Below are 71203 nucleotides of genomic sequence, written 5' to 3' on the forward strand. Positions count from 1 at the left end.
TGCTTAACACAAAAATCACCAAAAACCTCATCTAAACCTACTCATGCATACTACCCATGAAACTGCCATAAAACCTTCAAAAATCAAGAAAGGAAGTTCAGGATCTTCCCTTACCTCTTCCAAACAAGAGATTGAACGATCCCTACGTGGAGATATGGAGAAATCCTCTCTCAAACTCTCCAAGCTTTCAAACTTGCTCTTTTGCTCAAAAACTTCAAAACCACATGAAAATCCATCAAAACCATGAACTTTTGGAGAAAACACATAAATCACCCAAGGAAGATCAAGTCTCACCTCAGCTCGTGCAAATGGAAAGAAAATCTTATCCATTTGACCGACCTAGGGCCTTTTATAGTTGGCTAGCCAGACCAACCACGGCGGCCGAATGAGAACTCGAATGCCATGCACGTTCGGCAGCCGAAAGTCACCTTCGGCGGCCGAACCTTGGCTTTTCTGCCTTGGCGCTTTTCTTGCAAAACCTTACTTCTTTAAACACTTAAAAACATGAAAATGCTTTCAAAACATAGAAAAACATAATCCGTACTCTTCCAGAGGCTTCCGACATCAGAAATGCCACCGGAGTACAGGACTTCCGACGTTGGACTCTAGCCGGGTATTACATTGGTACCATTTCTAAACTAAACCTATGGGTGTCGATGGAAATACCCAGCATAACACAAAATCATTTATATCCTGAAGTTGTATGGTCGTCCTAAAGATTAACAAGTGGCTCTTAGAGTCTACTGTTCCATCATATTTGTCCAAGCTAGGCAACTTAAACTTGGTGGAAAAGGTTTCTGCAAAGATTTTTTTTCAAAAGAGGCGAAACACTGTCTAGGCTGAAATTCTCTTCTTGTTCCTTTTGGTACTTTTGCACGGCCCATACTAGCTTTCAATTAACGCCTTTCGGAGTCTCGTTTGATTCATCTTCGGACTCGACTTTTCCCTTGGGTTGCATTTTAATCGCTTCTATTCGAACTCTTGGGATATCCACAAAGGCTTCCTCCCTTCTTTCGGGATCCATTTTTTATGCCTCTTCCCGAGTTTTATACTGTCCAAGGGTAGCCTGTAGACTTTGGATGTACTAGAGTATCTGTTCATTGTTTAAATTATTGAGGTTTGCTTCATTGACCACTGGGCGTGTTCTCTTTGTTGTCAGGAGTAGAAGAAATGATGACTCTCTCGTTGGTAGCAATATTAGCAGCTCGTGAACTACGGGCCATCTTGAGAAGAAAAAAAAAAAAGATTTCTTTTTACAAGAAAAAGAATAGAAAACTGGTCGTAATCCAAATGAACAAGGAGGATCCAATAGTTATTCGGCAATGGAACCAAATGATATTGCTGAGATTATATTGATGACGTGACCAAAGAAGAGTTGTGCTGTGATTGGCTAAAACCTGCAAGGAAGAAAATATGAGGTGGTGATAGGTATCCACGGTAGCCACTCCGACGCTTAAGTCAGTATCGATGAGTAGAGGGAATGCAATGAATTGCTTAAAGTTTTAGTATTAGAGAATTGTGTACTTTTGCCTGTGTGATTCTTCTCCTTTTATACTGTAAGGAGATGGAGGTAAATATGACATCTCCCAATAATTTGGCGTGATATGGCCGGTTGCTTGATAAGGAATGTTGCCAACTAACAGATTGGTGATCTCGTTATTACAGGCGTAATAGAGATACTTTATATTGTGTTTATTAATAGTAACTTTAGCGCTGAGACTCTCCTCGCTGGAGACAGGAGAGTCTGAGTAATGGTCTGGATATTATGGTGTCCAAATCTGGTCTGTATATTATAGTGTTCAAATCTTTCTTTTTCGGGATAGACAGCCTTTCTTACTTATTTAGTCCTTACCACGTGGATTTATCTCATAGTGACTTCTGTCTTATCTTGAACAGTTATTATGTAACATCAATAATTAATAACAAAAAATTATTTTATAAAATATTATGAGAGTTATATCACAAATGAAATTAGAATCAATTAAGTGAAGGGAAATAAAGGTCTAATCCAAATAGAGAGATGTGATATGGATTGTCTTCCAATTAAGAATCTTATAATTAAGTACGAAAAGCCAAATAATTAAGAACGTTATTGCTGTTAATAGATGGGTGAACCAATTCTGAAAGACAAACAACCATATATTCTGATTTGAGGGGAAAAGAAGTTATACAGAAACTTGTAAATAATATAATGCAATTAGATTATTTTATTAAATCTCAATAAAAAAAATTTAATTTCTTTATATTATATTATAGTATTACCAAGCATAACATGGTTTATTAACTAGTTAGTATATATTTCTTAATCATTCAATTTTTTATAATTATAAAATTGAACACTTTGATGTTTTTGTCAAGTAAAATTTTATTCAACTTATTTAGCTTCTAAATTTAATTAAATAGTATAAATAATTAAAATTATATAAATTAATTGATATTTTTTAATAAAATGATTAAAAATTTTCACTTCTAATTGATTGATTAGAAAATATGGAGCAGGGAAAAGACCGGCCCTCCACACACTCTCTCTCTCTATATACATACATGCAATTAGTCATTTGTAGGGTTGTGCAATCGGTCGGTTCGGTTTCGAATCGAATCGAATTGAAAAAATCGAAAACCGAATTATAAAAATATTAAAAATCGAAAAAATCGATTATAAAAATATAATCGAATCGAATCGAACCGATAAAAATCGATTCGGTTCGGTTCGATTCAAACCGAAATCTGTATTTTTTTAAATTTTTTTCTTCTAATTTCAGTAAAATAATTCAATAAATGTTTCACATAAATTTATCAATAAAAATTATCTGAATATATAAGGATAATATTTAAAAAATTCATATAAATCCATATAAAATTTAAAAATATAAATCAAACCAGTGTTTTAAATAATAAAAATATATTAAAAATCGGTTTTTCGGTTATTTAACACGTTTAAACCGAACCGAACCGAAAACCGAATGAATTGAAAAATATTAACCGAACCAAACTGAACTTTTCAATTAACCGAACCATTAAACCGAAATCGATCGGTTCGATTTGATTTTTCAGTTTAAACTGATTTACGCTCAGCCCTAGTCATTTGTCGGTATGTTATTAGGCATATTAAAATATTTTATATGCATAATAAAATTAAAAATTCAACATACAAGATTTTTAATTTTAAAATAAATATTTAAGCATTTACAAATTTAATTTAATAGTTAACGCATTTAAATAAATTTAAAAAATTTTAAATTTTACTCCACTCCACTGATGTTTATTTTATAAAAAAATAAAAATTTAAAAATCTCAAATATTAATTAAAATATAAAATTATATATCAATAAATTTAATTATATAAAAAAATAAAAATTTTAATATTTATTATCATTTTATTGTTAATATACAATAATAATTTTTAATTTAAAAAATTATATTTTAAAAAAATAAAATTTATTAAATTTTAATAGTGATGCATGGCTGCAGTGGCAGTAACCGTGGTGACGGCGAAGAAATAAAACCGCTTGAATAAAAGAATCTCAATATTTGAATTTCAACTTTTATCTATCTAATAGAATTGAATTAAATTTGAAGAGTAGTATAGTATCACATTTCATACTAAATATAAAAATAAAAATAGTTTTTTTTTAATATGAGCTATTTGAAAATAAAAGAATTAAAGTCGTGTAAATGAGATTATCCTAATAGATTTTATATAAAATGAAGTTATATTTTTATAAGATATAAAGGAAATAAAATTATCATAATTATTAATATAATAAATTATGATAATTCAAATTTAATAATTTAATTATTAAAATTTATAATATTTGATTTAGAGTATTATATTTTTTATTATATTTTAATTATTTATATTTGTTTATTTTTTATAAGTTATTTAAATTAAATAAAATTTTAATTTGATAATATTTTATATAATTAATTCTCTTAATTCTTTAATTATTTATTTTATCATAATTAATATTTTTTATAATAATTTTAATTAATTATATATATTTATTTTATATAATTATTTATATTAAATAAATAAAAATATATAACATTTATTAATTAAATTATATTAGATATGATTTAAAAAATTATCAAATCAATAAATTAATACTATTGTGAAATGGTTTTCACATAATATTTTATTATGAACTGTTATATATATATATATATATATATATATATATTTGACAATGATTTTTTTTTATTTTTTAAACATCTTTTTATACGGCAGTTATTGAATTTTTTATAAATATATTTTTAATATTATATTTAGTATTAAAATAAAAATATAATAATTTTTTAATAATAAATATAATAAAATTTTTATTATAATATTAAGAATATATTATATTAAAATGTAGTAGAAAATAGTAATAATTAATATAATAAATTATATTTATGATAAATATATTAATTAATAATATTATTAAATATAAAAATATAATTTAAAAATAAAAATAAAATATATATCACTTAATATAAATATAAAAATTTAAAAATATTATTGAATATAATTATATAAATTTAAACATATCATTTTTTAATTTATATATATATAGAGAGAGAGAGGTATTATTAATGTTGAAGAGAATTAAAAAAAAAAAAAAAAAAAAAAAGAGGTAGGCGTAATTAAATAGAAATCAACCACTTGTACAAGAGGTTGAAAACAACAAGTAAAGAGGGAAAGACAGTTTAATTTGATTAATAATTTAAGGTGCTTTTAATTATTAAAGTAGTAATACTAAGGATAACCCAAATACCAAACAGTCCTCAGTTGGGCAACCTTTTCCTAAATTTGGCCACTACACATCAATACCCTAAAAGGTATGGGGATTGTATTCATCTTGCATGCCGCTCATACATGAAATTCGGACATCACTTAATTTCACATCTTTTGTGGCTCCAAGTCCAAATTAAGCGCAATCATTGGATTTTAATAATTTACCAAACAGCCCTTAACCAAGCCAGTATCTTTTGTTTTGTACTCACCCCTTCACTAAAATTAAGTAATTGTTTGTCGGTAATTTTTTAATTATGAATGATCTATTTTCATTCATAATTATTCAGTTAGTATTTCAATCTATTATAATCATGTAAAGAACATTTCTTTTGTTTATGATGCTGAGCTCTATTTCCTATTCACTCTTTTCATTGGTGGTTATTCAGTCTTTTCATTGATGATTATTCAGTTAGTGTCTCAATTTATTATAATCATGTAACAAATATTTCTTTTATTTATGATACTAAGTATTTCAAAATTTTTAACCATATATGACTTTTGGACAATCAATTCTTCAAGTGTGAAGATAGCTGGTCAAACTCTTTTATTCATTCTCTTGCTCTGGTGAAGAATAGCCCTTCTTTTTTATTTTTTGATTGCACAATCTAGTTTTGCTTTATGATTTTTCGTTTATTTTTTTAATTGTTTGTATTTTAATGATTTCACCTAACGACCTCTTAATTTTTATTGATATCGGCTTTATAAATATTTTTTTCTTTTTTATTAATGCAAGTTATGATTTTTTTTTAAATTGGATTTTACTTATTTATTTGCAGTCTTTGAATCATATGTCTAGGTTATATTTATTTTTAGTTTGTAGCGTTATAGGCCTTGAATTCTTATTCTATATCATAATTGTCTTTTACACCTTGAAGCCTTAGCTTTTTAAATTTTCTTAGACCTTATTATTATATAATCCTTTAATATTTGATAAAAAAGAAATATCAATTGAATAAAGTAAATTAATAATAATAATTTAAATAACAATATTAAATATAATGTAAATAACTTTTTTAATAAGAAATTAGAGAAATTAAGACTTAAACTTGAATCTAATATTATAAATATTTTATAATTGCTCATATTGTATTTTTAAGTATTTTACCTAATATGTGATAATTATTTATTTTATTTAGGGTAACAATATCAGCAAAGATAATTTTTCTAATTCAGGCCCACACCAGCCAATTGGATATGGACATGTGGCTGCCGGCAGAACCGTCACAGGCTGAAAATCTTCACTAGATATGAATGGCGAAATTTGAAACTTGAAACGAAGGGCATTTTGGTGATTACAATCGAAATTCAGATGTGAGAGGGCGGCAAAATTGGTAACTCTCTGGCGCGGCCTTCGAGAAGCGGGGATGGAGGAAAGGTTGGCAGGCATTTCTGTTCCCTCTCTCACACTTTTCTGATTGTCTCTATTCTCCCCGAGAGAGAAAAAAAAAAAACACTTACTTTTTGAATTTTGATCTAATAATTTGGAAAATCAGCCCCCTTCTCCATAACCCTCTTTTCATTTCCCCCTTTGAGTCTAATTTCAGTCCTTGTGATCTTCGTCTGCTTTCTCAGGTCAGTGAGTTGCTTCTTCCCTCTGCTCTAATTCAATTCCTGGATATATTTTAACAAATTCCAACTTTTGATTCTGGGAGTATTATTCCCGCTCTATTCACTTGATGTTCCATGTTCATGATTCAAATCTTTTGCTAACATGATGCTGTGAGAGTACCCATTTAAATAATTGACTCCTTGAACTTATTATCAAAATTGGAAAGCTTAAGTGTAGATCCCATGGTGTTCAGAACTTACCCATTCAAAATCAATAGAAATTGTAGGTAATGAATAGAGAGACAAAAAAAAGGGGAAAAAAAATTATGAATGGGTGCATTTCTTGTCGGCTAAAATAAGGAGCTCTTGATTTTGAGTTTTTAGTAAAAGTTGACCCAGATTTGATTTTGTTGTTTTACTGCAGGTTTTATTTTTAAACTGAATGAGCTAGCAAGTTGGGCTACTTTTTCCCCCCGATTTGGAATTCTATTTTTACAGCGTAGCTTTTGTCCTTCAGATTTCGGTTAACCATTGCTCTTAACAACTTGGTGAAGCTAGACTAGGATTATCTTATCTGCCTTCGTTTTCAATTATTTCAGATCTTTGTCTTATCACTATTGTTTTAGATATGAAATTTTGTTAGGTCTAGTTTATGTAATTCCACTTGACTGATAAGGCTGAAAATAATCTTCAATTATATAGTAACATAGGTGTAAAGTTCTGCAGAAAATCTGCAAGATTAACTACTGCATTCTAATCTCTCTTGAAATATTTGAGACTCCATCAGTTGCAATGGAAGGGAAGCTTCTTGGGATGAATTATAATTTCTTTATGATACTCTCTTATATTCTTTCTTTATGTACATCTCATCACTTTATAGTGCGACAAGCTATTTGGAGTCAAGCTAATGATAATGAATTCATTGGTGACAGGGATGGACCAGGGTGCTAATCTCGTGCTAAAAATGACTGAACAGGATGTTGCATCTCTAGTGAAGAAAGCTGAAATGTGTAAACAGACTAGGCCAGATTTGATCGATGAAATTGAGGAATTCTATTGTTTGTATCGCTCATTGGCTGCGCGCTATGACCATTTGAATGTGGAATTATACAAGAGTATACCATCAGAGATCCAAATGCAGGGTGCTGGTAATGGCCCTGACACACCAATGCTAACTCCTGATGAAAAACTGGGTTCGCTCAAGTCTGGTCGAGTTGCATCTGTGAGTTCTGGTGGCTCTGATCCATCATCATCATCATCTGACTCTGAATCAGAATCTTTCAACTCCTCAGGCAATGCGTACTATAGCCTCCCGGTAAGCACTGATCATAAGGGCCTGCATCAGAAGATTGAGTTGGGGACTGCTATTCCAAAGAAGCTTAAGATGGATATAGAAGAAAATGGAGATGGTATGTTGAATGCTGAAGAAAATGAAAGCTATGAAGAATTGTGCAGTAAGGTTATCAAGCATGAGGAAGAGTTAAGAGTCTTAAAGCTAAAATTGCAGCTCTCAGAAGAGGAATTTACTGAGTTAAAAAACGAGCTTGCAAAGAGTGAACATTTTATGATACTAGCAGAAACTTTACAGGCTCAGCTTGAATCAGCAGATAAAGATGTCAAAATGAGGGAGGCTAATCTTGAAGCAGAGAGAAGAAGAATAATGGCACTGCAAAAACAAACAGCTGATGATCAACATGAATTGCAAGGTCTGCTGAAATTGGCTCAAGAAGAAAAAATGATGTTGAAGGCCAAGCTTGATTCAGAGAGTAATCAGGTTTTAGACTTGCAGGAGAGGATTGTCCAGTGCACAAATGATTTATCTTATCGTGATAATGAGATCAAAGCATTAAAACTTGCAATGCTTAATGCAGAGGAGAATTTATTGGTTGAAAAATCACATCTGCAGTCAAAGATATCAAGTGTGTCAGAGAAAGCAGACTTGTTGGAGGTAAGGCTCAGAGAACTGGAATTACAAGGAAAATCCATGGAGGATAAACTAAGGCAATGCCAAACTGAGAAAATGGAATTGCAACTTTTACAGGATACCCAAAGGGTGGGATTTCAAGCAGAGATCAGTCAGTTGAAGGAAGAACTTAGTGACAGAAGTGGGCATGTAGAAATTCTAAATAAAAACCTTGACAATCTTAAATTCAAGTGTGATATGCTTACGGCAGAGAAAGATGGGATGAATGCTAAGGTAAACACACTTACTGCAGAATTGAGCTCACGAGACATTCAAATTGAGCAAATGAAGGAGCAAATCTGGCGCATGCATGTAGAAAATTTGGAACTAATTGCTGGGTCTGAAAGTTTGCAAAAGCTAGTACATGAGCTGAGATCGAGAGTAGCGGAGCTAGAAAAGGAGGTGGATAAGCAGAGAGGTGAGCTTCGGGCTGGTGCTGAAGAGAAACGGGAAGCAATAAGGCAGCTTTGTATCTCCTTGGACCATTATAGGAGTGGGTATAAAGAGCTTCGTGAAGCATTTCTTCAAAAGAAGCGGCATGCAGTTATGGCTTCCTAAGGTCTCCCAATTCTATCATTGGACTAGTAAGGTTTCTGATCTGTAGCTCGTTTGCCCGTGTATGAAAACAATTGCTGTTTGTTGTGGAGCATTCTTTCTTGTTGGAAAGTATTGGACCTCAGAGAATTGTATTTTTGGTTCATTGTCAGTTTAGATATTTGATTTCCTGGCTATATTTCTCTTATTTTTACAGAAATGTTAAATTGATATCCAATCAGACCAAGGGTATTCAATTATTTGTTATCAAACTAAGCGTAAGCACTTGAACTTTCTTACATTTAAACACAACAAAATATTGAGTATGGAACGTGATCTCACTGGTGAAGAAGCAAGCAAACAAGGGTTCTATTGTTTATACGACACTTTTAATCACCAGTTAGCATTCCTCTTTTAAAATGACCATTGTTGATTATTGTCTGCATTGCTTGTGATACAGCAAGGAAAATAACAAAAGAATACATTCACAATTAGATTTTATATTCTCTAGTAACCAGTAAAAGCAAATGGCATCCTGAATATATATATATATATAAAGGGTTTTGCATACTAAGTTTATTGACTGAAGTGTGTGTGAATTTTAGTTATTGAACAATTTTTTCAAACAGCTACCAAGCATAATCCTCTCTCGTTGACAAAATCAGTAATAATACACACCAAAACTAATGTTTGACACTTAAACTCCAAATTCAGTTTATGATAAGAAAAAACAAGTGGAGTGACCTTGTTGAGACTTGAGAATGTGTTTGGGTTGGCAAATAGAAGAGATAGTTGGGGCAGTTAAATTCCATTAATGAGAAGACTTGAGGGTGATATAAATATAATAATCCCCATCGCCAAGTGGGTTAGTATAGTATGTCATCCATCATAATGGGTACTGACATATAAGAAGTCATTGCTTTCCATTTGATTAGGTCAAGGATCCTTTGATTCCAAGTGCACATTTAAATAATTTTTTTTAATTGATTTGAAAGAAACTTTTTCATTAAAAAAATAAATTTAATGAAAAGAAATTAAAGTTTATTTGATAATACAGAGAGAGAGAGAGAGAGAGAGAGAGAGCATCACTACCTTCAACAAACAATCTAAGAAAGTGGTCATTATCAAAAATCATTAAAACCCAACTAAAGAAACACACCACCCTAAATACTCACATAAAATCTAAACACTTCAACAGGTCCCTACAACACTTCACCCTACACAGTATAATGTCCCCCAAAGAGCTTCAACCTGTGAATTATTAGAGCTGCAGCAGCAATTCCAGGCTCCAGCTCAATTTATGCAGCCCAAAACCCACAATTACCACCCACACAGATTCTGACGAGGGAATTAAAACTGCAGCAACAATAAACAGTCCCCAGCAGCCCCAATATCACAAAAACCACATCCATAGATTCAGGACCTCTGACTTCTGCAGCAGCTCAATTCATGCAGCATAAGACCCACTTTCCATCCACAAAGATTCTGCAGAAGGTAATAAAAAACTGCAGCAACAACAAAATAGGCTCCAGCAGCACAAATCCAACAAATACCACATCCATAGATTCACCAAGTATAAAAGTTAGAACTGCTGCATCAGCAGAGACCACTCCATCACCCCCATAAGTTCTGCAGTAAGATTAACACTGCCAAGAGGGACAATCCACACCGCCAACTTGACACACATACCAGGCATTATCAACACCTTTGCACCACCAGCAATGCCACTTTTACACCATTACAAAGAATGGCTCTATTTCTTTCTCTCCAAACAAAGTAAACAGTAGCACAGAAGGCCATTCTCCTACACACAGCCATGCCACTTTTACCCCCTTGTTTTCCTTGTAAAGTAACTCACCTTCCTTCTCCATCTCATTACAGGTCTGAAAATACAACATTTGTGTAAAACGTTCAACGGTTTACATTTGCCCTTCACATAGCATCAACTAAACCTCATTTATAGTCTAGATTCCACAGCAAGTTTGTTCCTCAAAGCCATGCAAACAATAAATTAATTTATTGTATTAAAAATAAAAATTTAATAGTTTAAAAAAATGATTATATGAATTATGTAATTTTTAATAAAATAACATAAATAAAACATATATATAAAAAAAACCTAAATAAATTTGTTTGTATTGTTGATAGTATCAACTCTATGTGAATTTATATTTATAAAAAGTAGTAATATTTTTCTTTTAAAAATAAAAAATTTACAATCTTCCCACGACATACACCAAATTCCAGTCCGAAATTCAATATTAAATATATATAATATAAATATATTTCGCGGTGGGAAAGAACAAACCTAATCCTTGACTTTCTAATCTAACAATGACAAATTTTAAAATTTAGTATTTTCCTATCTTCACCATAATAATAATTAGCTTTAAATTAAAATTTTAATGCCAAAAATACAATTGAACTTCATTTCTTCAAATAGAAAATGCCACGTCTTCTCATCTCACTGGGCCATATCCATTAGGTGCGAAGATTTTCACGGCAGACGTGTGATTGCCTGGATGAAATATTGCCACGTCGCGTATAACAGCTGGACAGAGTATCTATTCCAGTCAGTCCCACGACTTTTTCTTCCTTCCAACTTCCATCTCGGTTGACTAATTTTGCCGATCAAACATCGAAATAAAAGTTCAAAAAAGTATTTCTATTTGTACCAATTCATTCTAGAGAACTTATCATGGCAGTCCAAATGAACAATCTTTTTTAAAAAAAAAAACACATAGATAAGTAATTATAAAAAGCAAAAAAAACTTTTGTAATTTATTTCTATTAATTGTGAAAAAGCTTTTTCAAAATAATTTACAGAAGAGAAAGGATTGATTTCGGGCCTAGCACTTTTCCCATTTTCCTTTGGGAAAAAAAAAATTAAAAAATCTAGCAGTCTTACTTCTAGCAGAGATGAAAAGAATGAATCAAAACAGGAAATAAAAAGACGCACCAAAATAACGGTCGTGTCAAGGGAAACTATGAACACCACCAATCAAAAAGAAACACGTAAGCAGAGGTCGGAACTGGGAAGGAGCTTTAAATGTTAGCCAACGCTGATTTTAATCAATGATCTTCATTCTCGTGTCTACTTTTGGCCTAGTTTGCCTTCCCAACTACACAACCCCGTTTGTCATACACATCTCTCTTCTCTTTTGTCTGTTGGAAAAAGCTCAAACAGAGGAATTACTTGCAGTGGGTTTTCTCTTCTTTTGGCTTTCCATGGTCGAGGGTTGACTGAAAGGAGAATGACCTTGAGCTAAACCCTTCATGGAGACTAGGGTTTAGTGTTGTTTGAAGTTTTTTATGTGTGAAATAAAGAAGAGTTAGCAGAGCAGATCAATCGAGAAATAAAGAAAAGTAGTAGTAAAGAAAAAGACATGGTCCTTATGGAACTTTGTAGTCACGAAAAGAATTTTCATTTCCTCAAATTTCTCAGCAGGTCTGCCGCAGGTTCGTTGCTATTTCTCTCTCTTATATAAGCTTCCCTTCTTTTGCATTTTCAAAATTCTCCAAAAATCTGTATTGCATATCATCCATCTCTTAAATTCTAGCTTCGCTCTTCACTCTGGATTCTCAGATTAATTGCAGAATAAGTTAAAAGGGTATTGGATCTTTATTTGATAGATTTGATCCGATCTAATTAAAGTTTATCTTCATATCATTCTTCTTCTTTCCGTATCTATTGTTACTTTGGATTTCATGTGGATGCTGGCTGCTTCTTACTATCGTTTTGTGGTTATTTACTGGGATTTGATCCAGAATAAAATATGTATTGCTTGTTCTCTTGTTTGTTGTTTTCTTGCTTGCCCATATTCTCTATCCCACTTCGCCAAGATGTGTGGATCTGTGTCCATTTCTTTACCGTTGACCATTAGCTGCATTAATTAACTTGCTCTTTTTTTGCTCAAATTGTACATCTTATGTAATTTGCCAATCTCTTGGTTAAAATTTATGTATCTCAAATTAGTAACCAGATCCTCCTTATTCTGTAGTTTAGATTTTGCTCGTTTGCCTTCTACCTAAAATGCTTTATTTGCTTCGAGTATAAATTTATTATACTCTGATTTCTCACACACATTGCTTTCGTTCAAAAACCTGCAAAAAGACATCAAAATATTCAGCCAAATGATGATTCATTGCAATCTCTTTGTTTTTGTTGATTTGTCTTTGATTAGGTTCAAACTATAGAATTCACCACTCTGGAGATAACTCCAATAAGAAGATTTCGTTTATGTAAAAAGACTTCCAATTACATATTGTAAATCAAAACAATTTACAAGTTCTTTTTATTAAAAATCAGAGAAATTAATGGTCATAGAAATTATTGAATTTACACAACTTGGCTTGTTAATCCACTTTCTAGATATCTCTGTTGTTAAACCATTTCTACAACTTGTTTTGCGCACTTTATTCCCACAGTATCTAACTTGTGCCTATGTATTTTTCTGCTTGTAGATGGTTTAGCTTCAAACTCTTAGAATAAGGTCCCAGTTCAAGGTTGAACACCTTTATATATTTGGAAGAAAAAAATGAGTGGAACAAGTCCAAAGATTCGATTTGTTAGATGTCCTAGATGCCAGAACGTCCTTCCCGAGTTGCCAAATGTTCCTGTCTATGAGTGTGGTTGCTGTGGCATACATCTCCAAGGTAATCATCTCTATAAACTTTTGCTATTCATTGCAGATCAGAAGAAGTAAATGGTCTATTATTATAATGGTGAAGTAATGAAGAGGTATTTAACTTTGGAATTGTACAGTTGAAAGGGATTGTTTCATAATTAACTCTCTTGTGAACTTCAATTAAATTCTCAACTGAGATAAAGTTAAGAAATGTGATTACTCTCTAGAGATTGATTATTAAATTGGCAATTGAAGCCTTGAATAAATAGTGGCTTGATTAAATGGGAAATTGGAGATTTAAATGATGGCCAACCTCTGTCTGCCTGGATCCTTGCCTATTATAGACCATCCTTACAACATATGTAATGGCTCAATGCTATTTTCTTTCCTGTTAGACAACTATGTGCACTACTGCTATTTGTTAATCAGTCTTTAATGAATCATATGCCTTCATGCAGCAAAAGTTCGAAAAGAAAATGCTGAAAGCACTACATCTGGATCGCCTGAAACCAATGCTTCAGGGTTGAGAAATTTAGATCATGTTTCTGAAGATAAGGAATCTAGCAGCTTAAGTCATGAGACTCTTCTTCATTCTGTAGGAGAATGCTCCTTGGGCCATGGGAGGGGCCAAATCAAATCCAGCAATGGCAATGGGGACAAGCCCATAGGCTTATTCTTAACAAATGAAGATGAAAACAATGTAAGAGATATAAATGGATCCGAGGATTTTGATATTGAGCAGCTTAAAGATTCAAATGCTGAGCAAAAAAGTGAGAGCAATAAAAATGAATCTAGGACTTGCGACAACCAGCAAGTCAGAGGTGTAAACTTGTCAGATGAGGACCACAACAATGACGGTCATCAAAATGAATCTTTGGCTTGCAATATTGAGCAGGATGGAGTTTCTAATGGAGATTGTACATCGGATGAACTTTCTCATCTTTCGAACAGAAAGCTGTCTCATTCTCCATTGTCAAGAACAAATTCAGAAGTTGAGTTTAATGATGAAAGCTTACTGTTAGCAGCAAAGGCTAAGCTAGAAGCAGAACCAGATGCTCAGAATGAAAGCAACTCTACTTTTGAAAGATCAAGCCAAGGGGAGCTGGTTGATACAAAGGGAAGTACTTCAATTGCCACTGCTCGACATCCAGCTGGAGAAAGTATTTCATCTGATATTCTTATATCTTCACCTAATGATCATCTGAAGCAGCCTCAGGAAAATTCTCATAATGGCTCTGACTGTGTAAGGTCTACAGATGCCTCTGAAATTGCAGATTTTGCAAATAACCCGAGCTCTGAGCTCAGCGGTACTCTTATAGATTTGTCCAAATCCCCCACTACCAGAAGCTCTCGTGCTTATTATGATGATGGTCTCTCTTCTTATGAAGGAACTGATGATCAATTGCCTAATCGACACAAACGTTCATCCAAACATGTCTATGGGCTTGCAAACTATTCTGCTTCTGATGTGAGGCTCAGAAGGGAAAGGTTCCCTATCAACAGTAATCATGAGATACATCATTTCAGAACTTCTGCTTCATTTCTGCCTGAGAGGACACATCATGCCCTGAAATCTACCAAGTTGGATCAAGAATTGCTGGGGCCCAAAGGACTTGACCAACCAGGTAGAAACTGGAGAAGATTAGCAAGAGATGAATACATGTCTCAACTTGCGCTTAATCAAAGTGACTCCCTTGCTAACTATGAAAGTGGCAGCCCTTCCAATTACAGTGAGTTGTATAATTCAAGGTTTCCTGGTAAAGACAAGCCTGCGTACTTTGAACAGGAGAAGATGCAACTGTTGAGAATGGTTTATGAATTGCAGGATCAACTCAATAAAGCATCTCTGAATGATAAACCAAATGATGGATTCACTTGGAAAGATCATTATACTCCCATGTACAATGACCGTGAGTTCCTACAAGAGGAAAGTCTCTATAACCTAGTTTATCCCAGATTTGCTGAAAGAGTTAGAGAGGAAAGTAATTGGTCTCAACAGAAAAAATACTCACGATTACCTTTCTCCGCAGAGGCAACTACCAGTAGACACCAAGTTGATCATTCAATGTGCTGCTGTCCCCAAGAGTGGCAGCGCAAAGGGCACTTTCCTCCACCTGGATTTCGTCACAATGGAGGGTTTTGTAGGGTACACTCTCATCTTGATCTTTACAATTCCTATGGCTCTTGCCCCACGAGTCCTCAAAGGCATGTGGAGTATGAGTTTCCTATGTATTTTTGCGGAACAAAGTCTGATGACCAGATGCATAGAAATCATGAGGTGAAGAGGTACTTAAGGGAGAAACATCACTTGGCTAAGCGACACCTCAGGCCCATAGCAGGTGGAGCCCCTTTCATAACTTGTTCTAGTTGCTTCAAACAACTGCAGCTGCCTGCAGATTTTCTCCTCTTTAAAAGGAGGTGCCATCTGCTAAAATGTGGTGCTTGTTCAGAGGTACTTAAATTTTCACTTCAAGACAGAACTCATCTAATGCCATATACACCAACTGCTGAAGCACCTCCAACAAGTGAGGTTGACGAGAATACTGATGCTATTCATCGGAGAAACTTTACTTCCACATCTCATGTCAGTGGTCCCTATCTGGATTCTATGTCTTGTTCGGACGAGTATGGACTCTCCCGCAAAAGCTGTTCCACTGAGAAGGATCCTGTTTGTCAAACACCATTTCATGCTATTCATAGGAATGAAGTTCAAAGAAATGTGTCACATGGTTCACTTGAGCATAGCGAAGAGAGAAGGAAGTTTGTTTCGAATGAGGCTCAAAAGAAAGGCAAGGGTCCTATGCAAATATATGAAGCAGCAGGCCCTTCTTCTAGCAAATCCAAATCTAAGAAAGTATCCTCAGAAATTGAGGAGATTCCAGCAGGAGGAGAAGGAGGTTCACCACTTCATAGACTAATGGGTTATTCATCGCCGAGTGACATGATATATGGTTGGGGACCATCTGGCCCTGCAGCAGCCTCATACTACCCAGAAATGCAGAGGAATTGAGAGATAATTCTCATGAAGTGGTGGATTGTATTGCCCTCCAACCAAATCCATGGTGTTCTAATTGCTCTAGTTTGCACTTGAAGAGATTTTTCGTCCTTTTCACTTTGTTTTTCATTTTGAGTACAGGTAAAATAGGATCTTTCACAGTTTCCTTGAGAGTCTGGAGTATATATACTAGTAGAAAACTAACTATTCTGAATTTTGTATGTACAGATGTTGTGCAGAGAAAAATTCCAGTATGATTTGTTTATTTGTATAGAATCTTGTTGTGTGTATTCAAAGAGGTAGATTGTAATAAGAATACTAAATGTTTAAGGAATGTCAAATGTGTCTGATGCATCAACAATGATAATCTTTGATCAAGTTCTTCAACTGTCGTAAGATGTAATTCAACTGTTAAGACTGTGAAACTAACTAAATTATTCAAGCTGCCATTATGCTGATACACAGCTTGATTACAGCCTCCTGAGAAAGAAAGGGATTATCTAGCTCAATCAATCCCTTGAATGCTCAAAGGCTAATGCTGATACTCAAGGTTGTAGGCCATGTGGCAGGCAGTGAACTGTTAGACTGCTCTGCTGCTTCATTCAGAATTTACTTAAAGAGTTAGTCTGGTAATTTAAGCATTATTTAAGGGATGTCATGATATTTAACAGAATATGTACCTTTACTAACAAAATAATTAATGTTGGGATGTATTTAAGAGAGGAGCAAAAATATACATTTATTTATTTATTAAATTAATATATGTTTTTTCTGCCATAATTTAAAAAATAATTAAATTATTTTATTATTATTTTTTAAATAAGAATTGAGGATTGAAGGAGGAAATCTAAGATTTTTCAAATTCACTCGGATGCACTTATCACATGATCAATTCATTATCAATTTAGAATCATAAGTTAAAATTTATGACGGTTCAAAAATTTTAAAATATTTGGAAAGCTCATAACTAATGTGGTAATTAACTAATTATTATCAGCTTTATAAATTTTAATAAATTTATTAAATTGTCTTTATATCAAAATCAATCCATTAATCTTTAAAAAATCAATCAATTAAACTGTCCATATATTATACAAAATCAAACTCTCTAATCTTTTTTAGAAAAAACATTAACTATATTAAATATTTATATAGTTTAGCATCTCTAATTTTAATTATATATTATTTATTTTTTTATAATTTTAAATATTTATACTAATCAAAATTTACTAATTATTTTTTAAAAAAAGTACTAAATAATTTTATATCATAAAATATTCAAACCTTTTAATTTTAAAATAAAAATAAATCAATAAATTTACTAAATAAATTATGAGATTTTATAATAATTACCCTTTTACTTTACACCGGATTGGATAGTCGGTTTAATAGGTCATCATAAACCGATTCGACCTTCCTTTCTCGGATTATTTTCGGGCCTTGGTGGGATAATCGGTTGTCTTCCGGGCTTTGCTTGTCCCGTGCCTACGCATATGCAAAACGAGGAAGTAGGGAGAACTGGACCTTCTCTCAGTTCAGTTTCCGACTAGCCGAGATTCGAGAGCTAGCTAAACTGCTCTATTGACTTCATATGACGTAGAAACTGAGGTAGGAAGGAGACGTGACTGTCGAACCTCCCTACAGTCGTTTCTGGTTCTTCTAACGCTAGCGAATCTCACCAGCAAGCTGCGCGTCACCTATAGTCACTGGATAAACCACCATTACCGTCAATTTCACTGAAATTGAAGTCGAAAAGTTGAAGAACAAGGAGTTTGCGGTTCTTTTTGTGCAGCTACGTGCTGCTTTTGGGTATAGCGGGAACATGGAGGTTGCCTGAGGCACCTGATTTGATACTTGTGAGCGGACATCACGCGCTGGCAGCATCTCTAAGCCCGCTTGAACAGAAATTTCAGGTTTTCTCCCTATTTGACTATCATACATGTAGTTTGGTTTAATTATTAGAGTTCGTTCTCTAAAATCTGCGCAAGATTGTTATTTTTTATTTTTTCTAATGAGAAATTTCACTAGGCAATTGTACATTTTGCATTCTAAGGATGAAAAATAAATGGGAAACCGGTAATTCGAATAAATTCAACAGGTAAAATCGTTAGAACAAGCCTGTATGTGTGAACATGAGATATAGCCATGGCATGGTAGTTATTAGTAAGCATTTGAAATAACTTAAGTAGCTTAAATGCTATCTTGATAAGGCAATAGAATATCTATATCTTTCATTTATCTACTTGATTATGCCAAAAGAAAACAAAATGAGAATAACAAAAATTCTGTTGACGTAATTAGTGCTTAATTTGAAGATTTTTCTTGGATTCATATCCATTAATTTGTATTGTGGATACATAAACTGAATGTAGCTATCATTAACTTATGAAATATTTCATTTCCTATGTCTTTTGTTCTTTTTGTAGCATATTTTATTCATTAAACATGACATGGCAAAAGCGCACGCGTTGATGGGTGGTGGGGACTGGGGACCCATATTAACTACCATAAGGTCTTTTGGTATAGCTGGTACATTCATAGGGTTTCCTTGATCCATCCGTCCATTTGACTTGTGTTTTATACTGTTGATTATGGAAATTCAATTTAAGTTAATCAAATTTTTATATGTTGATTAATGAAGAAATACTATATCTAATTTTGAATTACTAGGAATATTATATATGGATGTGTATGCATTATTTTTTAGATAAAATGTTGCATTGAAATTTACACAACTTGAGGAAGTTGTTATATTGTATATGAAGATTTAATGATGGATGAAGGTTGAGAAAATGATCGATGTTGGTCTGGGCTGGGTTTTGGCATTAGAGTGAATTGCTTGTGAAGTTGAATATTAGTTTAGTGCATTCCTTGTATAGTTGAATATTAAGTTTATATGCTTTTACAGAAGGAAACAGTCTTAGTTTTAGGGGAGAATAGATGTGGCCAAATTTGCAGTAGAATATTATGAGCAATGTCAAGATATTGGATGAAAATTTGCAAATTTAATCTTTAAGTAAATATTTTAATTTGGAAAAGTTCTAAAGTTAGGTTGGGCTTATGAAAAGTGTTCATTAGTTCATCAAGCTACATGGGTTTTTTAATTCTCCCGTTATAAGTGAAACAAGGAGGAATGAACAATATGTTTTAGTTAATTTGCTTTTCAGGAGGGTATATAGGCAGCCTTCAAGTGCAATACAAGGTGAAATGTGAATAGTGGTGACAATGAAAGCACCTTAATTGTTTAGGAGTAATGGAAAATTTGCTACATTTTATGGCAGGTAATTGTTTGATAAGAATGAGATTCTTAGTAATGCATAGGTTGTAGAATCACTGTATCATCTATATGCCTAATTAAGCATAGGTTGTCGACAAAACGTAGCTTGATGAAGCATAGGTTATTGATCCAGCCACACATGACCATTAACTTAAGGTGTCATGACAATATGAGTATAACCCAATAGAATCCACAGACAATGTGCTGTCATCTCGGAAGAGGTGATACATGTCTAAATCATTTTAGCAAATGAAATATGTGTTTGTGTCTGTATTGTTGTTTATTAGAATTAAAGTGAGACCACATAACAATAGAGAAAAAATGGTGGAAGTACGACAAGGAAATTATCTAAAAAAATGAACATGGGAACACAATTGCAAAGGAGGTTTTTCCTAATCTGCTATATAACTTATGTATATAAGAAAAGACAACAAAATCCAGTGCGCACTTGACATCAGAGCGTATGTATTAGGAACTAAGCTATAGGATTGAATTACTATAGTGTGTTGTTAAGCACCGAGTTTACTAAAGAGGTTATGGTGGTTTCTTGTATGACATTTGCTGTTACCAAATTGTAATAGTTTCCTAGAATTCAGCTGGTATAAATGGTTAGCTAAAGAATTTGATCAAATGAATACAATACCTGAAACTTATATTCCTTTCCTTAATGTTCTCTATGATTTCTTATCTTTTTCTCTCCAAACAAATAAAAGACCATTGAGTTGTAGAAGCTTGCAGCAACTAATTTTGAGCCTAAAGCAGTAAGAACCAAGAAGACAAGCACTTTTTTGTGAACAGATAAGATTGAGCACAATTAAGAAACTATCTTGATATATTAGCAAATTTGAAGTTTTATAGATAAGCAACAAGGATTAGTTTTTGGTCATAGAAACTAAAGTTTCTGATTTGAAGTGGGTTTTTTAGGCTTTCATCCTGCATGAAGCACTTGGTAAACAAAAATCAACAAAAAATATTACAATCAAAGGTTCAACAAAATCATCTAAAGTCTCAATAGCAGTAACTTGGAAGCTATGTGCTGCTTGCTATGGATAAAAAGTGAGAATCTATTTGATTAATTTTGACAATCTATTGAATAAACATAAGAATTATTATGCATCTTTGCCTTCTGGATACATGTGCTAGTTTTCTGAAAATTCTATACCTCCTTTCTGTCACAAATATGTTTTGTGGGTTTCCTGAACCTACTTGTTCAGCTTATAATTGACACACAGTTGAACTCTACTCTACAATTTTCATGATAATTTTCGTATCTTATGTTTGATATGCATATGTTTACTTGCATAGTCTCCATTTTACTTTGTCTAGTGATGGGTAGAAGGAAGCAAGCCCGCCCACATCGGTCTGGTGGAGTAACTATAGCAAACAGTGATGCTGCTGCAGTAGAATTGGATAAACAGAAAGTACCTGAGACTGAAACAGCAGACCAGGGGGAATTTGTTACTATTGATAGACCATATTATGTGGAAGTTGATAGGAGTAATTGGGTTTCAAATGAGCACCTCGACATATCTGAAGTCATCTTAAATGACATGAATTTTAGGGAAGCATATTCTAGTTTCAGCATAAATGCAGACATTTATCAGTCTAGGTATTCCTTAAGGTTTCGAGTGTGCAATGTCGATGAGTTTGTTATTGATCGTATTAAGTTAGGTCATTGGCCTGTGCTTTCCTCCAGTGATGTATCTTTGGAGTTGATTGAGAAATGCATGGTTGAGGATGGCGAAATGCAATCAGTAATTCTGTCTGGCAGTTTTGATGGACCAAATGAGGGTATTACTGGTCTTGTTCACTTGACAAGTATGCAGTTTTTGACAGTGAGGCCAGTTCTGGGGTTTAAATGTTCAGAGGAGGTGGTGCCTGTGAGAGTGAGGGTGGAGATACTTAAAAAAGCTTTTGATGCTTGTGAGTCCCTTCTAGAAAATACCAGACAACTATGGAAGAAGAGTATGATGAGTGTGATGGCTTGGCTACGACCAGAAGTAATGACTTCAGAGGCTAGGTATGGGGTTACTAAATCTACAGAAATGGCAGTCGACATGGTTGCAGATATAGGAAATGATACCTCCAACTCCAGGAAACGAGCAAGGCTTGATGTTGCTGGTTTCTATGAAGCCATTAAACCATCGAAGTGAGTGCTTATTGTTTTCTATAAGTTATTGATTCATGATGGATCGGTCCTAATTAAATATGTCAATGCACATTTGAATATAATTACTCATTCATGCATATATATATATTGTATTTTTCTTTCCTCTTCAAGCTGGACCTTAATCATAAGGTTTATTTTATGTACAGATCTGCTCCTATGCTTGACAATGACATATCCGACTTGCTCCCTGTGCTGAGACCATATCAGCGTCGTGCAGCTTTCTGGATGTTACAACAAGAGAAAAGAGATTCAGAAGATTCAGGGGAAGAGCACAGAAGTCAATTCTTTTCCCCCTTGTGTATGCCTGTGACTTTTCTTGACAGTAGTTCAACAATGTTCTATAATCCATTTAGGTATGACTGGTTGATTCATCATGGATAATGAAAGTCCTGATTCCCTACGTCCTTTCCAAGACAACCCCCCCCCCCCCACTCCCCCTGCAACTGCTATTTCTTTCCCACTCACATTTATTATAAATTGTCTTCAGTGGCAATGTTTCGTTGTCCCCGGAGTTCACTTCACCTTATATCTCTGGTGGGATTCTGGCTGGTATGTGTAGTGTACTACTATACTTTTCCTTCATTTGCTTAATTCTTTATGGTAAATTGGTAATTTCCTTTTATACACTTCTATCCAGGGTCAAAATATTAACAAAGATTAGAAATACAAAAATTTGAATAGAATGAGGCCATTCAACTTTATAGGGAAACTGAACCTGCCTGAATGAGGACTAGGAATACTTGACTGCAGAGAATTATACAAGCTCTTATATGTCCTTTTATAACTCTTGAAGAGGTGCGCTTTCCCATTATTCTAAAGCTTCTTGGAAGGGAATTAGGTAAATGTATACTAAAGAGTTCCTGTCTTGATATATTCTTCAATTAATTAAAACTGACAGTTTCAATTATGAACATTTTGAGAGATAGCTAACAATAAAAGTAAAAGTAAGAAGGGATTTCTGGACATCATTAGAAGAAATTGAAAGAGAGTCATGAGAATTGGGTTTGCACTTGCCCATGATCTCAACTTATTATAGTGACTATGGTCATTTTGACCTGCTGCAGATGAGATGGGTTTGGGCAAGACTGTTGAACTGCTTGCTTGCATATTTGCTCATCGGAAGTCAGCATGTGAAGATGGCATCTTTGTTGATAATGCATGGCAGGGTACTGGAGATCATAAAGTTAATATTAGAAGATTGAAAATAGAACGTGTTGAGTGCATATGTGGAGCTGTGAGTGAAAGTTACCGATATAGAGGACTCTGGGTGCAGTGTGACATTTGTGATGCTTGGCAACATGCAGACTGTGTTGGTTATTCAGCCAAAGGAAAAAAGAAGAGATCAACAATTGAGGTGGAAAAGCATAGAAAGAAAACTACAATCAGTTTTGTTGAGAGAGATGGGGATCATATTTGTCAGATGTGCTCTGAATTGATACAAGCAACTGACTCTCCCATAGCTACTGGTGCCACCATTATTATCTGTCCAGCTCCTATATTGCCCCAGTGGCATGCTGAAATTGCACGGTATTACTTTTACTTTATCAGTTTCGCACACTTGTACAGTAGATGGTTAGATATATTGTGAATTGAACACTTGAACTTCAAATTTGTTTAAAAAATCTGTAGTTGATTTTGTATTGTTGCTACAGTTTTTTGGCATTTGGTTTCTCTTTTAGGTACTTAAACTCGTTTTGGTAGTAGTTGTTACTATGCAATTTTTCTCCAATGCGTCAAATTTTGATACTGACTTGATTATATTAATTTGTTTTCTTAGTCATACACGCCCAGGTTCCTTAAAAACTTGTGTGTATGAAGGTGTGCGAGATACATCTCTTTCAAATAAATCTATAGTGGATATTAGTGAACTTGTCAATGCTGACATTGTACTGACAACATATGATGTACTTAAAGAGGACTTATCACATGATTGTGATAGGCATGAAGGTGATCGACGCATCCTGCGATTCCAGAAGAGGTTCGTCAAACCTTTTTACAGTTTTCATTTGAAAAGGCATTTATCTTTGCTAAAAGTTATCCTACAGTTTATACTTTGAACTTCATAATGTGATGGCTAATTTGTAGGGGATTTTCATAGTTTAGATTATAGATTTAACCAGAACCACAAGTTTCAACATAAATCACATTGCCTACGAATAACTTGTTGCATTGCTATTTATTTCTTTACTAGCCATTATGTCATATATATTGCACATGGTAATTAGTGGCATTTAGCATATCAATTTTTATATTATTTATAAACACAATATAGATATGTTCTGATCATAATGTTACAATATTTGATATGGTCAGGACTTTATGCTTGTTAAGTTTTTATTATAAGCAGATACTTAATCCCTAAATTAAGGAGTAATTTTCTTTTTAATTTAAGGAGAATCTCATCAATTCTAAAAATGTTGAAGCTGTTATAAGTTATAGGAAGTAAATATGTTAATATAGGAAGTAAATATTGATAGATGGATCAGTTACTTAATCTTAGGATTGTATAATCATAGACTTTATTTTCCTTCCTGTTTAGATATGGTCTTTCACTTATAAATAGGTTGTTATCTCAAGTGAGAAAAAACAACAACAAAATATTATATTTCTACATGATATCAGAGCTATTCTCAGAGAGATTTAATTTCTCTCTCTCTCGTCAAGTTTTAAAATTTTTGGAGACTTAGGACTCCTATTCTTTTGTGTTACCCATCTAGGGTAATATTTGTCTCCCATCGTCCACTTAGAGAGGACGTCGAAGTTGTCTTGCAACCCGCTTATCAGATTTATGGTTCATTTGCCGTTTGGATGTTGGGTGGAGGTGGTTAGTTGCCTTGCAACCCGCATGTTAGATCTGCGGTTAAGACAGGTAAAACGTGGTTTTGGGTTACCCATAAAGGGTAACATTTGGAGACTCAGGGCTCTGTTCATTTTGGGTTACTCATAAAAGGTAACATTTGGAGACTTAGAGCAACATTTGGAGACTTAGGGCTCTGTTTATCCGAGTTATCCATAAAGGGTAGCATCTGGAAATTTAGGACTATGTTCATTTTGGGTTATCCTGGATAACATTTGGAGACTTAGGGTTCTGTTCATTTGGGTTACCCATAAAGGATAATATTTGGAGACTTAGGGCTCTGTTCATTGAGATTACCCATAAAGGGTAACATTTGGAGACTTAGGACTCTATTCATTTGGGTTATCCATAAAGGGTAACATTTGGAGACTTAGGGCTCTGTTCATCGGATTACCCATAAAGGGTAACATTTAGAGACTTAGGACTCTATTCATTTGGGTTATCCATAAAGGGTAACATTGGGAGACTCGGATTACCCATAAAGGGTAACATTTGGAGACTTAGAACTCTGTTCATTTGGGTTATCCATAAAGGTACATTTGGAGACTTCGGGCTCTATTCGTCGGGTTACCCATAAAGGGTAACATTTGGAGACTTAGAACTCTATTCATTTGGGTTATCCATAAGAGTAACATTTGGAGACTTAGGGCTCTGTTCATCGGGATTACTCATAAAGGGTAACATTTAGAGACCTAGGGTTCTGTGCATTTGGGTTACCCATAAAGGGTAACATTTGAAGATACAGGGCACTGTTCATTGGGTATTGTTCACGGAAACTGTTCACGGCTACTGTTCCTTTGTTTATTTTGATTGTTTTGGGTTGGTTGTTCTTATGGCTGAAATTGATTATATATATAACAAGTTGGGCATCATTAACATTTATGTTCCAACTTGAGGGGGAGTGTTATAAGTTATAGGAAGTAAATATGTTAATATAGGAAGTAAATATTAATAGATGGATCAGTTACTTAATCTTAGGATTGTATAATCATAGACTTTATTTTCCTTCCTATTTAGATACGGTCTCTCACTTATAAATAGGTTATAATCTCTATTGAGAAAAACAAGAACAAAATATTATATTTCTACACAATTTAGAAGTGGTAAACAGTAAGATCAAATTGTTATTAAAGTTTGACAAAAAAATTGTTATTAAAGGAAATCGTGATCAATTTAAAAGATCTTATATGAATATAACTTTTTTCCATACTTAAATGTGATTCAACGTGGCATATAAAGAGAACGACTAATTTTTTTTCTCTTATTCTATATGCATATGTTCCTCTCATGATTGAAGATGTTAATTATGGGAAGTAAGTTTAAATGCCAAAATGGTTAAATGGCTTGTTTTGGTCCTTGGTGAAAAGTATTGGGGTGAATATGGACTTATTGTCGTTAATTATATCTTGTATTGAAAGTTCTTGATATTTACTCTATGCTGGTTAAAGAAATCCTAAAAACATGTTTTAGTATTAATCAATATACATGAAAAAGTAATAAATGTTAGGGGTATATTATGCATGGTTCTTGTGAGTCCTCAACTTAATTGAAAAACTGTACTGAACCATTAAGAACCAAATCGAACCAGCTTATTTTTTGGTTCTAGAACCGTACTAGATCCATACTCTAACAGAACTGAACTGAGAATCAATTTTATAGACATTTTTTTCTATAATTTTTAAGTATATTATATACTCTTACATATAAATTATAAAATTATGTATACAATTGTAGAATTATATGCACCAACGTTATAATATGTGAACATTATAATTATGGACATTGGACAATTTACAAACTATTATTATCTTTTGCTCACTTACCTTTTCTTAATAACTTATAATATTAATTTACTTTTTTTCATTCTTTAATTTCAAGTGTATTACTATATCTATAATAATTTAATTATTTATTACATGTTGTACGCTATAATTAAAGATTGTACCATTTTGAAGTAACTAAAAGTATATTAAGTGATATATTTATACTACTATCTTCATGCTTAGTTTTATATATATATATATATATATAATCAGCAAATAGTATAAATAGTTTAAATGTGTTATAAATTGTATTAATAACTAATTTTAAAAGTTAAATGGTAAAATAAATATGTCTTTTCATTAAAAATTTGTATAAATTTGCTTTAAGAACCCTGAACTGAATCCGTACCGGACTGAACCAAAGAACTGATAATGAAATAGCAAAGATCTGAATTGAAACCGTACCGATATCTTAGTTCCTTCCCCAGATCCGAACCGGAACCACGCACCCCTAATAAATATATATTTAGTGTTAAATTTAGGTCAGGCCTAACTCACCCCAAAAGCTAGTTCAAGGGGAGGAGTGCCTATGCCCCATATCGGGGGCACATTATCCCTATCCACAATCGATGTGGGATTCAACACACCCCCTCACGGCCAGAATTTTACTAGTACGTGACATATTTATAGGAGACCCAACATCGGATGGGGAGGCTCTGATACCATGAAGAATTTTGGGAAAATTTTGAATATTCTTGTATTTCACTCTTAATCTTTACAATTGCTCTACATGACTATTTATATATAAAGAATTATATCTAAACAGGAAGCAAATAATCAAATGATAATTACAGAGATAATTAAGAATTCTAATAAAATCAAATCATATCTCTAGAATCAGCTAGTATCAGTAAATAAGTCAATAATTAGTTATGAATACCCAAAAGTCCTGTCTTCGTCTATACTATATAATAGTATTTGAACTAGAATCTATCTGATCAATCATGATCCAATTGCAATTGTTATGCTTGATGGTACATTCTTCAATTTTTAATTATAGATCACAACAGCAGACCATCTGTCTTTGAAAACAAAGGAGGCATGTTTGTTGTTAAAAGAAAGAATTATTTTCTGTTACATGTGCTTATTATTTCATATTTCACAAAAGAATTTGTGAAAAATACTTTTGTGCAGTAAAAGGAAAAGAGTATGAAATAATGTAACCTTATTGTTGTTGTATTTGTTGTTGTTGTTACTTTTATTATTATTATTATTGCCTTTTCACTTCTCATATAAAGTGAAATTCATGTATTTATCAAGTATACTTTCTTGCATATTTTGCCAGAAAAAAAAAGAGTAAAAAGTACTTTTAGGAAGTTAAAAAGCAAAAAGAGAAAGGCTCAACTAACTGGAACCTTATTTATCAATGATTATATTATCATTTAGTATAAAGTTTTTGTACATATATTTTTTGTGCAAGAATTTTTTGCTGTGCAAATTCAAGAATTGTCGTGTAGTAAATTCCAATGTCCATGTCCTCTAGACTGCTTATGAACTAGTCAGCCAATTCATCACTTTAGGAATGTTTTAAAGAGCATTTAGAGATACTTCTAATATTTATTTATGAGATGTGTATTTGACTAGTATTGCAGAGTTCCATTTGTTTAATATTTTCATTGTAATTTTCAAACCAGTAAATGATCTAAAATGCTGATTTTTAATGAGTATATGAATTTTCATATTTGGCTATAACATCAATGAACAATGATGCTGTATTTTTTTTAAATAGTAATTTTATAAATCACAACTATTTTTTGTGCTATAGAAGTTTTAATTTATGAAATGTGATCTAGCACATCTAGTGTTGGTTGTTGTCTTTGCAGCTCAAGGCTTACACGTACAAAGAATTAGGAGTAGGGCCATATTTAGCTCCCAATCAGTGGCGCCTATCTTTTGGCTAACCAAAGTTTCTATTTTCAGCTTGATCACTTGGAGAATTAAGTAATGGACCAATTAACTGTGACTAATAAAACAAGAGATGCTAAACTCACTATTTTTAATAGCCAATCGAAATTTAAGTATAGAGAAGTAATACAATAAATTTTGATGTGCCTTTTGTTCCGCAAATGGTTTCTGTCCCTCCTCTCTCTCTGTCTCTCTCTCTCTGTCTCTCTCACATACACACACTCACACATAGATTGCTTTGCTGCCTTTGTGATTCTTGTCATTGATATATGCTAATATAGCTTCTTTTCAGTCAAGTTCTAAACAGGCTTGGGCTTTCATCAATAATTCATTTTAGTAATCTAGCCAAGTTATAGTTGCAGAATTAATTGAATCGAGTATAGCAAGATGTTTATTGGCCATGTTGTTATAGGTATCCTGTTATTCCAACTCTTCTCACCAGAATATTTTGGTGGAGGGTTTGCTTGGATGAGGCTCAAATGGTGGAGAGTAATGCTACCGCTGCGACGGAAATGGCTCACCGATTGCCTGCTAGGCACCGTTGGTGTATTACAGGGACTCCAATACAAAGGAAACTTGATGACTTGTATGGCCTTATAAGATTCCTTAAAGCTACCCCTTTCAATGTTTCTCGTTGGTGGGTTGATGTTGTAAGAAATCCATATGAGGTATGAGATTCTCATGAAGACTATTATTTGCTTGGACTTGGTTTCTTTATGAATAAGATTGTAAATATTAAACCGGGGTTTGCCCTTCTACTCATTATTCGTTTGTGCCTTACACTCCTTTGAGGTGAAGATATTTCATATTTGCTTGTTGTGCAAAATTTCTTAATATAGATTCGGACCTTTACAGAGGAGAGATGTAGGAGCAATGGAATTTACTCACAAATTCTTCAAACAAATCATGTGGCGTTCTTCAAAGGTACATGTTGCAGATGAGTTGCAACTCCCACCTCAAGAAGAGTGCGTCTCCTGGCTCACTTTTTCAGCAATTGAAGAGCACTTTTATCAGAGACAGCATGAAACTTGTGTGAGTTATGCCCGTGAAGTCATTGAAAGTCTGAAAGATGATATTCTCAAAAGAAGTGTCTCTGGTATTTATGGCTGTCCTGTACCTTTGTCTAAGAGTCTTTTCTTTTGGTAGGCTATAATGTATAACAAGGGAAAGCCAGTAAGTGCACTAATGTCTTAATGCTTGCTTCATCCAGGTTCTTCACCTGCTGATACTTTGCCCGACCCTTTCATCACCCATGCAGAGGCTGCAAAGCTGCTTAACTCACTCTTGAAGCTTCGTCAAGCTTGCTGCCACCCTCAAGTAGGAAGTTCAGGGCTGCGTTCTGTGCAACAATCCCCCATGACTATGCAAGAAATACTAATGGTAGGTTAAATATTGGAGCCTCTTTTGTCAAAGTTTCCTCAAAAGCCATTCGTTCTTTGTTTATAGAAATTTGCTTCTATAGGTTCTTGTTGGGAAGACAAAGATAGAAGGGGAGGAAGCTCTCAGGAAGTCAGTTGTTGCGTTAAACGCACTTGCAGGGATAGGTATCATTGAGCAAAATTTTTCTCAAGCTATATCACTGTACAGAGAAGCATTGGCTCTAACTGAAGAGCACTCTGAAGATTTTCGCCTAGACCCTTTGCTGAATATTCATATTCATCATAACCTTGCTGAGATACTACTGAAGGTCACCAACTGCCCATCCCAACTCTCCTCAAATGGAGAACAACTGCTTGAAAACTCTGAAAAAGGTTCTAAGCTACTTAGTATTGAAAAATGTGACATGAATGTAGTGAAGAGGCGAAAAGTTAGTGGAGAGCATGATTCAGATTACACTGACGATGCTGAAAATACAGTAGTTTTATCAAAATATAGCTTAAATGGAGACCAGGCAATCGCTGGTAAATCTGATGTATCATCTATGCCCTTCAGTGAGGGATTGTTGCGGGCAACATGCGAGGAGCTAAAACAGAAATACCTATCTGTGTTTACTGCAAAGCTCTTTATGGCTCAAGAAGACTTCAGAAAGTCATACAGGCAGGTATATTTCCTCCAAGCTGTTACATAAAAAATGCTTGTTACCTCACATCTGTAGCTGTATATGCCTCTGTCATCTATGTGGATACTATTGAATTTATCTTATATTTATGTGGCTAGCTCAAGCAACCCAAGGATACATTACAAAGTACTTAGAGAACTATTTTTATTGTTTCCCCCCTATAATATTGTTTTCAACAATCTGAATGGAACCAAAATTATGTTCTTTTGAAGGTTTGTAATGCATTTAGTGATAGAGAAAATCAAGATACAGCTTGGTGGTTGGATGCTCTTCATCATGCTGAACTGAACAATGAATTCTCAAGAGACCTGATGAGAAAAATTGAAGAGGCTGTCTTAGGAACTCTCAACAATGCGAGGTCATCGAGAATTGCGTCCCGGTTGGTGATTGGCTTAGATTTTGAGTTTTCCTTCTTTAATTGTTATAACATTGCTAGTGTGATGCATCTGTGTCTTTTATTTTTCTTGTCAACTTCTCTGCCTGTTTTTTAATTTGAGACAGGTTAATACCTTTTCTCATACTTCCAATTCTTTAGAACATGGGTTACATCTTATTGAGGGGAACTTATGCTCTTTCCTCTTATTTTGAAACACTTCAATAATAAGAGTTTTGTGTTTGAGACTCTGAATGACATTTGTGTTTGTTGCTTGCTTATTTCTTGATTCACTTAAAGTTAAAACTATAGCTGCATCAGAAACTACACCTGATGATAGGAGAAATCAGTCACTGCCTTAGCATAATATGTTGATCTGGGCCAGGGGTTTTTCTTGCTATTTTTTACTTTCTAGTGTTCAAGAGACATTGGGATCACCTTATGGTCTGTTGAAGGAGAGTTCAGTCTAGATACTTTACAACAATTTATTGGTTTAAAATGGGATTGGGAGGTAGGATTAGGAAGACACTGAAATACTGTAGAATGCTGCTTTTATTTGTGCCATGGGGCTATCTGAAATTCTGAACGGAAAGAAATGCCCTCATATATAAATCAGGTTTTGTTATTTAGTATGCTGTGTGACAACTGACAAGGCTGTCTTTTTGGCTTTTTTGTGAGCTTCTGCTTTACAGGATTTCAAAAGAATTTAAATCCTGGCTTCTATTTTTGAGTTTTGTGGAAAATGATTTGGTCGTGTTTCCTTTGCTTTTTTTGGCTGTATGTTGAGCATGCTAGGGGACAGTGACGGATCACTTAGGGCCCAAGGGGGATGGCCCCTTTAACTTTTTTAAAATTTAATAGGGTATTTATATAATTTTCATTAGTTGAAGAAAAATTATCATTTAGTCTCTAAATTTTTAAAAAGATTTATTAATTTATCCTATTTAAAAACTATTCAATTAAAATATTTTTGTATTTTATAAAATAAATTTTTTATCTTTATAAATTCATTAACATGTCTTGGATATTTATATCATTTAGTTTATATAATTTTAATTATATGTATCATTTAATATCTACACATTTAAATATTTGTACTATTTATTCTCTTTGACCAAACATACCGTTACTTTAATAAATGGACTAAACAATTTGATTTCATAAAATACATAAACCTTTTAATTGATTGAGTGATTTTTATAAAGATGAAAATGAGTAAAATTTCTAAAAATTAAGGAATTTAATAATAATTCTCTTATAAATAAATTTCCAATTAGCAGTCATTCTAATTTATGTCCCTTTTCTTATCTATTTTTTTTTCGATTTAGAAAATTTACGCTTAATGATAAACCTTTTAATTAAGGGGAGAAGAATTTATAATTTTCACATTTTTATTAATGATAATATAAATGACTATAATAAATTAAAATTACACATATAAAATATTTCATTTAAATAACTTGAGACTCAAACTAGATGGACAAAATAACTTATATTTTACTTAGTTATACCTATTATCTTAAATAAATATTGTCTTATAGAATTGTTGAATCCCACGTCGGTTTGGGAAAGGGTAATGTGCCCTTATATGAGCCATAGGCAAGTTAATTTTTAAGTGAGTCAGATCTTATCCAAATTTAACATTTTATCAGAGTCACTCACCGATATTGGACCTCCCATGAATGTGTCACGCTCCCCAATGTGGTTCTGAGCATGAGGGTGGAAAGGGGTAATCCCATGAATGTGTTACGCTCCAGTGTGATTCTGAACTTGAGGGTGGAAAGGGGTAATGTACCCTTATATGAGCCATGGGCAATCCTACTCTTGAACTATCTTTTAGGTGAGTTAGAACTGACCCAAATTTAACAAGAATTATCCGTAGATGTCTCATATTTTTATTTCTAGTCACAACTTATCATTTTTTCTTTTAATTAAGAATCTTACATAATTGATTTTAAACTAAAATAAAGAAAAGGAAAACGGAACAGAAAATTCAAACATAATAGTTATTGGCTTCAGAGTTTTACTATTTACAAAATCAAGTATTTATGGATCCCTAAATCTAGTTTAGTCATATGCAATTCTTATTTAAATAATTTTCTTTATAAAAGTCAGTCGGAAATGAATTAATTGATTTTTTCGATGGAAAAACTGATGCTTATGAAAATACCAAACCATAGTTAGAAAATCCACCAAAAAAATGTATTACTAACTTTGTTTCGAATATAATATGAAGTCAATCAAAATTTTTACCATGTTCTTTGTGTGTTTCTTTTCTCTTGTCAACTTTGTGATTTTTCCTATTTGATTTTCTGTAATGATCTTTATCCTATTTTTGGATGCTTTAGTTGATTGTTTTTACTCTATAGACATTAGTATAATTAATACTTTAAATTTATATTTTACCAAAACATATGTACTTTAGCATATGTAAATTTCAATGCAGCATGCATGGACTTAATGTTTTATGTTGATTTCAATGCAGCATGTAAGGATTTGAGAGATTAAAGTGTCTGATAATATATTAAGTTATTGATTGACATGCAATCTAAGTGTTACAAACAACGTGTGAAAATAGATTTTATATAGCCTTGAGGGATAAAGTTTCAAACTATTAGGCAATTATGGAGATTCAAATAAAAATTTTTGAAATAATGATAAAAATGTTGATTTGATTAAATCGCTAATTAGCATTAGGAGCAATTTCAATTTTGGATTTTTAGTAGAATTAAATTATTTCTTAACCAGGCCTAAAGGGGGTAATTGCGTCACGTTTGATACACGTAGCTTTACCCCAGAGAACATGTGCTGGAATTATTTCTGTAGACTAGTGAACTAGCAAATATGTCTGAAGTCTGACCTAAAAGCATGAAATATCAGTGCAGGGTAAATTTTGTGATGAAGGTTTTCTAATTGGAAATGAAGAAATAGTATGTGAGATAATGTTTAAGAGGAACACTCATAATTGACCAGTTTTTCTTTTGATTATGTGAGTGAGTCTATTGTTATAGATTTGTTTGTCTTTACGCTTTTCCCGGTTCTTTTCTAAGAGTAGCAGTTAACTTTTGTTGACACTAATCCAGTTTCCGAAGCATGGCTGCTTTAAAGTACCATATTCAGACTCGTTTGGACCAATTGGAAACCTCGAGAAAAATATTACTCGATCGACTTCTGGAAATTGATCAGTTAATGGAGAAACCAAAACAAGAGGATATTGAACGTGTGAGATACTGTCGAAGTTGTCAAGCTATTGATGATGGTCCCACATGTATTCATTGTGAACTAGAAGAATTATTTAAGGTTTTCTACTTAACTGGCTGCTTATTTCATATTCGGTTGCGTAGTGTGTAAAAATTAAATACAAAATAAATAAATAAATGAAGTAAGACCTTCACATTTTTTGTTTCTTTCTCAGGATTATGAGGCAAGGTTGTTTCGGCTTAACAAACTGCATGGAGAGATCATTACTTCTGCTGAAGAGGCAGTAGATCTGCAGAAGAAGAACTCTGCACTAAATCGTTTCTATTGGAATTTATCTGGGCCAAATAAAAATCCAACCCCATTTGGTGATGCTAATGAAACATCAAAAAAGAGAGATGCTGGAGAAAGAGTAGTGGTAATTACTTTTTCTCAGGGGCCCAAGCTACATGAAAGTTTCCTCTTTGGGAAGTGTATATAGTTATATATATTATATTTCATCGTGACATTCGATGCTTCCAGTGGGCATCCATCAAATGAGCTCAAGTCAAAATATAGTGAGGGTCAACTCGAGATGTAATTACATACCTAATTAGTTACACTAGAGTTGTGTTTATCTTCCAAAACCCTTCGTGGTCAAATTTGCTTGCACTAGGTTGTATTTGGCACACTGCTGTTGGGATGCATTCAGGATAGCCTGGAGGATTATTATTATTGTTATTGTTATTTTCTATTCAAGATTGCCAATCAAAATTCTTTGTCAAATATTGAGATTATAAAAGATGTGACTGTGTAAAGAATGTAGAGTCATAATTTTTTAAACTACTAATTCTCAAGTATATATGTTCATGCATAGAACACGTCTTTGTTTATATTCTCCATCTTTGTTATCATTAGGCACAAAAGTTTAATTTAACAGATGTGTTGAATCCCACATCGATTGTAGAAAGGGATAATGTGCCCCTTATATAAGCCACAGACACTCTTCCCCCTTGAGCTAACTTTTGGAGTGAGTTAGGATTAGTCCAAATTTAACATGGTATCAGAGCCTCCCCATCTGATGTTGGGTCTCCCATAAATATATCACACACCAGTAAAATTCTGTGCGTGAAAGAGCGTGTTGAATTCCACATCGATTGTGGAAAGGGGTAATGTGCCCTTTATATAAGCCATAGGCACTCCACCCCCTTGAGCTGGCTTTTGGGGTGAGTTAGGCCTAGCCTAAATTTAATAAGATGGAAAGCGCAGAGAATATATAAACTAGGAGTAAATTTCACTCTTCACAAATTGATGCTCACTAATTCGGCAACAAGAATATGTCGTGTTTGTCATGGAGTAGCTTTTTTGAAAAAAAAAATTGTGATACACATATTATACCACCACGGTGAAAGATGCTGGCAATATTACTTTTGTTGCAGAATACATTTTAAATTTATTGTTTTTGCTGTCATTATTATCATATAATTTGATGATTACACAAACTGGCATTTATATATAATTATTCTATTAATGGTCTTGAGTTTGTAGGTTTCAAAATCACCATCTGAATTGGAAGTCATTCTTGGAGTTATGAAGAGTTACTGCAAAGTTCAGTTGGGAAAGGAAGGAATTACAGCAGCCAGCAAGCAGCTACACATTCTGGAGGTATTGGACTGATTAATTGTTTTTCACTGGAGCTATTGCTAAATTGGAACTGCATCAATATTGTTGCATGCATGCATCACATAAAAATATTTTTTTTTCCTTTACTTTTTCTCAATTCTTTGTTTATTTGCTTTTTCAAGGCAATGAGGAAGGAGTACAGCCATGCAAGATCCCTGGCGGTTTCTCAAGCTCAACTTCTGCGTGCTCATGATGAAATTAGGATGGCAACTTCACGTTTACATCTAAGAGAAGATGAGAATGATAACTCAGTTGATGCTTTAGGTCCAAACGAATTGGAGTCTGCTAATGTGCTACATTCCAATGAAAAATTCATTTCCTTGACCATGTTGTCACGTATAAAAGGGAGGCTTCGATATTTGAAGGTATCAACTCATCCCCACAAAATTCTGAATGTTTTTAGTAATGGTCTTGGTAGAATATTCCAATTTCTGTGCAGTACCACTGCTGTCCTTTCTGGTCACTGCATGAATTTTGTTTTGCACCAATAAAATGATATTAATTTGTTTTACTATTATGAGTTGTTTGGTAAAACTTTTTGTATCTTCTCCGACAAAGGTGAATGTGTCATCTTTAGCTTATCCAATATGTAAAACATATCTAGAATCTGTGAAGCTTGTGTTTATGTTTTTCTTTTCTTATATATCAACTTTTGTCCATTTTGTAACTTAAGCACACAACCGATTGGTGTCTGCTTTCATTATCATAATTTGATCTTGCAATAGAAAGACTATTAGTTATGCAGGGTAATGTAAAGAAGCTATGATTAAACCTACTTAAGTGACCACAAATTTGGTTATTTTATTTGAACTCTTTATTTTTACATTTGCTTTTCTTTGTGAGCTTTTGCTGTCGCTGCTGAAATCAACAGATCTATAAAATCTTTAATCTTGATGCCTAATAGGGACTTCAGCGCATATCTCTCTCACAAATCAGCTTTGATTGAGGAGGGTGGCATTTGGCATAATAGGGACTTCAGTGCTTTTTTAGCTGAAAAGTTGATGTTGGGTTTGTTTGGTCTTGGTAAATTTCAAGGGCGGATGTTGGACTTCTTTCCATTTATGGATGTATTGGTGAAAAGAAGAAATTGATTCCCTTAGGATGAGAAAGATAGGTAGGCCAAAAAGGATATGTGCTAAATGGCAGAAGATGGAGTAATATTATTATAACAGATAATGCTAAGTTTGACCTAAACATAGTTGAATGATGGAAAAAGATCCATGCATCTGTCTCTAATTAGTTTATGACGAAAGCTTGGTTGGGTTAAATCGAGTGGTTACTACAAAGAAAAATTGGTCACAGAGATACTATAGTATTCTCTGCATTTGTTTGATTCATCAGCCCGAAATAAAATTATTTATAAGTAGTATAGAAAATAATTTGAAGAGCACAATTCCCATTAGCAGAGTAAGTTAAAAAAATTTGGGAAGTTAAATAAACTTTAGAAAGCTTAAATTCTGCTGCAGGCAAGAGCTTTTCTTTTCTGTCAATTATGTGTTAGGTGGATGCTAATGACTTCTTAAAAAGGGTCCTTCATAAGGTTTATATATTGAATTGTCTGTTATGCATTGAAGCATATCGAGTCAAATGTTTGATTGTTTATAAACAGGTGGTGGATATACTCTCGATTAATTTTTCGGCCTTTTGAGGAAAATTTGTGTTTGTCGGGAGTATTTGAAGAATTATTAGGTGTAGATTGAAGAGGGTTTTGCAGTGGAAACTTGCTAAAGTTATCTGGAATTGCTAACACCTCCCCCCTTTTCTTTCCCTTCTAACTAGAGAACAAAAGCATAAGGTACTATTAATTTAATATATAAGTAATTTTATATATTTTTTTCAATGTTAGTTTATATGAATTAAAAAGATATTTTAAATTTATTGTTAACTATTTCATATTTATTTTATTACTTCTATGTAGACTAAACTTTTATCTCAACAGTTTCTTTAATGAAGATCTCACAACATTATAAAATGAAAAGAAAATATCATTAATAAAAATAATAAAAGCATATAGCAATAGAATAAAAATACAAATTAAGATATGGAATAATTTGAGATTGGTTAAATCATATGATGATTTTCATCACTTTAAAATATCAAAATTTTTAAAATCCTCTTAATATTATAAATATTTGAATATTATCTTTATCAGTATTATTCTTAAAAAGAGTACTCGTAGCTGAGAAGCGTAATAGTAGTAAAAATAAAAAATAAAAAATTATATATTTGTACCATATAAAGTTGTATAGAATTATTTCTATCATAGTAATGAAGATTTTATGTACTTTTACTGGATAAATGCAACTACACTACCTAGAATAGAATAACCTTTTTTATTTCAAATAAATAATTAAATTAACTATTAAATTAAAAAAAAATCATTTATAATATGTTTAAGATAATGTTTATGAATATTTTTATTTTAATATTTATTTTTTATTTCCATAATATTTATAATGATTTGAATATATTTTTATTTTATTGTTTGAAGGCTCTAAACTTTTAAAATCTTTAATCACGATGCCTAAAAAATATAAGACTTTATCTCCTAGTCATTATCTTATTCAAAATTATAAAAAATAATGAAAAATTATTAAAGATTCTCATGATGTTGTAATTACTTATAATTATTGCTCATTATTACTTACAAAAACACAAATCTTAAATACATTATAATTCTACGTGGCACAATTAAATAAATGAAATAGTTGTTTTTTTTTTTAGATAACTTATATCAATTTATTGTCTTATGCGTCAACAGTATAAAAAAATGCCTACTTTTATATGTATGGTTAGATGCTTATGGTATTATAAAGTATTTGTTTATAGTTCTCTTTTTACTTTTGTGGGGTGTGGTTTTCTTGGCTTCTTTTTGGAATTGTAAATTCTTCTTCCAAGGCTTCCTTTAAAATTGAAGTAAGTGCACTTTGGAGTATTCCTTTTGTGTTGTTCAGCTTTGTTATAGGTTATAGGAAGTAAATACGTTAATATAGGAAGTAAATGTTGATAGATGGGTTAGTTACTTAATCTTAGGAATTGTATAATCATAGGCTTGATTTTCCTTCCTGTTTAGATACTGTCTCTCATGTATAAATAGGTTGTAATCTTTATTGTGATACAACAATAAATATTATCATTCTATATGGTATCAACTTTTGGAGACTTAGGGTTCTGTTTATTTGGGTTATCCATAAAAGGGTAACATTTGGAGACTTAGGGCTCTGTTTATTTGGGTTACTCATAAAGGGTAACATTTGGAGACTTAGGGCTCTATTTATTTGGGTTACTCATAAAGAGTAACATTTGGAGACTTAGGGCTCTGTTCATCGGCATTATTCACGGGAATTGTTCATCGGATACTGTTCACGGGTACTGTTCACGAGCACTGTTCATCGGTACTGTTCACAGGTATTGTTTTACGGAATAAGAATCAGCACACACAAATGGCGCATATGGCAGTTGAGGCCCTTTCAGATAAGGGAATTTTAATATCTGCAGATGAGTATGCACAATTCATCCAATACCAAATTCATCCAATACCAAGCATCTCTGAAATCCTCTAATTCCTCCTCTATCACTGCAATTGCCGAGTCAAGTACCTCTACTGCATGTCTTGTATCTTCATCCTCCAAATGGATTATTGATTCTGGTGCTACCGATCATATGTCAAGTAATTCTACCCTTTTGTCTAATCTCGAGTCTCATGCATCGCCTTCTTATGTTACTCTTGCTGATGGTACTAAATCTTTTGTCATGGGTTCTAGTCATGTCAACTTAACCCCTTCTCTTTCTGTATCCTCTGTGTTATGTCTCCCTAAGTTCGCATTTAATTTGCTTTCTGTTAGTAAACTCACTCGTGCATTGAATTGTTGTGTCTCATTCTTTTCTGATCACTGTATTTTTCAGGATCTTTCGACGAAGCAGATAATTGGTAGAGGGCATGAGTCAGAGGGTCTCTACATCTTGGATCAGCAACTACCTAGATCTCTTGCATGTTCCACGCGTTTAACACCTTTTGATGTTCATTGTCGTTGGGGGCATCCTTCTCTCTCGGTTTTGAAGAGGTTATATCCACAGTTTCATTTTTTAATCTGTTTTAGATAGTGAGTCTTGTCAATTTGCCAAACATCATCGTTTACCTTCAGTGTCTCGAGTCAATAAACGGGCTTCGTCCCCCTTTGAGTTAGTACATTCAGATGTTTGGGGTCCTTGTCCTACTGTGTCTAAATCTGGCTTTAAGTACTTTGTTACTTTTGTTGATGACTTCTCTCGTACTACTTGGTTTTTTTTAATGAATAGTCATTCAGAATTATTTTTTATCTTTTGTGCGTTTCATGCTGAAATTCAAACCCAATTCAATATTCCCATTCGTATATTGCAAAGTGATAATGCTAAAGAGTATCTCTCTGGGGAATTTCAATCTTATTTGTTACAAAAAGGGATTCTTCATCAGTCCTCTTGTGTTGACACTCTTTCACAAAATAGAGTTGCCGAAAGAAAAAATCGACATCTTCTTGAAGTAGCCAGAGCCCTCTTATTCTAAATGAAAGTACCTAAATGTTTTTGGGCTGATGCTGTATCCACGGCCTGTTTTTTGATCAATCGCATGCCTTCCTCCATCCTTCATGGTGATATTCCTTATAATATTTTGTTTTCCACTAAATCTTTGTTTCCTATTGAGCCACGTATCTTTGGGCGTACTTGTTTTGTTCGTAATGTTCGTCCACAGGTTACTAAATTGGATCACAAATCACTCAAATGTGTCTTCCTTGGCTACTCTCGACGTCAGAAAGGGTATCGTTGTTTTTCTCCTGATCTGAATCGGTATCTTGTGTCTGCAGATGTAACGTTCTTTGAGTCCACTCCATTTTTCCGCCATCATCTGTTTATAACACTTAAGAGGAGGAAGATGATCTCTGGTTATACACTGTTCGCTCTCTGTCTCCTCATACTACTCCTACACCTTTCGCTCATGTGCCAGTTCACCCTCCCATCTTTCATGTGTATTCCAGACGCTTAGAGGACTCTGACTCCGCTCCACTACCCGCTTCTTCGTTGACAGATCCTGCTCCCATTGATCCTTCACTGTCTGATTTGGATTTGCCCATTGCTCTTCGCAAAGGTAAACATACTTGCATTTATCCTATTTTAGCTTGTGTCTCTTATGATTAATTATCCTCTTCTTCTCGTTGTTTTGCCACTGCTTTAGATTCTATTTCAATTCCCAAAACTGTTATTGAGGTTTTGTCCCATCCTGGTTGGCGTGCTGCAATGGAAGAGGAAATGATGGCCCTTGATACTAATGGTACTTGGGAGTTGATGTCCTTGCCCCCAGAAAAGCGGGCTATTGGGTGCAAATGGGTATTTGCCGTGAAAGTAAATCTTGATGGATCTGTTGCTCGCCTCAAGGCCCGTTTAGTGACCAAAGGTTATGCACAAACTTATGGAGTTGACTATTCTTATACATTTTCCCCAGTTGCCAAGCTCGCATCTATTCGATTGTTTATTTCCTTGGCAGCTACACATGATTGGCCTTTGCATCAACTGGATATTTAAAATGTTTTTCTTCATGGGAGAAGGTTTATATTGAGCAACCACCTGGTTTTGTTGCTCAGGGGGAGTCAGGCAAGGTTTGTAGACTTCGAAAATCCCTTTATGGCTTGAAAAACAGAGTCCTCGGGCATGGTTTTGGCAGGTTTAGTGAGGTGGTCCAACAGTTTGGAATGAAGATGAGTAAGTGTGATCACTCAGTGTTTTATAGAAATTCTGATAGTGGAGTAATTCTGCTTGTAGTATATGTGGATGATATCGTTATCACAGGAAGGGACATTGCTGGCATCACATCCCTAAAAGAATTTCTTAAAACACAGTTTCATACAAAAGATTTGGGTTCATTGAAATATTTCTTGGGAATCAAAGTTATGCAGTGTAAGAAAGGCATCTTCTTGTCTCAAAGAAAATATGTTCTTGATTTGTTAGCAGAAACAAGAAAATTGGGTGTTAAGCCTTGTAGTGCCCCAATGACCCATAACTTTCAACTTACCACAGAAGACAGTGAGCCATTTGTAAATCCTGAAAGGTATAGAAGATTAGTTGGCAAGCTGAATTATTTGACGGTGACTCGTCCTGATATTGCATATTCAATGAGTGTGGTAAGTCAGTTTATGTCCTCTCCTACTATTGCCCAGTGGGATGCTTTGGGAAAGATTCTTTGTTACTTTAAAGGGGCCCAGGGCGAGGGCTATTCTATGGTAATCATGGGCACTCAAATATTGAATGCTTTTCTGATGCTGATTGAGTAGGCTCGAAGGTTGATAGGAGGTCAACTACTGGGTATTGTGTTTTTGTGGGAAGTAACTTGGTCTCATGGAAAAGTAAGACGCAAAATGTGGTCTCCCGTTCTAATGCTGAATCTGAATATCGAGCCATGGCACTAGCTGTTTGTAAAGTCTTGTGGGTACGTCAACTATTAGAAGAAGTTGGTTCACAAATTCGGTGTCTGCTAAGTTGTGGTGTGATAATCAAGCAGCTATCCACATTGCCTCTAATTCAGTATTTCACGAGAGGACTAAACACATCGAGATTGATTATCATTTTGTTCGTGAAAAGGTCCAACAAAAGATAATATCAACAAGATATATCCGAACTGGAGAACAATTAGGAGATATCTTCACTAAAACTCTAAATGGAACTCGAGTTGATTAAATATGTAACAAATTGGGCATGATTAACATTTATGCTCCAACTTGAGGGGAGTGTTATAGGTTATAGGAAGTAAATATGTTAATATAGGAAGTAAATATTGATAGATGGGTTAATTACTTAATCTTAGGGATTGAATAATCATAGGCTTGATTTTCCTTCCTGTTTAGATACTGTCTCTCATGTATAAATAGGTTGTAATCTTTATTGAGATACAACAACAAATATTATCATTCTACAAGCTTATTGTACTGTTTTTTTATGCTAGTTGTTTTGTGCTTAATAGATATCTTAGGCTCCAGTACCTTGTCTCTTGAAATTAAAGAAATATTTTTTTGTTGCTGTTGTTCTTAATATCTTATATTTTCAGGGTTTGGTATTATCCAAGCAAAAGTCATCATCAGAAAGTTCAATTAATTCCTCATTAACTCAAGAAATGGCTACAGTATCAATTTCTACAGAGAAGATAAGCAAAGACCTACAAAAAGATGAGGAAGCATGTCCAATCTGTCAAGAAAAGCTAAACGAGCAAAAGATGGTTTTTCAGTGTGGGCATGTTACTTGTTGTAAATGTAAGTTCTATAGTTTCTGTTCCTTCATAATTCTTGAAGTGTAGTAAAAGGCATTGGAGTATAAAGAAAGTTGGTTTCCATTAGATGGCATTACTATGAGAAGTCATGGAGCAACTATTTTTCACATGCAGGAAACACAAATAGAGTACAAACAACAAACGTGTATGAGAACAAGCAAGTTTGAGATAAATATACGTCATCTTTTGAAGGTTATTTGTATGCATAGGGTACTTTAATCATCCTAGGAACAGGTTAGAGTAGAAAAACATCCATAATTTCAAGTTGCTGGGCGACTCTTGGTATTTTTGTAGTTTAACATCGCATTTTCTGTGTAGGCTCTGCCGAATAAAACAAGTCTTTTATCCAAGGATTTGTATTGGAACGATGCCTTATATGTTGCTTCAAGTACAAGCAGACCCTAATACTATTTAGAGTTTCCTTCATTGGCCTAACTATGCAGCCTATATACAGTGCATACACCTAAAGAGGGCAGTTCCACTTGCTCAAATATGTCATGCTTCATGTGCAAAAGCCTAAACTATAATCTAAATGCTCTTGCAGACCACAATATCCTCTACTGAAGTGAATGTAAGATCTGCCACTCTAAGTGCCTCTCCGCCCTTCCTCACTCTTCTTCTTCTTTCCCTAATACTTGTTGGCCCAGCATGATCACTTCGTAAGCAGCATACCTTGACTGCATAAACCGAATAGTTTACCCTTGGAGTGTAGGTGACATATAACATGGGTTTTGCTACTGTAATAGACCCATCCAACCCTTCAAAATATCAGGTTGAGAAGCCCATGCATTATATAAATCTATCTGTACTGTTTTTATACAGTTTCCTTCCAGTTACACTTACAACTTTTTACGAATCACTAATCCAATGACTCATTGTCAGCTCTCACTTACTGCTCAACTGCTAACTACTTGTTCAGTTGAATTCCGGCTCATTGACTACCTTTTACCTCAGTTACACATTTAACTCCTCTACCTCCAGTCACAACATTGGACTACCTCTATCCAAAGCTTTGAATAAAATATCTCTCATGAATTTAAGCACTTAGGCTTGTTGTTTTAATCCCCAACTTATTAGCAATCCAAAATCTCAAGAAGAGGAGGAGAAAGAGAGAAAAAAAAGGGGTGGGGGGCATGTAAAAGAAAAATGGGAAAAGGTCCATAATAGTCTTAATAGACTTCTAAATTGACTTGGGGGAAAAGAAAAGGTTAGCATAATCATTATATTACTAAAACCATGGATTCTAACAAGTCATGAAGAAGACATTGTAAGTGATTTCTGTAAGAAGAATTACATAATCTAAATATGAACACTCCAGCTACTGTTATAGGCATTTTGTCTTTCTTGAAGTCTTAGCAAATCATTTCTGTAATTTTTAATATTGCTGTATGCTGTGAACTGCATCTGTAGCAGTGTTATTAGAATCGAACAATACTAATAGTAAGATTTGTATCAAATCACTAGACTAATGACGTGAATCTTATGGGTATCATAAGTAACCAAGAATCGGACGAGAATCGCATGAAACAAAAGTGAACTGTAAGAATTAATAGTCATAAAGAATCAATAGATTTATCGATTCACAAAGTGCAGCAAATGGCCAATTTTAAGAAGTAAATGAATAAAATAAAGAAGGGAAAAAAAAAAAAAGGAAACCCAAGAAAAGGACAGAAAATGATATTTTTAGTGTTTTTTTTTTTTTTTAAAGTTTTAACTTGCTAGTTTGTTACTTTGAGCTTGGCAACAAAAAATTCATTAGGTTCCACTTTGATTTTATGTTTAGTACATGATTGGGAAACAAAATTTTATGTGCACATTATTTAGAGTTGAATGTTTAATAACTTACAACAGAATTAATAGGAAATATATCTATAAATACATATGTATTATTTTCATGGGAGATTTACAATTTAGTCCCTGAGTATTGCCATTATTAACAAGTCAGTCTCTGTATTTTTAAAAACCTATTAAAACGTCCTTATTTTTTCTCTCCGTCAACGAAATAGTCATTCCGTCTATTTTTGCCATTAAAAATATAGTAAAAGACCAAATTACCCTCCTTTTCCTTCTCCTCGTCCTCCTCGTCCTTCTTCATCGATTCTTCCTCCTTCTTCTGCTTCTTCTTTTGCTTCTTCTTCTGCTTCTGCTTCTTCTTTTGCTTCTTCTTCTGCTTTGGCTTCTTCTGCTTCTTCGTCTGTTTCTTCTTCTGCTTCTTCTTCTCCTTCTTCTTTTTCTTCTTTTTCTTCTTCTTCTTCTTCTTCTTCTCCTTCATCATCATCATCTTTTCTTATTCTTTTTTTTCTTCTTTTTTGAGGAGGAGGAGGAGGGACTATTTCGTTGACGGAAAAAAAGATAAAGATGTTTTAATAGATGTGAGAAAAGATAGGGATTATTTCGTTGACGAAAAAAATGTTAAGGACGTTTTAATAGATATGAGAAAAGATAACGACGTTTTAATAGATTTATGAAAATATAGGGAGGGACTATTTCGTTGACGGAAAGAAATGATGATGAGAGACTATTTCGTTGACGGAAAGAAACGATAAGGACGTTTTAATAGATATAAGAAAAGATAGAGACTATTTCATTGACGGAAAGAAACGATAAGGACGTTTTAATAGATATGAAAAAAGATAAGAATGTGTTAATAGATTTTTGAAAATGTAGGGACTGACTTGTTAATAATAGCAATATCCAAGGACTAAATAAGGGGTTTTATTTGAGGGTAAAATTGGATTTTAAAATTTCTCTCTCATTTTTTATTTAATTTTAATGGAAAAGAGGACGGAAGGATTATTTCGTTGATGGAAAGAAAAGATAAGGACGTTTTAATAGGTTTTTAAAAATACAGGGACTGACTTATTAATAATGGTAATACTCAGGGACTAAATTGTAAATCTCTCTATTTTCAATTGATTCTTGAAAAGTTGTACCGAATCTTATGATTTTATTCAATTCTCGATATGATAACTATGATTTGTAGATTGCAATCTTGAGTTCATGATTTCTTTGTCATTATTTATATGATGTGAAACTTATTAGAAGTTTTGGAGAAGGAAGTTTTTAAGTGCTTGTTCCTGAACAACGGACATGGAAAGACACTATGGGAGAGAGACATACTCGTTTTGTTTAATTGCTGAAATTGTATAGTGAACCTTTTTGGTCCAGGTGTATGACCCCAAAACTTTTCTTTTCTTAACATGGCCTCTTCCATGAATCATATATATATAGTCCAAAAGACCTTAGAAGCTTCTATCACTTGATCAACAAGCTGAACCATCAGGTTTCTTTTTACATTCACTGGGATGCTTTGATTATGTGAATGACACTAGGCATCTCTTTTTTTTTTACTTTATTTTTGTGTTAGAATCCCCTTAATGGGTAGAGATTTATAGACCATTTGAATGAGCAGGCTATCCAACCCTTTCTCTCACATTTGCATCCACCTTTATATGAGATTAACCTTCTCAACACCCTGTTTAAGGGTCTTGCATTTCCTATTAGCTCATGTATTATATTTCATGATTTTTCTTGCAGGTTTATTTGCTATGACTGAGCAAAGACAGCACGATAATAAGTTCCATCGTAAATGGGTAATGTGCCCAACATGTCGGCAGCATACTGATTTTGGGAATATCGCTTATGCAGATGACAGACAAGATAAATCTTTTAATTCCGCTACATTGGATGCCATTCAAGGTTATGAAAAATGTGAAGCATCTTTAACTGTTCAAGGTTCATATGGATCAAAGGTGTCCTTCCTAATTCAGTGCATTATGAGTAACTGTGTGCTCATATTTTTATGTACACAACTACACATGAACTTTCTAATTTAAGGTTCATATGCATGCATGATTTTATGAGTGGATGTGCCTTCTTTTGCCATAAATACCTAAATTCTTTTTTACTTCCTTCTTCTTGTGCATGTATTTGTTCTAAAATGAAGATTGAAGCGGTCACAAGAAGAATCTTGTGGATCAAATCTTCAGATCCTGAAGCCAAAGTTCTGGTTTTCTCAAGTTGGAACGATGTGCTTGATGTGTTAGAACATGCTTTCAATGCTAATGGTATCACCTATACCCGGATGAAAGGAGGAAGGTAAAAAAAATTATTAATTTCTTTATATACTTTATATGCATCTTCTGGTGTTCCTTGGATCAAAATTGTTAGAGATGTAAAATTGTTAGTGTTTTTCAAACTATGAGCTTGAGGTGAAGCGGTTTCTTGACATGATATTACATTACCATGCAATAATAGATTGGTCCATTGGGAGCTACTGCTGAATCCAGCTTGGATTCTTAGATCTCCAAAGAAAGATCAACGAGGGGAATTACAGACTAATGAATTGAATAAAAAAGGCCAACAAGGTTGAAAAAGATAAATTGTTTTGTAAACGAATTTTTGGATCTACAAAAAAGTTCAATCTATGTTTGTGGTAAGTATCAAGTAATCAGAAATGCAAAAGAAGACCAAAAATTTTGTGAATAATGTGGAGTCGAATTTATTAAGTTGGCTTAACAGGGCCTTGGCTTCTACTTGACTTGGTCGAAATCAAGTTGGTCTTCTTTTCTCCATAGATCAGTCATCAGAGAATTAAAAACACTGTCTGCTACACGCATCTTTTCCTTAACTCTGGTCGAGTAACAAGTTCTTCTTGCCTTTCTACACAGTGATAGAGCTATTCTCCTTTTACTTTCCCCTCTACAGCATGATTCGACTCCACTCTGTGAGCAGCTAAAGGCCTCTGTAATTAGTAAATTTGATTGAATGTATTGCCTTTACAAGTAGAAGAAAGTCCCATTTCTTTCCTGTTTGAGGATGTCTCGAGTGTGTGTACAGTACACAAGACTAGTGATGTAGTTCCCTAATTAAGCTCTTGTCTAATTCCTTTTACTTGTATCCATTCCACCTAAGGGATCTTAGTTGGTTTTTTAGCATTAGATGAATAAGCAAGCCCTTTTCTTTATCTTCAGCATGACAGTTTGAAAAAGCTTGCTCCCAGGTTCATATGGTCCCTTTCTTTGTGTGTCTGATCACTCTGATAGCACCTATAATGGGGAGCTATACGGTTCATTAAATGCTGCTTAGTTGGCGTTACTTGTGTGCTCTAGTTGAAGTAGGTCTGAGCTTAGGCTTTGGCAATTTTGAAAGATAGATTTATTATTAGATTAGGCGTCCCCACAGGCTTCCTCTTCTAGCCTTGAAGAAAGCACTGGACAGAATATACTCTCTTACGCATTCGCAATTTGACTCTCTTATAACTAATACCAGAGTAGAGTGGAGGGAAAAGCTTTTGATGGGATTCTTTCTTGCTTTGATATAAAATTGAGTCAGCTGACTTACGATGGTTGATTCTTACAAAGCTAGTACAATTCCTGATCACTCCCATTTCTTAATTAACATTTTTGTTCTAGGTAAGTGGGCATTCTTGTGCAAAAAGTGTGTTGGAAGTATTAAACTAGTCTCGTGGCTCTTATCCACAAGCTTAAGCTTTTAGGTTGAGTGGTTTCTTAACAAAAACAATAAGATCTTGCTGCCAATAACTTATTTTGCATTATATGTTGTCAAATGACTATGGTTTAAATCTTTTTATTTGTCACATGAAATGAAATTATGGAGAAACAATTTCATTCCGAAAGAAATGGAAGTAAATACCATCCCAAATTCATAAAATGTCAAAAAAGGTTGTTCCCTTATATCGCAAGCATTACACTAAAGCTAATGTGCACTAACGCCATGACATTGTAAATGCCAGCCATTTTTTGAGATCTTGAAAAGGCCAATTGAAGACAATATTGACCCACATGGAACTAGGCTAGGGTGAGGCGCCATTTCTTAGATGGTTTTGGCAGAGATCAAGGGTTCAAGCCTCAGCACCCTACTTTCATACAGCAAATGGGGTTGAGGAAGGAATGGAGTTGTTATAGTGCATTACTTAACATGCCCAACTATTGTAATTTAACTTTGGGAAGAAATAGAGAAAAGCTTAGCCCTTATACTAATCGTAAGAGCACAATGGTTTTGTTCAAATCCGATAGAAAATTTTGATGAAATACAATCATTTAGAAGTTAAACAAAAATAATAGCAGGATTTGGTATGTGTGCATGTTTATATAGTTGTACTCTACCACCAGAATAATTATAGGGAAAAAATTTTGAATATGAATTTTGATCATATTGTATGTATGTTCAACTTAAGTTTTTCCATGTTTTTATTATGGCTTTTTGAATGCAGGAAAGCACATATTGCCATCAGCGAATTTAGAGGGCAGGAAAGCAGTGCCAAAAGAACTCACAAAATAAATGGCCAAAAAGAACAAGGAGTTCAAGTGTTACTGCTCTTAATCCAACATGGAGCCAATGGCCTTAATCTTTTAGAAGCACAGCATGTTGTTCTCGTAGAGCCACTACTTAATCCTGCAGCAGAAGCACAAGCAATCAGCCGAGTGCACCGAATTGGACAGGAAAATAAGACCCTAGTCCACCGTTTTATAGTAAGTGCGTTTTCCTTCATGGTTAAATCACAGACATATGACAATTCTGAATATTGGATATTGGTGCACTGCTCCATTTCATATGCATAAAAATATATAAGCTTACGTGCATGCCTTTCCCCCAAACACCCCCCACCCCCACTTCCCCGAGACAGAAAACCAACAAAAAAATAAATACAATAAATGAAAAAAGAAAAAGGGAAAGGGAAGTCATTAGAGAGATTTGTCTGCAGATATTGGATTGTGCTCAAATGGTTTCATGCAGGGCTATCCTCTTAAAACTCAAAAGTGGATACTTCCGTTCCATTTTTTACATTGTCTACGTAACAACTTATGACTCTTCAGTTAAGCACTATCTGCTCGAAAAATTATCTGTATTTGTCAACATGCAGAAAACTCGAAATTTATTAATCAAAATAATGGCCCAAAGACAATGAGTTTGCTAGAATGATTATATAGGCGTCAAACCAAATGCAAAAATTATAAAATAAAGTAAATACAATACAATATCAAAACAACTTTTCTAAATAATAATTTTCAATACGGATTCTAAAATAAAATTTATAAAATTCCAGATCTTCTTCTCTACATCAAAAGGCTGATATAGAATGGTAGGCTAAAACTTGGCCCCCTTGAACTTCAAAAGAACTTTACTCTTTTTTATTCTGTTGACAGCAAGCATTTAAAGCCCTATCAACTTGGGGGCAAGCGCTCTAAGCCAAAAAAACTATACTTATCTAGCCCTTTTGCACATTTCTATGAGATTCTGTTTAACTTACTTCAATCTTCCTCCTCTCTCTCTCACATAGACACATCAGAGATCTTTCACTTCTAGTTCTCACTCATTTATTTGTCTCTTCTCTTATGGTGTTAGGTTAAAGGCACTGTGGAAGAGAGTATATATAAATTGAACAGGAGTAGAAACACCAGTTCCTTCATAAGTGGTAACACAAAGAATCAGGATCAGCCTCTTTTGACGCTTAAAGATGTCGAGTCACTGTTTGCAACTGTGGCCTCTACAGTTCCAAAAGGAGAGGAAGAAACCACTGAAAGTCTAAGGCATTTGCCTCCTACTATGGCTGCTGCTTTAGCAGCTGAGAGGAGACTGAAGGAGAATACAACATGACATTTTTTGTGTTAATCATTCAATTGAATTAAGGAAAAACACCATAACCGAAACTGCTGTGAAGAAATCTTCTGGCTTTCTCGCGTCCTGTACTTTGCCCTCATTCATCAAAGATCTGTATAGTATTCCAGTTGTTAGAAATTAGTTTGTTTCTGTATATTGCAAAGTGCCCATTTTTAGCTTTCAAGTTAGGCGATAGTAACAGTTATAGACATTCAAATTCAAGGTTGTTATAGATAACTAATTTTATCACGCTGCTTTGGTCCTCTTTTTCTTTATAATCTTATTTACAATACATTAATCTGAGTAGGAAGAAGCTTCTATATTCTTTATTGTTTGAGCTACTGTCCATGGGTGGACCGTGCAAGATTCTTGTATGAATGTTCTATACACGTAATAGCAAGAGAAGTTCCTAGAATTTGGTGGGAACTGCTTGAGGTAGAGAAATACTAAACTACTACATGTTGTTGGGTTTGCAATTGCTTGCAAGATATTAAAATGAAAATTCTTTGGAAATGTGAATGCCTCTCTTTCGTTGAATGTTCAACAGCACTGTATTAGGACCAGATTGATCAGTGAATGAGCCAGGCCAGGCACAAAAGTTGTGTCCCACGTGAGAATCACATGGTGGACCAATCTAATCATGTCTCGACAGATACATAAGCCGATCCTTGGAAGTTGTCATATATTTCTGTCTTCCATTGAAGGATGGCAGCCGTAAATGTTAATTTGCATGAACAAAAAAAAAAAAAATAGAGAGATGCTCTAACAAGTGGAAGTTATCAGACAGGTATGAACCACGCCGTTAGACAGGTATGCGAATGCTGCTAAAAATTGATTTCTTCTCAATTCACGTCCACCGAGATGTGACAACTTCTTTTGGACGAGTTGCATAAAAAGTCAACACAGAAGGACACAAGGGTTGAAATGGACGTGGCGATCAACCTTTGAAGCGCGTGCCCCTCTTCGTTTCCTTTACAATCTCATATTTCGTGAACCACTAGTCCACCACCACATCATCTCGATTTCTCTCCTCATGGTGCACACGTGGCACTCTTTGCTATCATTAGCCTAAGGATGACACGTGGACTGGTGGGCATCCTCATCGCCACCCCCAAATCTTATATAAGCTCATGCCACCAACCCCAGAGAACAAAGGCCACAAATACCTGCCAAGAATATGGAAGCTTTTTCTTGTCATCCGAATGCTTTCTACTTTTCTTCAACTTTTACCTCTGGCAGGACCAAACCCTTTCTTCCATTGACGGGTTTGAGCTTGAAGCTCAGAGAAAAAGCTAATCATAGACTGCATGGGTGTGCCAAACTGGAAACAGGTTCGACGCAGATGGGAAAAGAATTGGAGGCTGAGATAATAGAACTGGGAAAGTTGCGAGAGAGATGCAAGGAAAGGAGAGGGATGGTGGAGCTATTGGAGTGTTTGGAGAGAGAAGCTATCATGGGCGATGATGAAGGCAGAGACCCCATTGATTACAACAGAAGAGCTCAGATCTTTGACAAGAGTTCTAGAGTTTTCCAGGCTCTTAAGGAACGTTCCACACCTTCTCAATGATTTATATTTCTGAACCTATTATTCCCTGAATTGTTATTTTACTTGTAGTTGAGAAATATATAGCCAATTTTCTTGTTTTGTGCAAATTTCCCTTATAGTCAACTCATTTTCATATGGAATATGCATATTAGAATGACTGCCTACAATAAGAAAACATTGTACAAATCCCACAAGAAAAGAAAACTAGAAACTAACTGAACAAAGTCCTGGAAAACAGAAGCACTAGCTAATCCTAAGATTCTCATCCATAAGAAAAAAGAAGACAAAGTTAGCAGAACTTCCAATGGTTATTGCAGTTTACGCATGTCACATATGTTGTCATAGGCTCATCAGCACTCCTAGTCTGCATTTGATAGTAAGTGGTCTTGCGTTGCCCACATCGACCACACTTGAACTGATCAGTTGTGGCTTTTGGGGCACCTCCAAGCTCACAGTGGAACAAGGCTTTCTCTTTGATCTGCTGATTCTTCTGTTGCATTTCATCACTTGCCATTTCCTCTGAACTCAAGTGTACAATTTCCTCCGCCTTCACTTGTCCAAGAAGAATTTTTCTCCTGAAATCAGGATTTTTTGCATCCTTAATGTTAAACATCAAGGATCTATACTTGACCTTATGGGAGCCATTAGAACGCCCCCAATGTTTAAACAACACTGATTCGACTGAAACAGCAACTTGAATTGGGTCACAGGCATTTACATCACCCCAACTATCTTCCTCAGCTTCGCCAGAGACCTTATACAATGCCTCATAAATTTGTTCACGGATCCTGTCCCTCAAGGCATCATTACACTTTGGAATACATCCCACTGGGGCTGATGGATTGTGGCTTGTCATGGCAGTTTCAGACTTCACAACTTTGGCAGATCTTGGTGCGCCATTCTGATTAATTTTCTCAACCTTGACCATTGCATTCTTGGAGAATTTCTCAACCTTTACAGGGGTAGTCTTTTGAAGCTTCTCAGGCTTAACATTCTCCGCATTTCCTGGCTTAGCTTTGACAGAATTTTTATCACCATGTGTTTGCTCGAGAACCACTTTTTTCCACAATGCAAATACATCAGAAGCAAGATCCTGGATGTTCCTCCTAGGATGTTTGGTTAGAGGTCGAAGATGCTTCCCCACCTGAAAAATGAAGTGTTTATAAATTCCACTCTTTCACTCGTCAAATGTCCATACCAGTCGCTTATATTTCTTATAATGGAAAATTTATGTTGTTTAATCCGATTTCTTGAAAGGGGAAACAATTATCTCCTCCGATGAGCTCATCAACTTGATGAACAAAGACCAGAGGGCCAATGCACAAAATAATATTTCAGTTGTAGAAGCGAAATAACAGAGCTTTTAGGGCAAATGCAAGAAGAGAACTAAGAGAGAAGACATGCAAGAGGGAAAAGAGAGAACTATTTATGAGGGAGCGGATGATTACCTGTGTAGAGACGAGAAGCTGAATGGTAACAGGGAAGGCCTTGAGCTGAACCAAGGCATCAAGGCATCGACTTTCCTCGGCTACTCCGTCTTCTTCCGCCGCATCAGCCGCTTTCTTTGCAGCTTCGAATAGCTCCAGCAACTCTCTCTCTCCTTGTCTCTCCGTCAGCATGGTTATTTCAGTCCACAAACTAACAACAGCTGAATAGAGAAAATAAGAAAGAAATCTTTGGTAAAGGAAAAATATACAACATAAAACTCTCGACTTTCAAGGTTTCAGAGAAAAGGCATTTGAAAGAAGCTTACAGAGATGAGGCGGGAGCTACTTTGGCTTGGGTTGTATTGGGAATAAAACTTCTCTGGATAATGGACGAAGGCGGCGGTGAGGGCAGCTTCAAGGACAGGGCAGCCCTGAAAACAAGAATGCAAGGGAGAAAAATAGGAGATGCAGATGCAGAGGAGTAAAAGAAGAGGCACGTTGCAAGAGGATAGTCATAGAACATAGAAGGTATAAGAGGGAAAGGTGTTTGTTTGAAAGTTGGAAAGCCTTTTTTTTTTTTTTTAAAAGGAAAAAGAAAGCTTTTGTAGGTTGAATCCAAAGAGGAGAAGGTTTTTAGAGGTTTTGCGGGGAAGTAGAAGTTGTTAAGCTTCTCCTTTGCCCGCATGCACTTGGGCCCTCCTCAGGCTTGTCCATAGTTTTAAGGTAAGAAACCCAAAAGAATGGATTAAAGTAAAAATCAAACAATGCACACCATAATTAATAATTAAGAGTAAATTTAATAACAGTAAAGTGCATAAATTTTGATTAGTAACAATAAAATACACAAATTACAACAATTGTAATAAACTAAGATTATTGATTCTCCAGAGGTGGCTTTTATTATTAGTAATGTTTACTAAAATTTAGACTTTTAACTGTCATCGCCTTGATGCAAACTCCATCTCACATGTACACTTATCTTTCTTTCTCAAACATCCACTTATCTCAAGCTCTATTAAATTAATCACAAGTGCTATAGTCTAACTGCCATCAAATAAAACTACCTATAAAATACAATTTTTATTGTTTTCATTTCTAAAACAATTTCATCCCTAACAACTATTTAGATAAAAAAATTTATGAAAAGAGACCCTAGTTGTGTTAACTTTAATTACGGTCAGAATCTACATTTTACATTTTACATTTTACACTTTTATACTAATTGAAATTAATTCATTATACATTTAAATTGAAATTATAACCTATTTAATATCTAAATTTTAAAAAATTAATAATAATGAAATAAAAATTAATCATAATATATTAAAAAATAAAAAATTAATCATGTATATTACTTTTTATACTTTAAATTTTATTTTATTAAATATGCTCTAAATTTTTATAAACTGAAAACATTACATGAAAGTAAACTTATCATTTTATGAAAATTTATAACTCAATCATTAAAATTTCAACCGCAATAAACAATAAATTAAACTATTTCTCAATTCTTTTGACAATTAAATAATGAATTTTGTAAGTTGAAGCATTCATAAGTTACGATTTTAATATAAATATTTAATGGGCTAATTAGACCATAAATTACACTTTATATATGAATTTTAATATAATTAATTGATTGATTTCTATATTTTTAAAATCGAATACTTAAATCATTTCTATCAATCCGTTTATATTATAAATCCTTACATTCATATAATTCTATTAGAATGAGAGTAAACATTTTAAATATCTAAAATATTCTCATGAACACTTAAATCTTTTTGCAGTGTAAATAAAATATTTTATTTAATTTCTGAATTTTAACGTAAATTAATATTTATATTTTTAAAATCAAATCCTTAAATCTCTTTATATTCCATTCGTCCAAAATTACCATTCTTCTATTTATTATAAATATTAGTGTAAAACTAGTTGAAAATTAAACTTTTGAAAGTATAATTTATTTCAAAAATATATTTTGTAAAACTCTACTACCTATTTAAAAATTATTTAACATCACTTAAAAATAACTAAAAATATGAGTTTTTAAAAGTTTTAAAATTATCAGATACTAAAATATTTTAATGAATGAAAATTATAAATAGATATGTAATAATCTAAACAAAAGTTAATAGGAAGGTGATTCTTCTTTCAAATTTTAATAGGCGAGAAAAAATAAATAAAATTTTAATTTTTTAATATTTTTATTTCAAAAAAAAACAATAAAAATATTTTTAACGTCTAAATTGATCGATTATAAAGAGTTTTAAATATTTAATTTTAAAAATATAAAAATTAATCTATAAATTATATTAAAATTTAAATACTAAAATATAATTTATTTATTTAAAAATAATAATAAAAAAACTTATAATTTAAACGAATTGAATATAAAAAATTTTAAGTTTTCGATTTTAAAATCCAAGAATCCAATTGGTAATTGTACCGTGTAATTTACCCTTTAAAACAATATAGGATATAAATACATATTTAGTATAAAAATATTCCTATTGCCATTCTATTCCAAGCAAAAGAAGTTGATCAAAGAGGTGCGACTATGGCATACACATGGAACCAAGCATATTGACAAAATCACCCATCCCTTTTTAATTAATTGCTTGATTAAGTTAGTATTCTTGGATGCAGGTGAGAGAGAGAGAGAGAGAGAGAGAGAGAGAGAGAAAGAGAGCAAAAGCAGAAGTACAATTAAGATTAAAAAAAACAAACACTTGAGTTTAAAATTGTCCACTTAAGCCAGGAATTAATGCCAACAAGGCCTCAACGACAACTAGAAAATGAAACAACATTATTCATATCAGCTTCACTCAAGGTTTCTCATTGCCAACATCATGAAAGATATCAAAAAGCTATTCAAAAATTTGATCGTTGTTCACTTTCCTTCAGGCTCCTTATCAATGAAGGTCTTCTTAATCCAATCAAATGGCTGAAGAAAGACACAGAAAAATTTTCAGATTGAAAAAATCATGAACATTATATGAATGTGACAAAGAGGCACAACAAACTTCTGTCTCTATCCACGATTTCATATCTTTTAATGAAAGAGCAATAAGTGCTAATTGATTAGTAATTTTAGGCATGTGAAGTAGCAAAGATGAAAAATCAAATAGCAAAGGTTGATAAACTAAAAACTTTATGGTATGTGCCAAAGTCCTGTATCATGTAAACATCCATCCATAGAGGTGGGTAGCAGAATTTGACTTTCATACAAGAACTTCAAAAGAGCCAAGCGATAAAAAGCCATTACACAACAATCAACAAACAGGAAATAGACACTAGAATGCGAAGAAAGATGTCAATACTAATTAAACATGTCTTGTGACGAGCACAACTTGAGAACACATTCAACCACCAAAGTCATAGATCCCTACATGAATCGCATGGTAAAATAACATTTGCTGCACGATGTTTTCTTCACAGTTATTTACATTAAGTGCCAATTGAAACAATGTTGCTTGTTTTACTTTATTATGAGTTAAACTCTAAAATCAAACCTTTTCTTCCCTTTGTTTCTAAGTTCTATTCCATAGTTCAATATTTACACATTTCAGAATTGGTTGCAAAGGGCCATAAACAAAAGTAGTTTTCGAGTAATTCATATTAAAGGTTGAACAATCCATATACAAGTTAATTCTGCATGAAGTTTACCACCATTATCATCAATAAAACAACTGACAAATATCTAACGTTCGCAGATCAATGATACAAAGAATGGGATTAAAACACACCTGAGACACTTGCATTATCAATAATTAGAACAGCCAAAACATCATCTCTTAAGAAGAGAAAATACAAGAAAGAAAAGGACACCACAAAAAATTTGGAGAAGCAGAAAAGGTACTGTGGACCAATGAAGCTGGCATTCCACATGAAGTCACAAACTTGTTATTTATTCAGAACTGACTGCGTCTCTCAGCTAAAAGCTCCTTTTAGTGAGTTTTTAACCATCCTTGCTTTGGCTAGTAACCATTTTGTTCTATAATTTGGCAAAATTATTTCGCTATAAAAGGTTCTCTTCCAATTGCATGACAGATGGTTTTATTAAGTTCAAATCCAACAACAGTGCTTGCAGAAATTTTAAAAAATAAAAGCTTTAAACAAAAGATCCACAAATAATCACAAGGAGTATCTACAAATAGAACATAATGAAAACAGCAAAACAGGGAATCACACAAATGCAAAGTTGCAAAATTTTCAAAAGTGGCGAATTTTATCCAGAAATCGGCAACCCATTCAACAAAATTGAAAGGATCAACAATCAGTAAATAAAGAGTCAGATCTCAGATAAAGAGAGGAAAGGAGATACCTGTATAATATAGAGAGCTGCGGAGGCGGCGGCGATGCCCCAGAAGGCGGCGGCCTGTACATCAGTGGATTGAGGACGACGCCTAGGCTTTAGGAATTTAAACAGAGCCGTTTCTCCTGACATTTTGATGCGATGGAGAACCCTCAAAAATTAAAATCGAAAAGAAAATGTGGGATTGTTAATGAGAGAAGATCTTTTCAAACCCCATCAATGTCAAATACCTGACCCAGACGAAATGCTTTCTTCGCAGATTGCCTTTGATTAATTTCACACCGTCCGATCGCCCAAGAAATTTTAGAAAATGAAAAGAAAAAGGCAAAAGTTCTAGTTTAACCCTTTAAGTTTAAAGTAATAGTCATATAACATCTTGAATTTTTTTTTTAATCCAAATAAATCCTTAAATATTTAAAAATGAATCAAATAAGTCAAAATTAATGGTATTAGTTAACACCGGTAAAAAATTTGATAAAAGTTGCTTTTTTATAAATAAAATTTTCAATTTATATTAAAATTAATTAAAAAATATTTTAAAAAATATCTAAAAAACTCTATCGACTAAATAAAATAAAACTGATTATTAACAAAAAAAAAAAATAGAAAGAAAACTTAGGGAGAAAACAGAGAAAGAGAGAGAGAGCGAGAACTAAGGTTTGATTGTAGTCACAGTGGTTCTTCTATCTTTCGGCAGAGGGCCTCGCCATCAGTATGCTGCCTTTGCTTAGTCATAGCAAATAAACCTGTGAGAAAAATCATGAAATGTAATATATGAGCTAACAGGAAATGGAAGACCCTTAAACAGGGTGTTGAGAAGGTTAATCTCATATAAAGGTGTATGCAAGTGTGAGAGAAAGAGTTGGATAGCCTGCTCATTCAAATGGTCTATAAATCTCTACCCATTAAGGGGATTCTAACACAAAAATAAAGTAAAAAAAAGAGATGCATAGCGCCATTCACATAATCAAAGCATCCTAGTGAATGTAAAAAGAAACCTGATGGGTCAGCTTGTTGATCAAGTGATAGAAACTTCTAAGGTCTTTTGGACTGTATATATATGATTCATGGAAGAGGCCATGATGTTAACAAAAGGAAAGTTTTGGGGTCATACACCTGGACCAAAATCAACTTACTACGGCAGCAAGAAGATAGAGCAATGATAATATGCACAATTATGCAACTTTAGTATTACAAAATATTTAGATATTAAGTTTGATTTCGTTTAAAACAGATTGATTTGTTTAAATTTTGTTATCTTGATAGGATTGAAAGAAAATAAGAGAAAAAATCAATTTGAAATCCATAAAAGGTGGCCACAATCAAATTTATAAAAGGATACTCTAGACGAGCTGTGTCATAGGCACAAACATACTTGACAACAAAGCCAGCTTTAAATCCGGGAACCAAACAGATAACTTTATCTGCCAAACTATACTCAATTTTGATTTTAGGTACTTGTATTTAGATTAGGACTCTTAATACTATAAAAAAGGGGCATTCTGACCTCATCTCATCTTATCTTTCATCTCTTATTTTTAGTCATGAACTTGTGTGGCTAAATTCTTCTTTTCAGTAAAGGGATAATTAAAAGTTTCAGTTAAATCGGTTGTGGGATTTATGTGATTTTATAGTTGTCTCAATTATTGGTATTTATATTATTCCTGTGTTTATTGTTTAATATTACTCTGTGGATTGATCAATTAAGGCGTCATTGCTCAATTGACGGAATGGTAGGTTGCTATTCAGTTAATTAAATCCGTAATTATTTAATTGAATTGAAATAAGTAGTAAATTAGGTTGCGTAAGGCCTTCCTAAGGAATAGTATAATCTAACTTAAATGAACTGAGCATCTCGCGTTTGTTAGTTAGAATCATGTCCTTTTAATTCTTAATGCAATAATTGGATTAAATTCTAGGAGCGTCTCCTACGGTTGTCCAAAAGTTAGAGCTAGTTAACGAGCGTCTCTTAACTAGTTTAAAATTAAGAAAGGATTGGGTACCTAAAGCATCTTCGATATATATAACTGGTTTATTAATTAAATTGAGATTATTTTGTATCTGTGACCAACCCATAAAAATTGGAACTAAAATTATTCTTTTAACTGAATGTGTCTCATCTTGATTCTCTCTTAAATTTAAATTGTTTCTTCTTTTGGATTAATTTTATTTATTCCTCTACATTCAAAACCCCTCCATTTTATTTTATTTTATTTTATTTTAGTTCATTCAATAGAGTTAATCTATTTAACCAGTCTTTGTGGGATCGACCCTACTTACCATTATCACAAGTTTTATTTTTAAAGTAGGAATTTATTTTTAGTGGTTTCAACGCCCATCAAATTTTGGCGCCATTGCCGAGGACTGGTTCTAAATTATTTTATTAATTCTTTTTGAATGACACGTTCTAATCTTGCAGGTAGACTAGAGTTCAACCCAGAAATTGAGAAAATCACAAGAAAACATAGGAAAGAGGCTAAACAGTGAAATAAAGACCTCTCATCATCCAGCATTGAGGAACAACTCTATATTGAAGCACAGATTGCTGAAGTTGAAGAGGAGATCGCCATTGAAGAACAGGTTGCTGTCGACGAACAGGTCGTGGGCACGGAGGAAACAGCATCTAACCCGGACGATACCTCTGGTGAATCTGACGTGGAAGAGAAAATGGCTGAAGAACAAGCAATACAGGATGTTGACAATGTGGATGACCCTCAACCCCTTTGCATCGTCTATCCTGCACTAAATGCACTACTTGAGCTAAAATCGGGATTAATTCATCTCCTCCCTATCTTTAGAGGAGTTGAAAGGGAAGATCCTCATAGACATTTGAAAGAGTTCTATGTAGTATGCTCCAACATGAGACCACAAGGAATTACAGAAGAACAAATCAAGCTAAGGGCATTTCCTTTTTCTCTAGCTGATAATGCAAAAGACTGGTTGTACTACCTACCTCCAGGTTCAGTCACTACATGGGGAGAAATGGTAAAATTATTTTTAGATCAATTCTTTTCCACTTCTAGAGCATCTGCAATAAGAAGAGAAATATCAGGAATTAAGCAAAAGGAGACAAAAACTCTCCATGACTATTGGGAGAGATTTAAACGCTTATGTGCTAGCTGTCCTAGGCATGAAATTTCATATAAATAACTCATGCTCCATTTTTCTGAGGGACTCACAACCATGGAAAGACGCATGATAGATGCTACAAATGGAGGTGCGATACGCAAAAGAACACCCCGAGAAGCCAGGGAATTGATATCTACGATGGCAGCAAATTCACAACAATTTGTACCTATACAAGACTCTCATAGGAGAGTTTCTGAGGTAAGTAATTATTCTGTTGAGTCTAAACTTTCTCATCTAACCATTTTAGTTGAAAATCTTGTTGCAGAGAAGACACAACAAGCCAAAGCTTGTGGAATTTGCGCTAATACGGGTCATTCCACCGACATGTGCCCCTCACTTCAAGAGGATGACCAGCATGTGGATGCTGTCAATGGGTTTCCAGGTCCTCCACAAAGAAAGTACGATCCTTTCTCAAATACATATAACCCAGGATGGCGAAATCACCCGAACTTTAGCTATAAACAGCAAAATTCTCAAAGTTATCAGCCTAAACAGTTTCAGCAGCAAGCATCTTCATCTAATTTAGGTATGTCCTTGGAAGATATTGTTAAAAGTTTGGCAATTAACACTCAACAATTTCTACAGGACACTCAATAGTTTCAACAAGAGACCCGAACGAGTATTCGCAATCTGGAAACACAAATCAGTCAATTGGTAGTATCGGTGAACAAGTTGGAAAATCAAGGTAAATTGCCTTCCCAGACCATAGTAAACCCCAAGCAGAATGCAAGTGCCGTTACACTTAGAAACGGAAAAGAACTGCACAATGACCCTCGACAGGTAAGTCGTGGGCACGACCGCTCAGCACCCGTGCAATCTGAACCTCTGATAATTAAACCTCCTTTTCCTCAGAGATTAGCCAGGTCCAAACGAGAGAAAAAAGAAAAGGAGATCCTTGATACATTTCGTAAGGTAGAAGTGAATATACCTTTACTTGATGCAATTAAACAGGTACCTCGCTATGCAAAGTTCTTAAAGGAATTATGCACAAATAAGAAAAAGTTAGTGGGTTACCAAAATGTTTGTATCGATGAAAAGGTATCTGTTGTTTTTCAGAGTAAAATGCCTACCAAATGCAAAGACCAAGGTATGTTTGCTATACCTATCAAAATTGGCAAGGTTGGGGTTAAAAAAGCAATTTGTGACTTGGGTGCATCTATAAATGTAATGCCATTGTTCATTTATCAATTTTTAAATGTTGGCCCTTTAAAAGAAACTGGAGTATATACAATTGGCTGATAAATCTGTTATATACCCCGAGGGAGTTTTAGAGGATGTGCTGGTACAAGTTGGTAATTTAGTATTCCCTGCTGATTTTTACATAGTCCATATGGATGATGATAGGGCCTCTAATACATCTGATCTTTTGTTAGGTAGACCTTTCTTAACAACTGCTAGAACAAAAATAGATATTTTTTATGGCACACTTACCATGGAGTTCGATGGGGAAATTATAAAATTTAATGTGTATGACGACATGAAATACCCAAATGACCTTTCTAATGTGTGTGGTGTGGATATCATCAAACCTTTAGTCCAGCAAGTATTTGAGTTGCAAGGTGAGGACGAACTATGAACTGTTATGTGTGAAAACCTGAGTAAAGCTAAATTGGTAGCCATAAGCACTGATTTTGTCTTATAAGGAAGGTTGGAAGATGTGGTCCATGAACTTGAAGCTAACAAAATTAAATGTAATGTCTCTTCTTTGGAATTACCTACTGCTCATTCTAAACTTTTACCATCTGTTGTGCAAACCTCACAGTTAGAACTGAAACCGTTGCCTACTCACTTAAAGTATGCATACCTTGGGGTAGGAAGTTATCTACCCGTAATTATCTCCAACAAACTGACACCATATGAAGAAGAGGAGCTGATTCAAGTTCTAAAAGAAAATAAAGGTGCAATCGCTAGACTATAGCTGATATAAAAGGAATTAGTCCTTCCATTTGTATGCACAAAATTTTACTGGAAGACGACAGCAAGCCCACCAGGGAAGCTCAACGTCGTCTGAATCCTCCTATGATAGAAGTGGTAAAAAAGGAAGTCTTGAAATTACTTGATGCAGGTGTGATCTACCCCATTTCCGATAGCAAATGGGTGAGCCCAGTCTAGGTTGTCCCTAAGAAAACAGGCATTACTGTGGTGAAAAATAAAGATGGAGAATCAATACCCACCCGCGTCCAAAACGGGTGGAGGGTTTGTATAGATTATCGTAAATTAAATACGTCCACTAGAAAATATCACTTCCCACTTCCTTTTATTGATCAGATGCTTGAGCGTCTAGCTGGGAAATCTCATTATTATTGTCTTGATGGATATTCAGGCTTTCATCAGATTCCTGTGGCACTTGAAGACCAAGAGAAGACTACCTTTACCTGTCCATTTGGCACATTTGCCTATCGACGAATGCCATTTGGGCTTTGCAATGCACCAGCCACGTTTCAGCGATGTATGGTTAGTATATTTTCAGATTTTGTAGAAGACATCATAGAAGTTTTCATGGACGATTTCACCATATATGGTAACTCCTTTGATACATGCTTAGCTAACCTTGAAAAAGTCCTTAAAAGGTGTCTAGAGTCTGATTTGGTGTTAAATTATGAGAAATGTCATTTTATGGTAGATCAAGGGCTAATATTGGGGCACATTGTGTCAAAAAGGGGAATTGAGGTTGACAAAAGTAAGATAGATATCATTAAGTCACTACCCTATCTCGTTAATGTGCGTAAAATTCATTCTTTCCTTGGACATGCAGATTTTTATCGACGATTTATTAAGAATTTCTCAAAAATAGCTCAGCCACTCTGTAGGTTATTGCAACAGGATGTTGAGTTTACTTTTGATAATTCTTGCAAGAAAGCTTTTAATGCACTCAAGGAGGTATTAATCATTGCGCCCATAATACAGCCTCCTGATTGGAGTCAACCTTTTGAAATTATGTGCGATGCTAGCAACCGGGCTGAGGGCGCGGTCTTAGGCCAAAGGAAGGGAAAAGATCCTCACGTTATTTATTATGCATCCAGAACACTTGATAGTGCCCAGTGCAATTACTCAACCACAGAAAAAGAACTGTTAGCTATAGTTTTTGCTTTAGAAAAATTCTGTTCATATTTACTTGGTACTAAAGTAATTGTTTACTCTGACCATGCAGCTTTAAAATACCTTTTCAAGAAGAAAGATGCAAAGCCTAGATTGATTCGATGGGTTCTTTTGCTTCAAGAGTTCGATGTTGAGATCCGAGACAAGAAGGGATCTGAGAACTTAATTGTTGATCATCTTAGCCGACTGCCATTGTTGGTTGAAGACACTGTACCACTTAATGATGACTTCCCGGATGAATACCAGTTCTCTGCATCAGAGCAAGTTCCATGGTACGCAGATATAGTTAATTATTTGATCTCTAAATCCTTACCCGATGACTTAACCAGAGCTGAACGAGAAAAGATCAAACATGATTCCAAGTATTATACTTGGGATGAACCTTATTTATGGCGCATATGCTCATACCAGATTATTCGGAGATGTGTCATGGGTAATGAAATCAGTTCCATTAGGAGCTTCTGTCATGACCACGCATGTGGAGGCCACTTTGGTCCAAAGAGAACAGCTCGTAAGATTCTTGATAGTGGATTTTATTGGCCTCATATATATCATGATTCCTATATATTCTGTAAGTCTTGTGCTAAGGAAATTTAAGTCGTCGTGACCAGATGCCCCAACAACCCATCCTTATTTGTGAAATATTCGTTGTTTGGGGTATACATTCCCATCTTCTTTTGGTCATACATACATATTGTTAGCTATTGATTATGTTTCTAAGTGGGTAGAAACAAAAGCTACCCATGCTAACGATGCTAAAGTTGTTGTGGGTTTTGTCAAGTCATATATCTTTAACATGTATGGAGTCCCAAAGGCTATAATCAGTGATCGTGGAACCCATTTTTGCAATAAGATAGTTGCAGCTCTTTTTAAGAAGTATGGTGTCCATCATTGAACTTCCACAGCTTATCACCCACAAACAAACGGGCAAGGTGTCCAACAGAGAAATTAAGTCCATTCTTGAAAAAACTATCAGTCCTAATCGCAAAGATTGGAGTCTCAAGTTGGAGGACACTTTTATGGGCATATTGCACAGCTTTTAAAACACCAATTGGCATGTCCCCTTACTGTCTCATCTATGGAAAGCCTTGTCACTTACCCGTAGAGATTGAACATAAGGCTTTCTAGGCAGTAAAGCAATGCAATATGAGTATGGATAAAACTGGTGTGCATTGTAAGTTGCAACTGCAAGAGCTGGAAGAAATTCAGAATGATACTTATGATAATTCCAGAATATACAAAGCAAGAACCAAGGCATTGCATGATCAATTAATTTCTAGGAAATAATTTTTAGTTTGTCAAAAAGTTCTGTTACATGATTCTAAACTGAAATTATTTTCTGATAAATTACGAACTAGATGGATTGGTATTTTTATTGTCACTAATATTTATTCTCATGGTGCCGTAGAAATAAGGAGTATGGGCACCAACAAGTCATTCAAGGTTAATGGCCATCTTCTAAAATATTTTTATGAGAATTTCGGGCCATATCAGCGATTTCTCTCCACTCCTTTAACTAACTTGCAAGGAAGTGAAGTCTAGCTAAGACTTTAAATTAAAACTACTCTTTCTATTTTCTAAATAAAATTTTAGTAAAAAAAAAAATTCTATAGAGGTATGTTTATATTCTGGATTATGCCCATAACTAACTAGACAACAGGTCATAAGAATATTTTTTGTTTGATCTTTAGTTTCATTCAATTTTATTTCTTTATTTTTATCCTCCGTCATCTTCTCCTGTGTTAAGTGTTTTTTTTTTTTCGTATTGGAGCATTTTATTTTAAGTTCTAGAGGTCTGTGATCTTATATTTATGGGTGTGTTTTGGAAACAAAAGGTGGTATTAGGGTTAAATTTATTTATTTATTCTTTTCTCTTTTTACCCTTTATTTTTACTCTTCCTGCACCTAATTTTCCTTTTGTCTCTTCTCTCCTACAGCAGCACATAACCCATGGCTCCCAAACGACGCTCCACTTCCACCTCTGACGGCCGGCGAGTTCGTACCTTTACCGGTCGCAACCCGCCAACACCAGCCGCCGCCAACACCTCTCCATCTCCGCCGGCCGCGACGCCCAACGCACGCGCAGATCGCAACCCGCGTGCTTCACCAGATCGTGCCACCACCTCTCCATCGCTGACGTGCGCCACCATCCGTGCGCAAGATCGACTCCTTTCCACTGCCGCCGCTCATTCCTCGCCATCTCGCGCCGTGCAACCCGCCTTGAATCCCTCACACGCATCCATCGCGGACAACAACCCACGTGCCAAGCCACCACCTCGCGCCGGTCCACAACCCTCAGCCACCACCAACGGTGAGCAACTTTCTGACTTACATCACTCCACTTCCACCTCTTCAGCAGACCAGTCTCATACCAATCCCTCTGTTGCTGGTATCCGGACACGACTTGGGAGGGGCAGACATCACTTACCTCCGGCTCCATCACGATTTAACGGTAGCCTTCTTCTTACAAATGCAAAAGAAAAAGCCAGTTATGTTTCCTCTTCCTCTTGTGCAAGGTAAAATTTAAATGTGGATTTGTTAATTGGGAGTATTGGTTGGGATAAATTTTTTGCCATTAATTGTCCAATTTACTATGAACTTATTTGGGAATTTTATTCCACCTTCTGATTCACTAACAGGTTGCACATTAGATACAGCTGGCTGGGTTGATCTTGGGTTAATTGACGATTGAATCTGCCCACTCAGAAACCTATTTGCATGCCCGTGCAGTACATGAGCGACTCACACACTAATCTAGTGATTCATCTTTACATTCACATTCTTTCTCTGGAAAAATGGATTCCCCTGGGATCCTGTCTAAGACTGAATTGTTGTGCATGACTGAGGGTATAAGGGTCATGACTGAGGGTATAAGAGTCAATTTGAGTTGTTTTATTGCTTCACAAATATGCTGTGCTTTTAGTCCCAGACCTTTAATTCTAGTACACATAGTCACCACGTTGCATTGCATGAAAGATTAATTGACTTAAAAAATATTAATTTGCATAAAGCTTGTGACATGTTAACCTTAGATTTAATGAGTCTTGATGACACTTTTTGTCGTCCAAGTCCCATCCCGCGATCCTATTGAGTGTTCAAAAAAGGAAGTGCTTTACGCACGGCTCCTGTTGCCTGTACCATGGCTAATCCTTCATTTGATGCCCAACATGCTTTTCAAATCTTCAATACCAGAATTGATCAGATGGGGAGTCCTGACATCCCTCCGGGTCATATTCTAAACTCTCTTCTTATTTATTTATTTATTTATTTTTGTTGTGACCCAAGTGTGGGGAGAATAGCTATATCTGCATTGGTTGTTTTTTTTATCAATTGAGTACATTGTGATCCAAGTGTGGGGGAGAGTCTGTTCACTTGCCTTAGTTTTAATTGTTCTTTTTTGTTTTATTTGATTTGTTTATCTTCTTAAAGAAAAAAAATAAAAATAAAAAATAAAAAATAAACTAAAATAATTTTTGACTTTCAGAGTCAGCACAAATGGCATTCTTTTGTCTTTTTATGCAGATCATTATGAGATTCTAGCACTTTTTTTATGCGTTGAAATATGCAAACTTATGTTTAAGTAAATTGATATTGCTTGATAAAAGACCAATAGTGCATGTTGAAACTCTACTTTAACCTACTACAGTGAGTCTTGATACTATCCCCAGGGAACTAAAAAAAAAGAAAAGAAAAGAAAATTTATTATTATTAATTTTTAGGTGGTTTACCAACATTAGCTGGTTCAAATGGTACGACATTTGATCCCCTTAAGCAAGGGATATCTCTTGTGGATGGAAAAAGCTAATGATTGGGAGAATTATACCCCGTAGGGGCCGTCAATAATTTGAAACATACCACTAATAATAGGGTTTATCATTGCCGGTTGGTTTGGGTGGTTCGGGTCCATTCCCCTTAAGTAAGGGATGTCTCTTGTGAATAGAAAAAACCAGTGTTAGGAGAGTATACTCTCATAGAAGCCGAAAAAATATCGAACCAAAACCATAAAAAATAAATAAATAAATAAAAATGATAAAATAAATAAAATCTGGATTACTGGGTTCCCAAGTGAAAATTATAATTTTAAAAAACTTTCTTGGTTGGTTGGGTATATGTTTCTTTATGCACTAATTTAAGAACTTGATGGAACTTAATTGCATGATCACATATTAAGAATGAGTTTGCTACATTTCAGCTTTTGAAGATTGTGTTGGTGTTTCCTTTATGATTTGTATACATTGATGAGATTTTATTGTGAAATGCGGGTTGTTTGAAATAAGTTGAGTTAACTTTGTGAGCTATTGATTATGGGTAGCTTTTGTCTTTTCTGATTAATAAGTACATGCTCGTCTCTTAACTAGTTTAAAATTAAGAAAGGATTGGATACTTGAAACGTCTTCGATATCTATAACTGATTTATTAATTAAATTGAGATTATTTTGTATCTGTGATCAACCCATAAAAACTGAAACTAAAATTATTCCTTTAACCGAATGTGTCTCATCTTGATTCTCTCTTAAATTTAAATTTTTTCTTCTTTTGGATTAATTTTATTTATTCCTCTACATTCAAAACCCCCCATTTTATTTTATTTTATTTTAGTTCATTCAATAGTTGATCTATTTAACCAGTCTCTGTGGGATGGGATCGACCCTGCTTACCATTATCACAAATTTTATTTTTAAAGCAGAAATTTATTTTTGGTGGTTTCGACGCCCATCGAGCAACATTGGAGAACGAAATTGTGAGAACAAAGCACCACTTTGACTCGTTCGTTACCTCACGATTAGCTGTTTCACATCTGAACTCAGTCTAGCAATGGAACTTCATTTCTCATCACATCCCTCCATTTGAATCTTCTAATTGAATCTGTTAATGCCCTCTAAAAAGAGAAATGTTAGTTCTTCTTCTAGTTCTTTTCTTGTATTCAGATTATTCATTTTGCAAGACCGATAATTCAAATGAATTCTTGCAAAAGATTTCATTTTCCTTCAAAATGAAAATCTTGTGCAAGTTGATTTCATTTTCCTTGAAAATGAAAATCTTGTGCAAGTTTTATTCTTGTGAAATCAGTAGATAATAGTTGAATTCTTGTGAAATATTTTATTCCAAATAATAAATCAAGATTGAGAGAATATTGCTCTAATATTCTGCAACTTGCATTACTTCCTTTCTTCCCTAATTTCCACTCTTTTATTGAAAGGAAACCTTGGAATTAGTTTTTTTCTGATGTAATATTGGTGAATTTTTTATGTTTTTCAAATATTGATCAAGTAGAACTAGAACTACTTGTGGTTTGGTTCTAAATTAAAGAAATTAAATCTTCAGTTTGATTTCTGTTAAACCATGCATGAAATATATAAGAACCCTAGCTGTTTGTGTTTTTGTGTCTTTTGATGCATCATACCATTAGCAGATTCTACCTTTGAATCAATTCTAAAACCTTCTTCGTTATTGATTTATCTTCTAGTAATTTCAGTTTACTTGCCTTTAAACTACTTTTATTCTTCATATATGTTTATGTGTGTATATATAGCCTGTTGGATTCAGTCTTGCAATTTGGTTAAGATAATATTTGCTTTGGTGCATACAGCATATAGAAGAATATGATGTATTTGGGGAGCCTCTTGGCTCAGGCGGTTATGGTAAGGTTTAGAAAGTAATTTTTGAAAGGATGGAACAATATGGGCGATGAAGGAGATGACATTGAATCCTGAAGAGGATCCTGTATTCAATTTTTAGGGAGGCATGTATCATGGGAGATGTATGTCACTCTAACATGATGAAGTACTATATATTCTAAACTATATTCTAGATTTTGGAGCTCGTTAAATCTCTACCATTATTTGCTGTTTTGGAGTTCTAGCCACAGATTTCTTGCCTATTCTAGTTGTTGGAATAAAACTCTTATTCATGGTGCTTTGTCTTTAATTTCTTGCCTTGCAGTGAAAGCAAGTGAATACATAGGTGCTAATCTGTATTATAGAATTAGGAAAAAATTTGAAATTGTAAACATAGAATGATGAAATCTGTTCAGCACTTCATATCCTGTCATTGCTAATTCAATCACAGAACCAAATGAAAAACAACTAGAAGAAAATTAAGAAAAAGATAACCAAGAGAAAACTCTCCCAAACTGGTAAACACTAGCCCCAGCTAAGCTACGGCTGCATAGCAAGATAATTCCAAAATTGCTTCCTCTTGCAATGTGAGCTCTAATATGCTTTTAGTATCTTCGTCATTCTATTAGAATCTCCCACAATTTCCCACATCTCCCACAATTTCCAACAAATGCAGCTCCCCCACCTGCATTATTTTGCCTTCTAGAATGCTTCTCCGTGTTCCTCTGCTCCTCTTTTCTTTTTTTTGTTATACATCTGAAACGGCCTTGGGTTTGAGTTCACAACTTGCAAGTTTCTGCGGCTAACATTGCCATCTTCTTAAACATTAAACTTGTCCTCAAGGTTGAAATAGGAATATAGTTTTGTAATCTATCACTTTCATTCAACTAGCTTTCTTTTCAGACTTTCCTTTCCATTTAATTAAAATTTACTAGAGTTGCTGATTCTGTTCCATTATTACTCTGGTCTGCAAAACTTCTCCAGGTTCCACCAACTTTGATAGAGTAAAGAATAAAAATTGTAATATTGAAAGAAAAACTAAATTGAAATGCTGAAATTTTATTTAGAAAGGCTGAAGCACTTACAACCAATATATTTCATTCAACTAGCTTTCTTTTCAGACTTTCCTTTCCATTGAATTAAAACTTACTAGAGTTGTTGATTCTGTTCCATTATTACTCTAATCTGAATAAGAAGAATTTGAGGCGGCTCTTTAGGGCATTCATCGAAAAGAATTGTAATATTGAAAGCAAAATTAACCTGTAATGCTGAAATTTATTTAGAAAGGCTGAAGGGCTTACAATATATTTCAAAGTTGTCAAACAAAATAAAGGACTCAGGGAATGATTCCTGAGCTAGCCAATAACAGCCCACAGCCAAGTT

At 34.2% G+C, this 71203-nt stretch overlaps 5 protein-coding genes and 2 long non-coding RNA genes across 23 annotated transcripts in view; 5 read left to right on the forward strand and 2 right to left on the reverse strand.

Moving 5' to 3' along the window:
• The first annotated feature begins 6063 nt into the window (after nucleotides 1–6063).
• LOC110623991 (protein NETWORKED 4A) lies at nucleotides 6064–9017 on the forward strand. Of its 3 annotated transcripts, XM_043961353.1 has the most exons (3): nucleotides 6064–6349; nucleotides 6750–6848; nucleotides 7258–9017. In XM_043961353.1, the coding sequence occupies exon 3, from the start codon at nucleotides 7260–7262 to the stop codon at nucleotides 8844–8846; it is 1587 nt and encodes a 528-aa protein (XP_043817288.1). In that variant the 5' UTR covers nucleotides 6064–6349; nucleotides 6750–6848; nucleotides 7258–7259; the 3' UTR covers nucleotides 8847–9017. The 3 variants fall into 3 exon arrangements, with proteins under 3 accessions (XP_043817288.1, XP_021624718.1, XP_021624719.1); XM_021769026.2 differs by lacking the exon at nucleotides 6750–6848 and having other exon boundaries at nucleotides 6066–6349; XM_021769027.2 differs by lacking the exon at nucleotides 6750–6848 and having other exon boundaries at nucleotides 6130–6152.
• Nucleotides 9018–11645: 2628 nt separating this feature from the next.
• LOC110625131 lies at nucleotides 11646–16806 on the forward strand. Of its 3 annotated transcripts, XR_002489529.2 has the most exons (4): nucleotides 11646–12281; nucleotides 13287–13478; nucleotides 13909–16586; nucleotides 16674–16806. XR_002489529.2 is itself a non-coding variant. In XM_021770674.2 (3 exons), the coding sequence occupies exons 2-3, from the start codon at nucleotides 13361–13363 to the stop codon at nucleotides 16458–16460; spliced, it is 2670 nt and encodes an 889-aa protein (XP_021626366.1). In that variant the 5' UTR covers nucleotides 11646–12281; nucleotides 13287–13360; the 3' UTR covers nucleotides 16461–16806. The 3 variants fall into 3 exon arrangements, 2 of the variants coding, with proteins under 2 accessions (XP_021626366.1, XP_021626367.1); XM_021770674.2 differs by having other exon boundaries at nucleotides 13909–16806; XM_021770675.2 differs by lacking the exon at nucleotides 11646–12281 and adding an exon at nucleotides 12305–12433 and having other exon boundaries at nucleotides 13909–16806.
• A 1039-nt stretch (nucleotides 16807–17845) lies between these two features.
• Nucleotides 17846–51127, forward strand: LOC110625034 (E3 ubiquitin-protein ligase SHPRH). Of its 3 annotated transcripts, none has more exons than XM_021770526.2 (20): nucleotides 17849–18358; nucleotides 21028–21871; nucleotides 22039–22245; nucleotides 22380–22441; nucleotides 22957–23419; nucleotides 23670–23870; nucleotides 28890–29145; nucleotides 29333–29573; nucleotides 29688–29857; nucleotides 29940–30518; nucleotides 30749–30915; nucleotides 33993–34209; nucleotides 34325–34525; nucleotides 35635–35751; nucleotides 35892–36134; nucleotides 42842–43043; nucleotides 46598–46812; nucleotides 47007–47158; nucleotides 49296–49554; nucleotides 50429–51127. In XM_021770526.2, exons 2-20 carry the CDS (start codon nucleotides 21051–21053, stop codon nucleotides 50678–50680), a joined length of 5025 nt encoding a protein of 1674 aa, XP_021626218.1. In that variant the 5' UTR covers nucleotides 17849–18358; nucleotides 21028–21050; the 3' UTR covers nucleotides 50681–51127. The 3 variants fall into 3 exon arrangements, with proteins under 3 accessions (XP_043816929.1, XP_021626218.1, XP_021626217.1); XM_021770525.2 differs by having other exon boundaries at nucleotides 21049–21871; XM_043960994.1 differs by lacking the exons at nucleotides 42842–43043; nucleotides 46598–46812; nucleotides 47007–47158; nucleotides 49296–49554; nucleotides 50429–51127 and adding an exon at nucleotides 39676–40386 and having other exon boundaries at nucleotides 17846–18358; nucleotides 21049–21871.
• On the forward strand, nucleotides 43050–44710 carry LOC122724900. Its single transcript, XR_006352310.1, has 2 exons — nucleotides 43050–43294; nucleotides 43379–44710. It is a non-coding gene; the product is annotated as an uncharacterized LOC122724900 (long non-coding RNA).
• A 1113-nt stretch (nucleotides 51128–52240) lies between the features above and the next one.
• LOC110625035 (transcription elongation factor TFIIS) lies at nucleotides 52241–54341 on the reverse strand. 3 transcript variants are annotated; one of them, XM_043960996.1, is made up of 3 exons: nucleotides 53983–54341; nucleotides 53678–53867; nucleotides 52241–53373 (listed from the first exon to the last, which is right to left on the reverse strand). In XM_043960996.1, the coding sequence occupies exons 1-3, from the start codon at nucleotides 54339–54341 to the stop codon at nucleotides 52519–52521; spliced, it is 1404 nt and encodes a 467-aa protein (XP_043816931.1). In that variant the 3' UTR covers nucleotides 52241–52518. The 3 variants fall into 3 exon arrangements, with proteins under 3 accessions (XP_043816931.1, XP_043816930.1, XP_021626221.1); XM_043960995.1 differs by having other exon boundaries at nucleotides 53678–53903; XM_021770529.2 differs by having other exon boundaries at nucleotides 53678–53877; nucleotides 53983–54339.
• A 2002-nt stretch (nucleotides 54342–56343) lies between these two features.
• Nucleotides 56344–58333, reverse strand: LOC110624443. The gene is made up of 2 exons (XR_002489417.2): nucleotides 57984–58333; nucleotides 56344–56603 (listed from the first exon to the last, which is right to left on the reverse strand). It is a non-coding gene; the product is annotated as an uncharacterized LOC110624443 (long non-coding RNA).
• Nucleotides 58334–66050: 7717 nt separating this feature from the next.
• Nucleotides 66051–71203, forward strand: part of LOC110624389 (putative F-box protein At1g49610) — a 12173-nt gene continuing 7020 nt past the window's right edge. For 4 of the 9 annotated variants that reach the window (XM_043960528.1, XM_021769495.2, XM_021769496.2 and 1 more), the window contains exon 1: nucleotides 66053–66513. The gene's annotated coding sequence lies outside the window, so the exon portion shown is untranslated. Of the gene's footprint in view, nucleotides 66719–66841; nucleotides 67430–71203 lie in introns of all 9 variants that reach the window. The other 5 variants (XM_021769492.2, XM_021769494.2, XM_043960527.1 and 2 more) reach the window with 2 other exon arrangements.

The sequence above is a fragment of the Manihot esculenta genome, chromosome 10 (assembly GCF_001659605.2).
Source record: "Manihot esculenta cultivar AM560-2 chromosome 10, M.esculenta_v8, whole genome shotgun sequence".
NCBI lineage: Eukaryota > Viridiplantae > Streptophyta > Magnoliopsida > Malpighiales > Euphorbiaceae > Manihot > Manihot esculenta.

Coding starts and splice junctions, on each gene's coding strand:
- LOC110623991 (XM_043961353.1), top strand. CDS start 7,260: ATGGACCAGGGTGCTAATCTCGTGCTAAAAATGACTGAACAGGATGTT.
- LOC110625131 (XM_021770674.2), top strand. CDS start 13,361: ATGAGTGGAACAAGTCCAAAGATTCGATTTGTTAGATGTCCTAGATGC. Junction 13,479..13,908: donor CTGTGGCATACATCTCCAAG/GTAATCATCTCT, acceptor GCCTTCATGCAG/CAAAAGTTCGAAAAGAAAAT.
- LOC110625034 (XM_021770526.2), top strand. CDS start 21,051: ATGGGTAGAAGGAAGCAAGCCCGCCCACATCGGTCTGGTGGAGTAACT. Junction 30,519..30,748: donor TCAGAAAGTCATACAGGCAG/GTATATTTCCTC, acceptor GTTCTTTTGAAG/GTTTGTAATGCATTTAGTGA. Junction 36,135..42,841: donor GGAGGCTTCGATATTTGAAG/GTATCAACTCAT, acceptor TTATATTTTCAG/GGTTTGGTATTATCCAAGCA.
- LOC110625035 (XM_043960995.1), bottom strand. CDS start 54,341: ATGCGGGCAAAGGAGAAGCTTAACAACTTCTACTTCCCCGCAAAACCT. Junction 53,904..53,982: donor GTAGCTCCCGCCTCATCTCT/GTAAGCTTCTTT, acceptor CCTTTACCAAAG/ATTTCTTTCTTATTTTCTCT. Junction 53,374..53,677: donor AGCTTCTCGTCTCTACACAG/GTAATCATCCGC, acceptor TTCATTTTTCAG/GTGGGGAAGCATCTTCGACC.